This window comes from Anser brachyrhynchus (assembly GCF_964034855.1).
Source record: "Anser brachyrhynchus genome assembly, chromosome: Z".
NCBI lineage: Eukaryota > Metazoa > Chordata > Aves > Anseriformes > Anatidae > Anser > Anser brachyrhynchus.
Genome location: NC_137697.1, coordinates 27130011 through 27202099, shown reverse-complemented (window position 1 = coordinate 27202099; position 72089 = coordinate 27130011). Strand labels below are relative to the sequence as shown.

The window sequence follows — 72089 nt, the reverse complement described above, 5'->3', positions numbered from 1 at the left end:
TATATGGATGCCTCCCAGAAATTGTCTAAATTGTTTCCTGAAGCAGTGCTGCACTGTGCTGGCCTTAGCTCAGGGCTATGACTATACGCAGTAATCTGGCCTTTACAGCTGCAGTGTGAGAGACAGTGAGGCAATATGCCTCAATTAACTGTTTACTTATGTACAAGACATGAAAACAAAAATTGAAACTCATTTGAGAACAACAAGACTTCTTTCTACCTGCTGTTTGTCAGCTAAGAGCGGTTTTCAGTGGACTTGAAGATTTTTTTTTTCCCTTTTGAAAAAGTGATTTATAATCTCAGTAGTTCTAATTTACTGTAAGCATAACATCAGATTAGTAATGTGTTTAATATGAGTTATTAAATTCCCATTAGACTAAATTACCACCCCTAGAGATATAGAAAAATACTCCAAATTAATTTCTGTCTTCCATTAACTATGCACTTCACCTATTTCAAAAAACATTAGTAATTTTAAGGTTTGTACTACAGTGTTTTACTTGGTCTTTACACTAAATGCAAGAATCCTAGGTCAGATTTTATGCCCTATTCTCTTGGGTGAGCATTTGTTTCAGAAGTAAATAAATGTTCTTTTAAGTGTCCTTTCTGTGCAGAAATAAGACAAAATTCATATTAAGAGCTTTTTGACCAAGGTCTAGTATGAAATAACCTTTGCATTTTACTTGCATCTATCTGGACCTTAATGGACCTGATGACAGTGTAGCATCTTCCACGAATGTTATTCTAATGATATCCCCATTATTTCCTTATTTCAGCTTGCCTAGAAAGGAAGTACTGCTTCCAGATGTGTTTTAAAACTTTGTTCCAAAGCCTCAAAGCTGTGAAGAACAGAAATACCTTTTTATTTGCTGCCTATTCTAAATCTCAGATGAGTGAGCTGTAAAACTTTATCTTGTATATACTGCCATTTCCTGAACGTGAATTGATTTGAATCCCTCTAACTGAGTTATGAAACTACCTCCCTTCAAGTTTTTCTCAGAAATAAGAAGGACCTGTGGGATATTGACAGAATGTTCCCTTCTGTGAAGTTAGTAGTTTGAAACCTAGGGCGTGACTTCACATAACAATAGTTTTCCTATAGTAACTGCTACCTGAATTTTTAAAAATGTAGGGAGACATCAAGTACTAGAGATTAATATTCATGGAGAACATTAATGCTCAAAGCTGGTACACAGCAGCTAACCTGTGAGGAATTATTTATTGGCTTACTAATGGGTTTATATACAGATATGTATATGTCTATGTATATACTGAAGATTAAAGGCAGTTAGCTCACTAGCATCCTATTTAGACAAGTCATTGTCAATTGAATATTTGTTCATGTTTGGTACCATTTATTTCTTGAAGAGATCTTGCTTGAAGTTGTCAGCTAAGTCTACTAAAGTTTTATTTTCGTGTTAAATCATATTTTTCCAATACCTTGCACTTCTTTTTAATATATCTTTATTCTTTTTTGTTATTTCTAAAGCAAAATATTCAAATTAAATATGTTTCTTTTTGTAAAATTTAGCAACATTGTTCTAGCAATGGAGATCTCATAAGTATTACATTTTTTATGTGTGTGTTTCTGTTTAAAGAAAGTCCATGTATTTAATTGATTCCATTGTATTTTTAGAAGTCAACAAGTACTGGTTTAAGACATTTTGGTGGAAGAGAGAAAGAGTAGCATGAAAATATAACCCTTTGTAGTTTGAGTAATCCCACAGAAAGTGTTAAATTTTCTTAACTGGCTAATTGCATTGGGTCACTCAAAGGAGTTAAGAAGTACAACAGTATCTCTCTCTTATAATGGTACTTGTTTTCAAAGTACTTTCTATAGATAATCAATATTATTCTGTAGAACAAAAATTTAAAGGCCTTCTTAAGAGCTTTCCTGAAGGTAAATCACAAGCCAAACCAAATGAAAAAAAGAAAAAAGCCATTGTCTTCCACCAGTTACCTTATGCTGTCAGTCTCTGTACTCTAATTTTCATTGTACTAATCCTCAGCCTATTTTTCTTCAATTTTCATGCTCCTAAATGTATGTATATGTCTTAATTACTATGTTCTGCAGGTTACATTTGCTGACTTAGGATGGACTAATTTAAATGACTTGCTGAATCAGAATCTTTGTGCAGATTAGGTGGTAAAGGTCACACTTCTCCAAGGCAGTATTTTCTCTGAACTTGCCTCATGTGTTTTTTTTTTTGGTTTGTTTGTTTTTCAATGACAAGCCAATCTGCCACCCTCCTGTTTTGGTGTTCCCATTTCTACATTCAGAACATATTCTTTGACTTCTTCCTTGCATATTTTTTAAAAGACATAAAACTGCTGATACTGTTCTTTTATGTTGGCATAATCATGTAGCCATTAGTTAACAATTGGATTTTATTTTGGGGTTCAGTTTAAGGCATTTCAAAATAGAAGCAATCCCAGAAATAGCCAAAATAGCCACTTTTTTTTTTTTTTTTTTTTTTTTTTTTTTTAACCTGTTGCTGTTTCCTATATCTCTTGGCCACATTTGGTCTTTATTTCCCCATTTTCTGAAAATGATGATTTCCTTGAAGGTCTTTTCCAACCCTAATGATTCTATGATTCTATTATAACACTTTTTAATCACTGTATAATCTGTTTAGTTACTATCTGTGAATGAGATAAATTGTGGATTGAATTTCTGCCAGTCTACAACACTATAACAATTCATCTCTTGTCTATATGTAGCATTAAAAATGAAAGACAAACAGATATACAAATCTATGTTCTCCACATTTATGGTATATGTCATGTCATGTCATGTCATGTCATGTCATGTCATGTCTAGAATAGAATAGAATAGAATAGTTCAGCTGGAAGGGACCTTCAAAGATCATGTATTCCAACAGCCTTACCACTTCACGGCTAACCAAAAGTCAGAGCATATTACTTAGGGTATTATCCAAATGCCTCTTGAACACTGACAGGCATGGATTATCAACTACCTCATTAGGAAGCCTGGTCCAATGTTTGACTAGCCTCACAGTAAATATTTTCCTGTTATCTGGGCTGAACCTCCACAGGCACAGTTTTGTGCTGTTCTTGTGCATCCTGACATTGGTGACCAGGCAGAAGAGATCATCACTTCCTTCTCCATTTCCTTCTCCATTTCCCCTACACTTCTCTCCTCAGAAAGCTGTAGAGACCAATGAGGTCGCCCCCTATCTTTCTTTTCTCCAGACTGGACAATCCAAGTGTCCTCAGCCTGTCCTCATAGGACATGTTTTTTAGCCCTTTTAACAGCTATGTTGCTCTCCTTTGGATGCTTTTCAGTATCTTAATATTATTTTCATATTGTGGAGCTCAGAACTGCATAAAATATTCAAGGTGAGGCTTTCACTAAAGTTTAGCCCGACTGGCAGCTAAGCACCACACAGCGATTTACTCACCCTCCCCCCTCCCTCTCTGGGATGGGGTAGAGAATCAGGAAAAAATAAAGCCTGTGAGTTGAGATAGAGACAGTTTATTAATGCAGAAAATAAAATAAATAATAATAATAATAATAATGATAATAGTACTACTAATAATAATGTGTACAAACAAGTGATGCACAATGCAATTACTCGCCACCTGCTGTCCGATGCCCAGCCTATCCCCGAGCAGATGGTCCCCCGACCCCAGGCAGCCATCCCTATATATTTCTTAGCATGATGTCAGATTGTATGGGATACCCCTTTGGCCAGTTTGGGTCAGCTGTCCTGGGTCTGTCTCCTCCCAGCTCCTGCTGCACCCCCAGCTAGCCCACTGGCAGGACAGAGCAAGAAGCTGAAAAGTCCTTGGCTTAGTGTAAGCACTGCTCTGCAACAATTAAAAAATCAGTGTGTTATCAACATTATTCTCTTCCTAATCCAAAGCATAGCACCCTATCTGCTACTAGGAGTAAAATTGACTGTATCCTAACTGAAACCAGGACATAAAGATAGTAGGAGAATCACCTCTTTTCACCTTCTGGCTATGCTGTGTTCTATGCACCCCAAAATTCAGTTTGCCCTCTTAGCTGCCAAGACAGACTGCTGGCTCATATTGAGCCTGCTGTTGACCAGCACCCCTAGGTCCCTTTCTGCTTAGATGCTCTTCAGCCACTCATCTCCTAGTCTGTACCTGTGTCCAGCATTACTCTTTTGCAGGCGCAGAACCATCTCTATGAAAAGACTCCTCCTCTAATCTGAGTGACACCTTTTCACAAAGGACTTCTTCATACAGTGCTTTAGGAAATGGAAACAACACACAAGTGGACCCTGAACTTGAAGGTGTCAATATTATTTCAGGAAATGCTGCTTTCAGTACAGTTTTTCTGAGACAGCCACAATGAACAAAGGATGTTCATACCTATCCTATATACCCAAATTGAAATTATCAATTATATATTTACTACCATTATTTGCTGTCTCTTTAGCACAGGCATCCACAATCAAAAATTAGTAAACATATTTGGATATGCATATATTCATTTAGATTTACAAACTGACTAAAATCTGATCAAAACAGGATCTAAATTTTTAGGTCCAAACCCATTTCCTAAAAACCGACATTGAACCTTGTCATGGAGTATATATCTTTGACATGGCAACAGTCTGTGAAATTTAGTGATGAGCCTAATTTTCTCCTCAACCACTGAATAAGCAACCAAATATAAATAGCTACTGCTACATGCTGGAGGGAAAGGATGACATCTAGAGCGACCTAGACAATCTTGAGAGGTGAGCCCATGTGAACCTCATTAAGTTCAATAAGGCCAAGTGCAAGGCTCTGCACCTGGGTTGGGGCAATCCCCAAGCACAAATACAGGCTGGGGAGAGGATGGATTGAGAACAACCCTGAGGAGAAGGACTTGGGGATCTTGGCTGACAAGAAGCTCAACATAAACCAGCAATGTGTACTTGTAGTTCAGAAAGCCAACTATGTCCTATGGTGTATCAAAAGAACTGTGGTAGAGGGAGGTGATTCTCTCCCTCTGCTCTGCTGTCATGAAACCCCACCTGGAGTACTGCATTCAGCTCTGAGGGCCCCAGCATAAAAATGAGATGGACCTATTACAGCAAGTCCAGAGGAAGGCCATTAGGATAAGAGGGCTGGAACACCTCTCCTGTGAAGACAGGATGAGGGAGTTGAGGTTGTTTAGCCTGAAGAAGAGAAGGCTGTAGGGAGACTCTTCCAGCACCGAAAGGGAGCCTACAAGAAAGCTGGTGAGGGACTCTTTTATCAGGGAGTACAGTGATAGGACTAGGAGTAATGGCTTAAAATCAAAAAAGGGTAGATTTAAATTAGACATTGAGAAAAAAAAAAATTTTTACTGTGAGGGTGATGAGGCACTAGAACAGGTTGCCCAAAGAAGTTGTGGATGCCACATCCCTGGAATTGTTTAAGGCTAGGTTGTATGGGACTTTGGGCAACCTTATCTAGTGTCCCTGCCTATGGCAGGAAGGTGGAATAAGATGATCTTTAAGGTCTCTTCCAATCCAAACCATTTGATGATTCTATGGAAATATAATAGACTGAGGAAGAATTGTATTAGGACTTGCAAAGACTTTAGAGCAAAAGGTTGAGAGATATTATAGAGAAGACTTGTAGTTAGGCATGAAGTCAGCCTGAGCACTGGAATGTCACTGAGAGGCAACTCCATTTGGATTGCATGAGGGCACTATCCCTACCCACAGATACTAGGCTTTGTTCTTGTGTTTGGGTATCTGAAATTTGCCAACAGAAAACACAATGTTACCATATTTATGTTCCCTCTCAGACTTAACTCCTAAGCTATTTAAACACTTTATCTCCTAAGGTTCTATACTTCTATGCTTTGAGTTTCGCTAACACGGCAACTACGAAAACTGAATAAGATTTTTGTGTGTTTGTGTAGGTACTTAAGTACCTTATGTAAATATGACCCCAGGAAATTGTGAGGCTCCACGAGGAGTGCTGCATTTAGATTTGAGGCCCGCAGTAGAAGAAAGATGTGGATCTGTTAGAACAGGTCCAGAAGGAGGGCCACAAAGACGATCAGAGGGCTGGAGCACCTCTCCTATGAAGAAAGGCTGAGAGAGCTGAGGATGTTCAGCCTGGAAAAGAGAAGGCTCTTGGGTGACCTCATTGCAGCTTTTCAGTACTTAAAGGGGTCTTATAAAAAGGATAGAGAGTGACTTTTTGCTCAATCAGATAATGACAGGACAAGGGGGAATGGTTTTAAACTAAAAGATGGGAGATTTAGATTAGATTTGAGGAGGAAATTCTTTACTCGGAGGGTGGAAAGGCACTGGAACAGGTTGCCCAGAGAGGTTTTTTATGTCCCATCCCTGAAGGTGTTCCAGATGTGGTTGGATGAGGCCCTGGGCAACCTTATCTGATGGTTGGCATTCCTGCCAATGGCAGGGGGGTCGGAACTAGATGATTTTCAAGGTCTCTTCCAACCCAAGCCATTCTATGATGATTCTATTCTATGATGAACTGCATAACAGTTACACTGCAGTTGTCTGCTAAATGATGAAAGAATACATTAATAAATATCCTAAGAATTCCTGCAGGAATTCTAAAAGCCTTGAGTCAGGTTAGTAAGTGTATGTACAGTAACTTTTCACTGCTGTTTGCTCTCATTTGGGAAAAGCTTATGTCATTATCTTTGTCACCCAGCAGCTGGGACCTCACAGCCTTGAAAATGTCCTCAAATTTGGAAAAACTAGTCAACCATGTTGTACCTTAAAAGACTGCATGCTGGCATTGTGCGTGTTTAATCAGATTTCATACACATCTGGGTTCTGCAATACAGCTTGTCTAAGGAAAGTACGCACTCTGTCACTTCCTATTGATAGGGAGATAAATAGAAACAGGACAAATCCACTAGATATCCATGTCTGAGCACTAGGCTAAAGAAAAACAAATCCCTGCAGCATTAACATTCCTTTTCTTTTTCTTTTTTTTTTTTTTCCTATTGATAATACATTTTCAACCAGAAAGCTCATAAGTAAATATTACTATTTTCAGATAAATTATTTGTTGACATATTCTCCTGGGGAAAAAAAATAATCTGTATCTATATATCTATCTATATCTATATCTATCTATATCTATATTTATCTATATCTATATATCTATATATATATCTACATCTATCTATATCTATATCTATATCATCTATATCATCTATATCTTTCTATATCTAATCATCTCTATCTATATATATATATCTTTAGGACGGTAACAGTATTCTCTCATTTCAACTTTTGCATTTTCTGCTTTAGTTAAAGAAATTTGACCAGGACATATTGCTTGATCTCTTCAGATCTTAGCATAATCAAGACTAGAAGAGACCTCAGTAGGTGTCCAGCTCAGCTCTTTCAGGCTGCCTTGGTTCAGATCAGGCTGCTCAGGGCTTCACCCAGCCAGGGTGCAAAACCCCCCAGGCCAGAAATGACTGAAAGTTGTTTGTTATGGACTCCCATCTACTAAATACCTGAAAAAGCCAAAATCTTCTCATCTAAGTCCTGCACCCTGCTGATCTCTTTCCTCACTCCACTCAACATCTTTAACTGTCTATAGTAATATAGACAATATGATACCAATGATTGTCATTTCTCCAGCCTGTTCCTCTATGTGAAGGAATAGCAGATCCAGCTGTTCATTATCCCTGGTTGATCCATAGTGTGTGTTCACAAACCTATGGCCAACGCCCTCTGGAAATCTTGACTGCTTGTATGCTGCCTTGTTACCATTTAAGCAGATGTCAGGGAAGTTAAATAAGAATTCCGTAAGAACCAAGGTTTGTGACTCACTCATTCAGAGCAAGTGCCAGATTCTGCACCTAGGACAGAGCAACCCTGAATATTTAAATAGACTGAGGGATGAGGGTTGGAGAGCAGCCCGGCAGCAAGGAATTTGGGGGTTTTGGTCAACAGCAACTTGAATACAAGTCAACAGTGCACCCTGGCAGCCAAAAGAGCCAACTGTTTCCTGGGGTGCATCAGACCTAGTACTGCTAGCCAGTCAAGAGAATTGATTGTCCTGCTCTGCTCAGCACTGGTGCAGCCTCACCTTGAGTACTGTGTGCAGTTTTGGGTACCACAAGGTAAGAAGTACATAAGACTGTTAGAGAGTGTCCAAAGGACTACGGGGATGGTGAAGGGTTTAGAAGGCAAGATGAATGAGAAGCAACTGAAGTCACTTGATTTGTTCAGCCTAAGCTGAAGCGAAACAGTTTTTTCTTCAGGGGAGACCTCATTGTAGTCAACACCTTCCTTACAAAAAGGAGTGGAGGGGGAGGTACTGATCTATTCTCTCTCATGACCAGTCATAGAACTTGACGGAATGGCATGAAGCTGCAACAGGGGAGGTTCAGATTGGATATTAGGAGAAGATTCTTCACCAGGAGGATGTTTGGGTGCAGGAACAGACTTCCCAGGGAAGTAGTCATGGCAGCAATCATTTGGACAGCCACCTCAGATGTATGGTTTGATTGTCGGGTGGTCCTGTGTGGAGCCAAGAGTTGGACTTGATGATCCTTGTGGGCGCATACTGAGTATGCGTGCACTTGTGTAGCATACTCAGGATATGCAATGATTCTATGATCTCATCTATCCCTGTGTATGAAGGGCAATTTTTGAAGCAGGACACACAGCATGAGGAATAAATGTTTTTTTTCCCCTGCCCATTGTATTTCTGAGAGCAGACTCAAGGGTAGTGGGCAGAAAATCTCTTCGGATTGGCTGTTCATACCTGAACATTTAAGGGTGATGAGAAAAGTGCAATTGGACTTAAATAATGAAACTCTGTTCTGTGAAGTTTCCCAAAATCTACCGTGAGACTAGTCAGGGAACATGTTTTGTTCTCTTTGTGTTCAAATACAGATCACAAAGCTAGGACTCATCTCTATAACGTGATTTTGAACTAGGTAAAAAGTCCTTCTACCCAGAGAGTATGTTCTCTTCCCAGATTTTACTTGTGCATACTTGGTGTACAATTGATGCAATTGAACACAGGACAGACACAGTTCTTAGTGAAATCAACAAGACCTAGAAGTATTCAGAACACTGAACAGGAGGGTTCAGATTCCATTCTGAAAACACCTTTCAGTGTAATAGAAGAATAAAGAACATGAACTTTTCTCTCTTTTGTGTTTTCTAACATTCCTTTGGTGTGTTTTCATCCTGGGTGAAGATTGTATCTAAAGAAGGTTTTTATGTGTATGTATATTGGGTTCATGGATTTTTTTCACACTTAACTCTGAGTACAGTATGCAGAGAAGCTATCTTCCACTGAGAATGCATACCTCTTTAGTAAGCTTCCCTTGCTATATTAAGGCTGGTTACATTCTGTAAATATATGTCTGAGAAATGTGCCCAAAGGCAGAATTAAAACATTTCTGACCATAGAGGTAAGGAAGCCTTCATGTTTTATGGATGATAATACAATGTCTATATATTCATGAAATGAAATTCACTTAAAAAAAACCTTTAGTGCTGATGTCTTCTGGAAGAATAATAATGACTTCCCTAATCAATTAACCTTTTTAAAAGTATTGTATTAGTGCTTGTAGGTCATCTCATTGGGGATGAAATTTTTCCACAAAGAGCAGAGTAAAAATATGAAGTTACAGTAGCACAAGTAGCAAATCAGAAAATCACCATTCAAAGTGTATCAAAATCTTTGCACCAAGAAAGAAAGTCTCTATTAGCATAAATATGAATTTTGTTTCAAGAAATGAAACTGTCAGACTAATAATGACAAATGTAATATAGGGACTATTCACAGAATCACAGAATGGTTCAGGTTGGAATGGACATCTGGAAGTTACCTGGTCCAATGCCCCTGCTCAAACAAAGACACCTAGAACAGATTTCCCTGAGACATCCAGACAGTTTTTGAAGATTTCCAAGGAGGAAGACTCCACATCCTCTCCAGGCAACCCATGAGAGTGCTCTGCCACCCACATGTTAAAAGTATTTCTCGATGTTTTCATGGAACCTTCTGTATTTCAGCTTGTGCCCATTGCTTCTTGTCCTGCCACTGAACACCATTGAAAAGAGCCTTACGCATCTTGTTTGGCCCCTTCCTTCAGGTATTTATAGATATTGATAAGATTTCCCAGACCCTTCTCTTCTTTAGGCTGAACATTTCCAGCTCTCTCAGTCTTTCCTCACACTGAAGTGGGGAGAGATGTTCCAGTCTCTTCATCATCTTTGTGGCCCTTTGTTAGACTCTCTCTAGTAGTTCCATGTCTCTCTTGTACTGTGAGGACCAGCATAGGACACAGAAATCCAAGTATGGCCTCACCAGTGCTCAGTAGAGGGAAGGATCACATCCTTCAACCTGCTGGTAATGCTTTGCCTAATGTAGTCCAGAATACCATGTGTCTTTGTGGTATGTTCAACTTGTCCACCAGGACCCCAAAGTCCTTTTCTGCCAAGCTGCTTTCCAGCAGGGGGGACCCCAGCAAGTATTTATACATGGAGTTTTTTCTCACCAGATGCAAGACTTTGCATTTCCCTTTCTGAACTTCATGTTCAACAAGAAGAAGTTGCCATGTTTCAGAATTTTGTGGAATTTAGATAAACTTCAAGTAGCTGATTCTACAGGTCTTCTGTTGATCTGTTATTGATCACAAGCAGACATTGGATCAAAATCTTTGAAATTCAGCTTCTACCCCTGTGCAATGTTTTTCATTGTCATGGTTCTCTCTGGTGCATTATTATTTATGCATTAACCTTTTAAAATATTTAATATTAATCGTATTTATACGCAGTCCTAAAAAAAAATATGGTTAAGTATTTTTGTAATTCACTTACTTGCTAAATAGTTCTTATACTTGTCACTCTCTGTAAAGCTTTTTTTTTTTTTTTTGGTTTAGTGAAGGACATTTGTATGTATGAGGATTGTTGTCTTTATAGTACAAAAGAGTTAATGTCAGTGAATGAAAACTGTCGACTGTAAAAACTGACTTGTAACTACACAGATCTGACAACACAAATGTTACTATTTCTTATTTTACGTAACTTGATTTGTCAGTCTCTACAACAAGAAATAGATGTATAAATACTTAAATATATTACTTTTGCTTTATAATGAAATAATCACACTCTTTTGCTGTGGGGCTGTTATTATTCACCCTAAAGTTATTATTAATGTCAGGAATAAAGAAAAAAAATGGATCTGTGTTTCATTATTCTTTGTTACAAAAATGAATCATATTAATATATATATATATATATATATATAAAACTGTCTTCTGACCATTTGGATACAGATTCATGAGTCACTAATTTCTTACTCGAATCCCTGTTGCCCAATATGATTTTGTATGTAGGTTGTACTCTTCTCTTGGCTCAAGCAGAAGTAAACTAACAGACTTTTTTTTCTTTTTTTTTTTTTTTCAGCTTCCTTGTTAAGTGTTAATTGTAATTCCTTTGAAAGATCCTTAAAGTCAAATGCTAACTACGTTGATTAAGATGATAAATTCCTGGATGCAATGGGACTAGAGCAGGTCTGGGTTGGCAGGAGCCTGCAGAGCACTTCTGTAGGTGCCTAGGACAGCACTGGTTGAAGAAGGAGTTGAAGGGATGTGAGTGACAGGTGGGGAGGATAAGGAGATGGTCTGCCACTGTGGAGGCGTTCACAGAGATCCTTGGAGAAAGACAGCCCAGGTGATAAAATACCCTTACTAATACACCACCAATAAAGGTAGAGAATTTCTTATGTAACACCTATCTACAGCCATCAAGAGTTTGGTCTTTTGTGAGTCTACTTCGGGATCTCCAGATTTCCATTGAATGTGTATTGTTATTTCTTACTTGTGGTTTCAGAAAAAGTGAATCCCCCTGTATTTCAGTTACTGATTTATAGACACTTTCAGAAAAAAAAAAAAAAAAAAAAAACCCTTGCTCTGTTTATATGTCTGTTCCTAGTTGTCTTAAAATATGACAAGAAGTAGGGGCATCTGAGCATCATGTTTTCTGAAAGAAAATCTTTGAAGTATTTTCAAGGTATTAACATTTCACAAACCTTTACACCCTTAACCAGACTCCACTTTCAATCTTTCCTAATTAATGGAATGCTAATCTATTGGTAATGAAAACTGGAGATGCCCAATTAATTCTTGACCGTCTTTACTTTTTACCTGCTGTTCCTCGTCTCCTACCAGACTGTACACATGTACTTCTGCACCAACCCTGCTTGGAGAAATGCAGAATATACATGGGATATTTATTTTCCTTTCAAATCTAGACTCATAATAACATCATTATCATTTTCATACACTGTCTTCCATTGCAGGTGTTATTTTGAGGGGGATATTTTATGTGGCCTTGATGACAATCATGCACATAAATGCTATCCATTACTGGGGAAAAAAAAAAAAAAGTCTCTGGTTAATTTACAGAAATTTGAAGTAGGACAAAGGTAAAGCAATATTTGTGGCTATGAATTGTTATTTATTTACATCTCACTAAAGGTTTCTCCCTCGTTTGCTGTGGTTCAGTCATATGCCTTTAAGCATGAAGCCGAAACACGTGAATTGAAAATTCTGTTGACAGGTTAAAGTGAATCATCTTTTTTCATTCAAAGGAAAATAATCAAGCTCTTTTCAAATAATATAAAATGTTAAATGATTGCCTTTTGGGGATGAGGCAGGCTTATCAACATATCTTCTATAGAAAATGATTTCCATTTTGTAGCTGGAGGAACATATGCAGCAGCTTATCTTGTCACTTGACTGCAGTTTCTGATATTTATTAACAGTAGATTTCCTTTAGATGCTATTCTTTCCTGTTTCTCCACATACAACCAATCAATTATTTTCATGAAAATTACATCTGCCCTTCTTTTTCATTCTCATTTCATTAAAGAATATTATTTTATTATTGGTTTTCAAGAAGTATTTGTAATGAGTGGTACAGACCTGGTTCCATATATGATTTATAACAGTTTTCATCTGAGGCTCCACTCCCTCCCCCATCCAATCTTCCCTTGGTCACTTTTATCAAAGCCCATGAGACTGAGATTTTGTAGTCATTGCAGTAAAATACAGAAAGGATGAATTATGTTTTCAAGAGAAAATTTAGGGTTCGTTAGAGATGTACACAGAAAAGGGACTAACTGTAAGATACACAAATGTATACAATATATTCAAAAAGCCTACTACAAAACTAGAGGCCAATTGCACGTTATCTTGACATCCTAGGAACCTGAATGCGCTACATCTATGACTCTGGCAAAATGAAGAATCGTATAAGCTGTTATTCCATAGCAAGGAATTATATCAACAATAATAAAAAATCATATTTTTTCACTTCTTGCTTCAGATGTATCTGCTTGGTCTACTTGCAGTTTTCACAATCTTATATCACTCATTATTCTGCTTTTGATTTTAGTGTATGTTTGGTCTACAATTTTTTTTTATTTATTTTATTTTTTTTTTTCCCTGTCAAAATCCAGTTTGTACCAGTTTATATGTAACACAAGTCTGTGAGACAGGTGACACTTGTAAGTCATACCTGTATTGTCACACAACCATGTGACAAGCATGGAAAAATGTGACATGACTGCTATTTATTAGAACCAAGAAATAGAAGAAGGAAAAACAACAACAACAACAACAACAAACACCTGACTTTAGTATTTGTAAAACTAAAACCATTCTGATTGAGATTGGAGTAAGATGTCTTGAGTCCTGGAAGCAGAAAGCTTCCAGTTCAGCTAAGATGGAAAAGCCCTGTGACAGCAAATGTCCACAGGGCAGGAGAGAGACCATGTGGACAGCATTCTATCTTTAATGTATTACGCTCATATGGTACTGTGTAAGATATGGATTTTTCTGTCAAGTTCTGGAAAACTAAATTTGCCTCTCACCTCTTGCACAACCAGCATGTGTCTGTTATCTCCAGAAGCTCTGTGTCCTTTCTGCTAGTGTCCCTAACCAGTTCCACAGGGGTGATAGGAACTAACACAATTTCTCTCTGGAAAACAACAAACAGGAGACTGAATAACCAAAGGAGAGCCTTTCAGGGAATGATCTGCCATTCTTTTCTCCTACAGACAAGAAAACTGCAGCTGTCCTAGCTCCATAAGGAATACAGATTTTCCAAGGCTGACCATCTCAGAGACTCAAAATTCAGTAACACAGGGGATAATGCTGGCAGGAGTACAGTCAGCTTAACAGCCTACTCATTGGCTACTTAACAACAACTCTACTCTTTGAAAGCATGACACACAGATTCACTCCTATGTGCGTGCATGGATGTGCCTTCAGCCCAAAGGATTTGTATGGAAACTTTGGTTTCCCTCTAAAACAAACACTCGTCTAGGTATGCCTTCCAGCTGTTTACCTGATATCTCATATTACATTCTCTGTCCTGGCTTAGCAGAGTCAAGTGAAGAAATAGAATGAAGCAGGCAAATGATATGGCAGGATGAATGGCTGTAGCATGTAAGAAGTTTTGATCATATCAGCACAGGAATCCATGCTAGTGCAAAGATTAAAAAATAAAAAAAAAAAAATAGGCTGTCATATATTTGTTTGTAATCGGTTCAAATGTTTAAGTCTAACAAAGCAAAAATAGTATAAAAAAGGATAAAAAAGCAATATTTTGCGGTCCATCATGCTAATAGCTCACTACTTACAGTAATAACTAGGCTGAAATGAACTGTGTGATGAATCACGTCAATTAAACATGTAATAAATCAGCTCTTTGATCTTACGAACCTGTAAAAATTCTCAGTTCTCTAATTAAGATTCTGGTCATAAAATATGCATCATATATATTTAGTAGTTTATAAATATTTTCTTCAATAAATCACATAATTCTTACCCCGTTATTGTGAGCGACTGTGTATTGCCTTGTTATAATATCGCTTTTCAAAATAGCTATTGCAAGAATTTTCAAATAAATCAGTAACTGAGTATCTATTTGTTCTGAGATATTTTAAGGAGGTTGTATATGAAGAATAAAGCAGCCTATACAAGACTAACTCAAGCTCTTGCTGAAATTTTCTAAAAATCTGATAGTCTCTAGAATGAGGGAACTGGACAGGTGGAGCAATGGGATGAGGCCAATGGGATGAGGTTCAACATCGCTAAGTGCCAGGTCCTGCACTTTGGACACAACAACCGCATGCAGTGCTACAGGTTTGGGGGAGAGTGCCTGGAAAGCTGGGCAGGGGAAACGGATCTGGGAGTGTTGGTTAATGCTTGCCTGAACATGAGCCAGCAGTGTGCACAGGTGGCCAAGAAGGTCACAGGCATCCTGGCTTGAATAGTGTAGCCAACGGGACCAGGGAGGTGATCATCCCCTTGTACTCTGCTCTGGTGAGGACACATCTCGAGTACTGTGTTCAGCTTTGGCCCCTCACTGCAAGAAGGACATCAAGGCCTTGGAGCATGTCCAGAGAAGGACTACAAAGCTGGTGAAGGGCCTGGAACACAAGTCTTATGAGGAGCAGCTGAGGGAACTGGGCTTGTTTAGTCTGGAGAAGAGGAGGCTCAGGGGAGACCTTATGGCTCTCTACAACTACCTGGAAGGAAGATGTGGGAAGCTGGGGGTCAGCCTCTTCTCCTAGAGAAGTAGTGATAGTACTAGAAGGAATGGCCTTCTAGTATTGCACCAGGGAATGTTTAGGTTGGACATTAGGAGATATTTTTTCTCAGAAAGTGTAGGTAAGCATTGGAATGGTTTGCTCAGGGAGGTGGTGGTGGTGTTCCCTTAAACACCACCATCGCTGTGGGTGTTTAAGGAAAGGTTGGACTTGGTGCTTAGAGACATGGTTTAGGGGATAATATTGTTGTTAGGGGGATGGTTGGACCAGATGATCTTGAAAGACTTTTCCAACCTTAATGGTTCTATGATTATTTCCTTATATTTCCATGCTTATAAAATATTTTCTGTATTTACTTTATTTACCATCAGTTAGCAAATATTGGTACACTTTTTAAGCTAAGGAATATGATCCCTTAGAGCAGTCTATTTAAACAAACTAGAGAGATAGCTAAAGAAAAATTTACAAATGCCTTAAGAAATGGTGCAAAAATGGTGTAAGAACTACACAAATTTCAATCTAAAAAAAAATTCCAGATATGAGTTCCTGATTCTTATTAATACTCTCAAATGTCTAATTTCATTTACATTCATTTCATATATATTAATTTTAATGTCTCTTGAAGTGCTTGCTTTTTTATCAATCAAAAGAAATCCTGTCTGAACAGCAAACTTCACAGAAAGGAACAAGTGTGTAACACTATTCCGTGGAAATACTAAAGTACAGATATTCAAGCAGAATGAAATTCTGTTGCACTAGCTTCAAAAAGAATGGGGAAAAGTAGCTGTTAAGACAACAGTGCCCAAATACACAGGATAAAATAACTAAAATGAAAATGTTTTATACATTCCAAAGAAAAATATTATATTTTATGAACATTTTCTCCATGTAAGAGAGCAGTTACTACATTCATTTTAACATACCATGAATAAAACGCATCAAATGAAGAATCAAGCATTTAAAGAGATTTTGTTTTGTTTTGTTTTGTTTTAAATGACAAAAGGTGTCAAATTAAGCTCTCGGGTTTTTGTTCAGTCTTAATGATCTGACTCCCAAGAAAAGCAACACATTTTGTGGTTTGGATTTCTAATAAATCAGAACTTTAACATTGCATGGACATTTTCTCATTAGATGCATATAATTGCTGAATTACTTTATATAGAATTAAAAACAAATGCACTTTTTCTTTTGGCCAGTTATACAGTGGGAATAGTATCTATGCTCTGTAGCATTTCAGTTTTCTCAAACCACAACTTTTGTGTTGATTCTTGGCAGAAAATGCAGAAGTGTAATAATCTAACCCACAAAATGTTTTTCTTTCTTGTTTGTTTCATTCCATTACCCACATGTGGCCTAAGCCATTTGTTGGCATTAGGCTCCTTGGCAAGGCATGTTTCCATGAATTTATCATCCCTCCTCTCTCGGTTTAAGGATTTATGTTCCATTTTGTAAGATCATCAAAAATACATTTGTGCTAAGTTTTCCTTTAAATAACCCACTAGCAACTGGATGCATTTGTCTTTTTCAGTACAGCTAAATTACAGACAGCCAGTCAAGTTTTAGAAAAGCCCTAGGAGATGTAGATTTAATCCCCTTTAGCTGAGGACTGTGTTAAACCCACTTCTTGACAAAGTGGTTGTGCCATTTCCCTCTTACATATAGCAGGGCATTATCAACTGCTTCATAATGGAGGAGTGAGAAAAAAGATGTGCACAGAAAGACAATATAAGCACATTAGCTGTGGAGGAAGTTTCTGGCTCTGCACATATATGTCTAGTGTGTGCCTTTGTCTAGGGAAGAGGTGATATTTTAAACCTGCCTTTCTTGTCATTGTCTTTTATAAGCTGTATTACATATCCTCCATCCCACTCAATCCATCTGTTTCAGAAACTTCATTCTTCTAAATGCTCTTCACTCTTCACATAGGAAATAAAATACTTACATTTATTTTCTTCTCTCTGCTATAAAAAAAAAAAAAATATTTGTTACTGCAATACATTAAAAATAGAGATAAAACTGATTTGAACACATCACAGATCTGGGCAAACTGAAAGAAATGAGAACTAAAGCGTTAAATATTTTCAACAAAGAAGCAGATGCCTATTGATCTCAAGGTTGATTGAATTTAGTTGCTGCTTTTATGAAATTTATTAGCCCTGGGCAATAGTCTCAACTACATCCTTTATTTTGACAGTTTTTGAACAACAACACTATTGTTAATGGGTGAAAAAAAGCAAGAGAGGATTCAGTATGTATATTAAAGGTATTTGCAAGTGTTCTATTTTCTGTTAACCAACAGTAAATAAAATATATAATGTATTAGTCATATCTTTGTTCCCCAACCTGAATGATAAATTTTTATATTGTCCTTTCTGAACATTTTTTCCCTGCCCTCTCTCCATAAGCAAGATACTTTACAGGCTAAGGTATCTGCATGTCAACACCTTCTGCTATTAAACCTCCTTCTACTCTGATGATGTAAGCTTTGTTTGTTGCCTCAGTTTGTCTAGCAAGCTTCAAGTACATATAGGCTAGGTTCAATTTCCTAACACAGACATTTAATGCCATTTCAGCTGCACCAAAATATGTGAGCATGAATGGCATATGGCATAATGACTATATGGCATCATATCCCTTCTTAGTATCATCTGGAAGGTAGAAAGTTAAAAAGATATCTATGTATCTATGTTTAGGCAAATGACTCCTGTCTACCTGCTTTTTTTTGTTTGTTTGTTTATTTGTTTGTTTTTTTTAAAGGAGAACCTCTGAGATCCTAGTGGCCTGCTATGATCCTTGGGTCTTCCCAGTAGTTTCTGCAGTGTTCTGGGAATCCTGGGCTTGCAGCTCACATCTCCTAGAATGTGAGACAGATATGAAAATGTCCTAATTCTAAAAATGATTAACCGATTCTTAGTCATCTTGATGTTAGACTACATCCAAGTATGTCTCCGTTAGTTCTGTTTCCTTAGAAGCAGGAAAAGAAACCTGCTGCAGCATTGTGGAGGAAGGGTACAAATCAGAGGCATAGAGTAACAAGGCAGTGAAACTTTTGTCTGGAACTTGATGGTGTCCAGTAATGTTAATTCCATAGTGTTTGTAATTTGCACACTGGTTATGGTCAAGATAACTGCTTGTAGAAATGAGTTCTTTGGTTTGCCTACATTTCTCTAAATGAACACATCCAAAGTTGTAAATGTTTGTTATGTTTTACAGCTATATCACTTTAATTAATTTCCTTTATTTGTAATTTGTACCTATTTATTTATAAGTTTCACTCATACCCTACTATATATTTTGGGGGGGCGGGGGGGGGGGGGCGGGGGGTGTTGAGATTTTCTTTGAATGAGAACTTTCTATTGCTTTTCTATGAGGTTAACTCTCAGGAAAATAATGTTTCTTGTTTGAAGAGTCAATGGGAAAAAATTAGCAGTTCCCATTCACTTTATCAGTCCTGGATTAAGAACAAGCAATCGATTGAAATGAAATGAAATGAAATGAAATAATAAAATAAAATAAAATAAAAATAAAATAAAATAAATAAAATAAAATAAAATAAAATAAAATAAAATAAAATAAAATAAATCTACTCCTCCTATAATTTTGAGTTTTATTGAGAAAAAAAAAATCATGTCCAGCTACATATCAAAGTAAACAGAAATAGATAAATAAGTTGAACATAACAGACAAGTATCTCCAATGGGGAAAAGAGATGAGAAGGTTTCCTTCAAACCCTTTATTTCACAGATTATTAGAAAGATATGCAGATGAAATGGTGAATATCTAAATTACCTTGTATTCTTTCTCAATTATAAAGTTGAAAAACATACCTTTTCCCTCTCTTCTGTGTTAACTTTGAGGACACCTAATGTCCTTGAAAATTAGATTTTCACAAGATAGACAGATGTTTTGCAATTTTCACCAAACAACAGTGTCAAAATTTGAGTCATGACCTGAATTTCCTTTTCCAATTTTCATTTTACTTTGAATCCACAAAACTGACTGAAATATTGTTCTAAAATAGTCTCACCCGGTTACTTTTTTATTTCTCTTTCCAATCCTACACCAACCCACTTACTCTCCAGTTCCTCCAACTATCCTATCCATTCAAAATTCAGAATCTTTAGTATTGTCTCCAGGTGTAGAAGTCTGGATATAAAAAAGACTGTTTCTTGCTTCAGTATCTGGAATTAGACTACCAACAGCTGCACGTTAACTATATTTTTGCATATTCTTTTTATCAGATAATCATTCAAAAAGTTTTAGTTTCCTCATCAGTCACTTAAACATAGCAGTTAAACTGTAGAGCTGTTGTTGTCTTCACAAGAGATTAAGCTTTGGCCTTTAGCCAGACAGTCTGAGCCAGCATTAATACAATTCACAACTGGAAGAAGACAATCAATTAATCAATACTATAATTTGGAACTGACCACAGCACTAACACTCATAGCTATTAGGTTTACTGACTGACACCATTTAGGATTAATGAGGTAGCAAGAGAAGACAAACTAAAGATTCATTTAAAGACTTTTTTCTTCTCAGATCAAGTTGCCCTCTCTACTCTGTCATGTTTTTTAACTTGGATATCTCAGTGAGAAATACTAATGCAAACACAGAGTGTTGAAATTGTGAATTATTTTATCACTGATGGATTAGGAGCCAGCTCCTTCATAGATCTGTTTGTTGGTTTGGAATAAGCTAATTTAATGCCAGACTCCATAATGTCTCATCAGATATACACAAAATAAATAAATAAATAAATAAATAAATAAATAAATAAATAAAAATTAATTCTGAAGAAGGAAAACATTCCCTTTTCTCAAGCACCCTGGTTTGGCTTTTTTGTTGAAATACAGGTTAAAACTCATGCTTCCAGGGCTTTCTTCTGCCCATGCTCCCCCTCCCCCTCCCCCCCAAAACAAACAAACAAACAAACAAAAAAATACATTATATCTGATTTATCACAGAGCTACTAATACAGAGCATTTATGGAAAAAAAAGTGACTGTCTCTCAACCTAATGATTGAAATAGCGTAGTTTTTTTTTGTTGTTGTTGTTAGTTTTGCAGTAGACTAAACACTGCCCCAAAAAAAAAACACGGCAGTTAGGTAAAGCAAAGACAAGGATAGATCAAAATTTAACTCTCCTGTCTCAATCCTACAGAATTATATCAATCTATTATCCAGACTATTTTACACTTCTATTTTCAGTCTGTCTTCATAAGGGTAACAAGTTAAGCAATGTGCTCATAATATATTCACTCATATAGCTTTAGGAATGGTTTCTGAATAGTATAGATATTGCAACTACTTTCATCTGTATGTTTTGAGCTGAGCTTCCCAAGGCAACAATCTGAATGTGTTCTCTGTAATATGTTTCTGATTCAATACTACTTTAGAGTAAATAAAGAGCAGTGCTGTGGTATAATGAATGCAGATTGTAATTGCAGTGTTTTCTATACTTTGGGGGGATTTGGGGATTCATATACTTGCAAAAATTTTCTTTTGATCAAAGAACAAGTAAATAAAGAGATTTAATGAATCAAGGTTTCAATCTTCTCTTGAGGATTTTTGAAGGTTTAGCCTTGTCTCCATTTAGAATAAGGATACAGGATCAGCAGCATTTTGCATATGACAATGGAGTGAAGCCATCTCAGTCCTTGGTGGCAGGTTAATGAAGCCCATATAAACTCCAGCAGACAAAAATGAGGCTGTTCACATACTCCTGGCTGGTTATCAGGCTTTCTTATCACACAGAAATTCTTTGTCTTCCATTGTGCTGTTTGTGCAGTTGCTTTTGCAACCATTCAAGTCTCAGCTCTAAGCTTTGAAGCAGAAGTCAACACCCTCTCAGGAGAGCTGGAGTCTGAAAAATAGTGCCCCGCTTAAAAGCAATTCCTTCCAGAGAAATTGAACCATAATTTTCAAATATCTGATCTTAAGAATAGTCCTTGATGAAAACACTGCACAGCAACAACTGTATCACAGGTATCGTTTACAAAAGCTTTCTTTCTATGGACTGAAACAGCTTAACGAATTTTGGAGTGCTACCATAATAGACCAAGAGAATTATCAGAGTATCTGGGTTAAGAAACATTAAATCTGTCTTTCCAAAAATCTGAATTCCCACTTCTTTATAAAGAAACCTTCCCAACAAAAATTTGCCACATTCCTCTGGATAGCCGTAGGACAATTAGGTTTTAAATTTCTACGCTTTTATGCAGCCTCTTGGAGTGAAAGAAGCAAAAATTATCTTGATGATTTCCCTGTAAAAGACATCAAATGGCTTCTTTGTATCCTTTGACACATATCAAATGGACTTTTTAAGTAGACATTAATTTTTATATGAAACCTTGGTAGTGCTGCAGACAAACATTTTGCCTTCCAGTTTACATGACTTCCTGTGTATAGTTTCTGATTCACTGGTTTCAGATGTAAGTAGAACAGCACAGAGGATTTTTTAGGAAATAAATGAAATATTGTCAATTTCAGTAATCCAAAAATCCTACTTCATTCCATAAAATAAATAAATAATAATAATAATAGCTTTTTGAAAAAGAAGTTATACATATTAGTTTTGTTTTTCTTTGTTTTCTGTTTTCCTACTAACTTCCCATCTCCAACACCAGGTCAGCAATGTTGAATATTTTTTTTTTTTTAAAGAGAAATGAGTAGGGAGTTTGTTGTTTTAGTTGTTGGTGGTTTTAAATGAAATCTTAAATTTTATTGCAGTTACTCCTTTGCAAGAGCTGGGTCATGAAGCAATAGGTGATACATCTTGGAACACATGACTCATTTCAGAAAAAGAGTGACAACTGCAAAGAGAAAAGCTTATCTTTAATTTTTCAAGGCTAGACTCTGAACTGCATGCTTTTGCTTCTGGATTTTTTTTTTTTTGAATTAAATTGCTTTCTTAACCAAGTTACAGAACTGGATACCAAAACCCCAAACACAAGCAGGAAAGAGAGAAGTAGGGAAATTTCCATTCAGGTACAAATTTTAACTAGAATTTACTAGTTAACTCATTCACAGTTCAGATGTTTGGATGGATAGCTAACAAATGTATCTCTCTGTCTCTCTCTTTGCTGTCTGTCTCTATGTATTCATATGCTTATGTATGCATATATTTACATATATATATATATACATAAATAACAGTCACACAGTAATTCTCATTACTGTACTTATATACTTTTCTGCTCTTTTCAATAGCTCACCCAGGGAAACAGCAGTATATATTTGTGTACAAATACAGGCAGAGGGAGGGGACCTAGGAGTTGAGGAGGAATGGAGACAGGTCCCTGCTCGACCTCTCAGGAGACGCCCCCCCCCTACTGCCCCCACCTTCCCAGGTGCGAGTACACAACAGGTTTCTGGCCCTAGAGCTTGAGAGACCGGTGGGTGAAGATGAGGTAGAAAGTCTACCCAGGAGGATACCTAGGGCAATGAGGTCGACTCCACGCCTCAAGACTGCCTCCACCAAGAAAGACAGAAGGGTGATTGTAGTAGGCGACTCTCTTCTCTGGGGGACAGAGGGCCCTATTTGTCGACCTGACCCTAATCATAGGGAAGTCTGCTGCCTCCCTGGGGCCAGGGTCAGGGATGTTGCCAGAAAGCTTCCCAACCTGGTTCGCCCCTCTGACTACTATCCTCTTTTGATAGTCCAAGCTGGCAGTGATAATATTGAAGAGAGAAACCTGAAGGCTATCAAACAGGACTTTAGGGGACTGGGACGGTTAGTGGATGGAGCGGGAGTACAGGTGGTGTTTTCATCCATTCCTACAATAGCAGGGAGGGGTACAGAGTGGACACGGAAAGCCCGCCTGATAAACACGTGACTCAGAGGCTGGTGCCAACACAGAAATTTTGTTTTTTTTTGACCATGGGGTGCTTTACTCGGCACCCGGCCTGATGGCCACAGACGGGTACCTATCTCTAAGGGGAAAACGGATCCTAGCCCAGGAGCTGGCAGGGCTCATTGAGAGGGCTTTAAACTAGGTAAGAAGGGGGGCGGGGCTGAAATAAGGCTTGTTGGAGCTGTGCCAGGGGGAACAATGGCAAAGCCGGGGGAGAAGGCAATGGCCCAACTGAAGTGCATCTACACTAATGCACGCAGCATGGGTAACAAACAAGAGGAGCTGGAAGCCATCGTGCAGCAGGCAGGCTATGACTTGGTTGCCATCACGGAAACGTGGTGGGACCGCTTTCATGAATGGAGTGCTGCAATGTCTGGCTATAGGCTCTTCAGAAGGGACAGGCTGCACAGAAGGGGTGGTGGTGTGGCTCTCTATATTAGAGAGTGTTTTGATGTTGTGGAACTTGAGGCTGGGAATGATAAGGTTGAGTCCCTATGGGTTAGGATCAGCAGGAAGGCCAAAAAAGCAGGCATCCTGGTGGGGGTCTGTTATAGACCGCCAAACCAGGATGAGGAGACTGATGAGGAGTTCTACAGGCAGCTGGCAGAAGTTGCGAAATCGTCAGCGCTTGTTCTCGTGGGGTACTTCAACTTCCCAGACATATCCTGGAAGCACAACACAGCCCAGAGAAAGCAGTCTAGGAGGTTTCTGGGGAGTGTGGAAGATAGCTTCCTGACGCAGCTGGTTAGAGAGCTTACCAGGGGAGGTGCCCCGCTAGACCTTCTGTTCACAAACAGTGATGGACTGGTGGGAGATGTGGTGGTCGGGAGCTGTGTTGGGCAGAGTGACAACAAAATGGTTCAGTTCGCTATTCTTGGCGAAGTCAGGAAGGGGACCAGTAAAACTGCTGTCTTGGACTTCTGGAGGGCTGACTTTGAGCTGTTCAGGACACTGGTTGGCAGAGTCCCTTGGGAGGCGGTTCTGAAGGTCAGAGGAGTCCAGGAAGGCTGGGCACTCCTTAAGAAGGAAATCTTAATGGCTCAGGAGCGGTCTGTCCCCACGTGCCCAAAGACGAGCCGGCATGGAAGAAGACTGGCCTGGCTGAACAGAGACTTGTGGTTCGAGCTTAGGAGAAAAAAGAGGGTTTATAACCTTTGGAAAAGAGGGCAGGCCACTCAGGAGGACTATAAGGATGTTGCGAGGCTGTGCAGGGACAAAATTAGAAGGGCCAAAGCTCATCTGGAGCTCAATCTGGCTACTGCGGTTAAAGATAACAAAAAAATGTTTTTACAAATACATTAACACCAAAAGGAGGACCAAGGAGAATCTCCATCCTTTGCTGGATGTGGGGGGAAACTTAGTTACAAGGGATGAGGAAAAGCTGAGGTACTTAATGCCTTCTTTGCCTTCAGTCTTTAGTGGCAAAACCAGGTATTCTCTGGATACCCAGTACCCTGAGCTGGTGGAAGGGGATGGGGAGCAGGATGTGGCCCTCGCTATCCATGAGGAAATGGTTGGCGACATGCTACAGCACTTGGATGTACTCAAGTCGATAGGGCCGGATGGGATCCACCTGAGGGTACTGAGAGAACTGGCATAGGAGCTGGCCAAGCCGCTTTCCATCATTTATCGGCAGTCCTGGCTATCAGGGGAGGTCCCAGTCGACTGGCGGCTAGCAAATGTGATGCCCATCTACAAGAAGGGTTGGAGGGTAGACCTGGGGAACTATAGGCCTGTTAGTTTGACATCAGTGCCAGGAAAGCTCATGGAGCAGATTATCTTGAGTGTCATCACGCGTCACTTACAGGGCAACCAGGCAATCAGGCCCAGTCAGCATGGGTTTATGAAGGGCAGGTCCTGCTTGACGACCCTGATCTCCTTCTATGAAAAAGTGACACGCTTAGCAGATGAGCGAAAGGCTGTGGATGTGGTCTACCTTGACTTCAGTAAGGCTTTTGATACCGTTTCCCACATCATTCTCCTCAAAAAACTGGTTGCTCATGGCTTGGACTGGCGTACGCTTTGTTGGGTTAAAAACTGGCTGGATGGCCAGGCCCAAAGAGTTGTGGTGAATGGAGTCAAATCCAGTTGGAGGCCGGTCAGCAGTAGCGGAGTCCGCCAGGGCTCAGTACTGGGGCCAGTCCTCTTCAATATCTTTATCGATGATCTGGATGAGGGGATCGAGTGCACCCTCAGTAAGTTTGCAGATGACACCAAGTTAGGTGCATGTGTCGATCTGCTCAAGGGTAGGAAGGCTCTGCAGGAGGATCTGGATAGGCTGGACCGATGGGCTGAGGTCAACTGTATGAAGTTCAACAAGACCAAGTGACGGGTCCTGCACCTGGGACACAACAACCCCAAGCAGCTCTACAGGCCAGGAGATGAGAGGTTGGAAAGCTGCCTGGCAGAGAAGGACCTGGGAGTATTGGTTGATAGTTGGCTGAATATGAGGCAGCAGTGTGCTCAGGTGGCCAAGAAGGCCAACAGCATCCTGGCCTGTATAAGAAGCAGTGTGGCCAGCAGGTCTAGGGAGGTGATTGTCCCCCTGTACTCGGCTCTGGTGAGGCCGCACCTCGAGTACTGTGTTCAGTTTTGGGCCCCTCGCTACAAGAAGGACATGGAGGTGCTCGAGAGAGTCCAGAGAAGGGCAACGAGGCTGGTGAGGGGTCTGGAGAACAAGTCTTACGAGGAGCGGCTGAGGGAGCTGGGGTTGTTTAGCCTCAAGAAGAGGAGGCTCAGAGGCGACCTTATTGCACTCTATAGGTACCTTAAAGGAGACTGTAGCGGGGTGGGGATTGGTCTGTTCTCCCACGTGCCTGGTGACAGGACGAGGGGGAATGGGCTAAAGTTGTGCCAGGGGAGGTTTAGGTTGGATATTAGGAAGAACTTCTTTACTGAAAGGGTTGTTAGGCATTGGAATAGGCTGCCCAGGGAAGAGGTTGACTCACCATCCCTGGAGGTCTTTAAGAGACGTTTAGATGTTGAGCTTAATGATATGGTTTAGTGAAGGACTTGTTAGTATTAGGTAAGAGGTTGGACTGGGTGATCTTGGAGGCCTCTTCCAACCTAGACGATTCTGTGATTCTGTGATTCTGTGATTCCATACCTGTAATCTCCTAGGATGCATTTTTATTCTAGGGTAGTTCATTCTACACTGGATAACTACTTCATATTACTGTTTTTTTAATCGCAATGAATGTATGTATACCAGAAATATTTTAGCAGTCTGTATTACACTACAAAGGTGCACAGAGCTGAAGTCCAGACAAATTTATGCTGTTAAATTTTAAGTGGCATGAAATATCAGAAATATTGTTAAGGCTTTAATATGAGAAAGCTACCAGAGCTAATTTTTCTCAAGCTTCACTCTTCTAATTTAAGCATTTTTGCTACTGAAGGGAGCTCTTTTTATTTTGCACAACCTAATGTGTATTTACAACGAAAAACTGGAGTTAATTTTAGTACAATTTATTGATAAAGTGGCTCAACCATTCAGTCTACAGACAGAAACATCATATACATATACTGTGTACTTCGGCACATATTAAACAGATTTCTTGATGAGATTTGTAGTCTTATTTAAAAGTGTTTAAAGGTTTGTGTTTTAGTTGCTGATTTAATGCAGCTGACGGCTCACTTTGAGTGGGAGAAAGTGGTGTTCTAATAAATGGCTGTAATTTCCCTGACTACTATTAATTGGTAGAACAGTGGTGTGGTATTTTTTAATTTAGGATTTACTGCAGCAGTCAGTATGAAGACCCCATTGTTACCAGTAAAAAGCAAACAAATAAATAAATAAACAAACAAACAACTCTGGAGTTGAAAAAGCTGTAATTTGGTAGGACAACCACTGACCAGTTCCCTGGATACAGTTAGGTACACCTGACTAAAGCTGTCATTGGAAAATGGATTATTATTTCACATAACTCAGAAGGCCTAATATACCGTCTACTTCATTATTTTTTTCAAAGATAGTGAAGCCAGTCATCCCAGCAAAGTGGCAACATTCTCCCTACAAACAGGGAGAAAAAGCAAACAAATAAACAACCACAAATCTTCTTATCTGTCTCTGCTGGTACTATGCTGAATACAATCAGTCTGATTTTCCTTTTTCCAGAAAGCCGAATAGGGAAATCCCGTGGCTCAACTTAGTGTATCTATCCTGTTGTCTCACGATCTTTTCCCTCTAAAAATTCTTGTCTTTCTGATAAATATATTATCTCAAAACTTGGGTAACTCAAAACAAAAGAAGTGGACAAAGATAAATGTAACACAGGAAAAGTTCTTTATCCAGTAATCAGGTTAGACTCCATTAGAGCTATATAAAAGTCAGGCTGGGAATGTGCATTCTCTCTAATTTTAAATCAGTAATATGTATTTTAAGTAAAACTCTTCTTCAGTTCTTATTTTCTTCTCAGTTGTGAATGGCAAGCATTTAGAAGTCATAACTCTTGCACAGTAAGTGTACTCAGCTTTCACACCAACTCTTATCTCGTGTCATCACAATTCTCCTTTAAAGATTGTTAAACACAAACAAACAAATAAAGTGGTGGTATTCCTCTTACTGTGCCTTAAAGACTTATTAGGTATGTACTATATTATTAAAATGCATTTGTCCCATTTTTTCCTTCTGATTTCAGAAGGGTTTTTTTGTTTTGTTTTGTTTTGTTTTCTGTTTGTTTTTTTTTTTTCATTAGAATTGCTGTAACGTATAAGGAAGGATTTGAAGGACATAATATGCCATTTGTGATGCATTTCTGCCTTCAGCTTAAGCTCTGATGACACCTCTCATTTCATCTTGGGAGGAGAAAAGCAAAAGGAGTTACACACCAAAACTAACTGACATTATAAGTGGAATTCAATAAACAATACTGTTGTCAATACATGAGCAGGAATAGACCCCAGCTCACTCACCTTCAACTATCCTGATGCTATAGGGCTAATTGGAATTTCTTTTTAAACATGAAGACCTGTTCAGAATGCAACCTGTCCTGGTTTCAGCTAGGATAGAGTTAATTTTCCTCCTAGTATCTAGTATGGTGCTGTGTTTTGGATTTAGGATGAGAATAATGTTGATAACACACTGATGTTTTAATTGTTGCAGAGCAGTGCTTACACCAAGCCAAGGACTTTTCAGCTTCTCTCTCTGTCCTGGCGGCAGGCAGGCTAGGGGTGCAGCAGGAGCTAGGAGGGGACAGACCCAGGACAGCTGACCCAAACTGGCCATAGGGGTATTCCATACCATGCGGCGTCATGGTGAGCAATTAATATGGGGTGGCTGGCCGGGGTGGGGGTACCGTCTGCTCAAGGATAGGCTGGGCATCAGTCAGCAGGTGGAGAGCAATTGCATTGTGCATCACTAGTTTGTACACATTATTAGTAGTAGTACCGTATCCTGGGGTGCATCAAGCACAGCATCGCTAGTCGGTTGAGGGAAGTGATTGTCCCGCTCTACTCTGCGCTGGTGCGGCCTCACCTCAAATACTGTGTGCAGTTCTGGGCACCACAGTACAAGAAGGACATTAAACTGTTGGAGAGTGTCCAGAGGAGGCAACAAAGATGGTGAAAGGCCTAGAGGAGAAGACATATGAGAAGCGGCTGAGGTCACTTGGCCTGTTCAGCCTGGAGAAGAGGAGGCTGAGGGGGGACCTCATCGCAGTCCACAGTTTCCTTGCAAGGGGGAGTGAAGAGGCAGGTGACCTATTCTCCGTTATCACCAGTGACAGGACCCGCGGGAACGGTGTTAAGCTGAGGCAGGGGAAGTTTAGGCTGGACATCAGGAAGAGGTTCTTGACCGAAAGGGTGGTTCCACACTGGAACAGGTTCCCCAGTGAAGTAGTCACTGCACCAAGCCTGTCTGAATTTAAGAAGAGATTGGACTGTGCACTTAGTCACATGGTCTAAACTTTTGGGCAGACCTGTGCGGTGCCAGGAGTTGGACTTGATGATCCTTATGGGTCCCTTCCAACTCGGGATATTCTATGATTCTATGATTCTATGGTTCTACTATTATCATTATTATTATTATTATTATTATTTTCCTTTCTTTTCTGTCCTAATAAAGTGCCTTTATCTCAATCCACAAGCTTCATTTTCTCTGATTCTCCCTCCCATCCCAGAGAGGGAGGAGGCAGGGTGAGTGAACAGCTTTGTGGTGCTTAGCTGCCAGCCGGGTTAAACCACAACACAACCCTATGACACAGTTCTGTCCAATAAGAAGTCACAATTACCAAAGACACTGGTCAGTATACAAATGTTCTTTAAAATTACACCAACAGTCTTTAGCGGCTGTCAAGCCCTGGGATTAGTTCCATCAAAACAAGGATTTTACTGTATTTCTTATTTCTGAATATGTTTTGTTAAAATTATGGCTATACAGTTAAGCTTCTGTGAAGAGCTTGGAGAAAATAGTGTGCTGTTGCAGCTGGCCCAACAGCTGCTGTATATGCTTATCTCTGATGTATTTCTGGTGTTGATGTATTTAAGTATACATTTTCAACCATATTTTGTAATAAATCATTCTCTGATAGTTTTAATACTTTATTAAAAAGGTATTAAAATACATTAGTTCTTTCAAATCCATTAATATAATGCAGTGTCTTTTTCAAAAACTACGGAGAATACTTAAAATAGATATTCGTTCTGTGACACATTCAGTGGTACCAGGAAAATAATATGAGACAGACAGTTTCCAGAGCTGAAAAGGAACCTGAATCTTCTAGGTAACTTTGTAATTAATTTTATATTTTCATGGCTTTCTACTGTTGTTTTTCTTTAAAACAAACACACAAACAAACAAACAAAACAACAAAAATACCACGAAAACAACAACAAAAACAAATTCTGTCTGGTTAGCAGTGAAAAATCTAGGATTTAAAGTTATGGCTATGCAGTTAAATGATTACTTATTTCTAAGAAAAGATTTAATACTAACAAGTTTTCTGCTTATTGCAATTTTCTTTAATACTTTATAAATATACAGCTGTACAAATATGGTACCTTTCATGAATTTGGCTTCCTAAATCATCAATTCTTTTCTTTCATTTTTTTCAATGACATTCATAAAACTAATATTGACTTGGGAATCAAATTATTAAAATCGAACAGGGAATTAACCATCCTTTTCTGCTGTTGGAAAATGTGGATTTACTGTATAGAAAGTGTGAGCTTCCACCTTAACCAAATTCTTTGTGGAAAAAACTTAGATATTATTAGTAGGTTTCATCAAAAGGAATGAAGTTAGAGAAAGTTGCAGAAGAGATTTTACATAGAGATAATTTCATTAAATCAGATTCTTTATCCTACTCTAGGTTTGGGGAGCTAGTAAGTCTTTTCCTAGAGAAAGGACCGTAGCTACCTGGCCGTGCTAAAATAACGCTATATTTTTCTCAAATACTAGGGTAATACATTAAAATTTCAAAGCTCTGATTTATTCTAGACTATTTTCTGATTCAGGCATCCTTGGCAAAAAACAGATCATTTAGGGTAGGGCTGTTTTTTGATTTGATTGGTACTTGGAGCATATAGCTGAATAATAGTTCTGATATCAATTATGGTGTTTCAAGAGGCATAACACAAACAAGCAAAAAAAATAAAATACAGCAAAGTAAAGAAAATTCATAGACATATTTTTCTCATTAAAAAGCAAAGGTGGTTAAACAGAATGAGGATATAGGGCAGGGAAAAAAAAAAAAAAAAACAAATAAAAGAAAAAAATAAAGAGGTGGATAGGCTTCCTGTATACATCAGAAACCTCTCTCAGTTAACATTTGATCAAGAGATAGAAAGGACTGCACCAAGGCTATTACATTCAATAATATATCAGGTGACTTTATTCTACAGAAAGAAAAAGAAAAATGAAAGAAAAATATTACATGAATTGTATCGTAATTTAGTAGGGTTTGGGAGGAGTGAAACAGGATGGACTTGGATTTTTTTTTTTTTGATTTTGGCAAAAAATCAGAAGACAATATGGTGAAGTACTATGTATGAAATTGCTGATCTTTTTCTATTTTTGACTGTTGATAGCTTGCAAACATATGAACTTTTGAAAAAGAATTTGCTAGATTTTCAACAACAGTAATTTTGGTAAATGTCGTAATGTTTATACATGTTTGCATGTACAATGGCCTCTACTAAAAATAGTTCACTTGTATATACACTGCAGTACTTCCACTTGAAAGATATTGTTTTAAATTCTGCATAATTTTAGAAAGCAGTAATAAAGACTAATCCTTGATGCTTTTTGAAAGTTATGAAGATTAAATAATTAATTGAATGCCAATAGCTGCCTAGCCTAAATATATGTGTCTGCGAAATTTCTAAACTCTGCTGTAGTGGGAATGCAGTCCTGATGAATTCTTAATCTCTTCAGTCCTGGTGCTGCATTATTCCCACCTTTCACTTGAATCTTGAAGACCCGTGCATGGCTGGATCTACTACTTATTCGCCCTTATCATTTTTTATGAAAACCTTATGTCCTCTGGAACCAATCTGATATTATAGCTATATAGGAAATATATAACAAATAAAATAAAAAGGTGTATCAGTTCTCCCTTTCAATACATATTCAAGCACAACCATTAATTGGCTAAGTTCTGGTTAAATTTATGTTTGGTGAAAGGCTCAAGATAGTTATATTAAAAAAAAAACAAACTTCTTTCTGTGTGCTTCTAAGCACTATGTAGATGTAAAACAATACATGCATACATACCTTTCAGTGAATGATTATACAATAAGACAGCACACTGAGAGTTTACTGTAATTACTAAGGATGCCTTCAATGTTTTAATATAATGAACCCTTAACTACCCTATTTTTTTTTTCTTCTAAAGAAATAAAATAATAAATCTCTATAATTTTTTAATGGGCATATAATAATAGAGTGTACCTGCTGAACATTATTCATGGTTTTCTTAATGAAATGAGTCTCCCTCCTGTGGCTTTTTCCTTTTTCTTTCTCTCCTCGTTTTAAACTAACAACATAATGACACCACCATGGTGGAAGATGAAACTGTAAAACATGCCTGTTCAAAGGCTGCGTCACTTATTACTGGGCAGCAAGTTTAAGAGAGGAGTAGTATGAGGAACTCTTGACTCTGCAAGTTCCAGAAGGTGCTCTAGAAATCTAGTTTAATTTTTAATGATGATGTTAACTTTTATGTTATGGTATCTGTACAATGAAGAAATCAAAATCAAGACCTACTATACAGTAAGAATATAAAAATATGTTAAATCATATACTGTAGGAAATAAATTCTCAATTTGCTATGGAAATTTCACGGGATATTGATTTATAAAGGGAATAAACACCCAGATTAACATTAAAGGGAAAGGGATTTTTTTTTTTTTTCTGAAAGAGTTGTTCTGATTTTAAAGTCCTCCTATAAAAAGGAGGACTTCTGTGATTAAAAACAGCTTTCTATTACTATCAAAAATTAATCAGATAAGCTCTGGGTCTGATTAGATTAATTTAGGTACTTTTAGATTTACATAGATCTTAAAACTGTGAAGCACGACAACAATGACCTTTGTTCAAATCTATTGCAGAGTGTACTTTCCTGTACATACAAAAACTTTCATGGTTCAAGAATGTTCTGATAGGTACAACACTAAAAACATAAGAGCTCTCAGCTTTAAAAGAGACACTTTAATTTCATATTGTATGGTGATTTAACATTGATAGGCAACTCAGCACCACCATGCTGCTCTCTCGCTTCCCCTGCTCAGAAGGACAGGGGGAGCAAATAAGATGAAAAATATTCATGGGTTGAGATAGGGACAGGGAGATCCCTCACCAGTTAACATCATGGGCAAAACAGACTCAACATACCAAGATTAATGTAATTTTTTTTTGCCTGTTGTTAACAATCTAGAGAGGCAAGAACTAAAAGCAAACCGAAGCCACCTTCCACATACCGACTCCCTTCTACCTCCTCCCCCCAGGTGGCGCTGGGGAATCGGGAATGGGGGTTGTGGTAAATCCATAACGCTTTTTCTCTGTTGCCACTTCATCTTCATTCTCTTCCACTGCTCCAGCATGGGGTCCCCCCCATGGGATACCATCCTTCCCAAACTGACCCAACATGGGTTTCACATGGACTGGAGTTCTTCATGAACTGTTCCAACATAGGTCCTTACCACAGGTGCAGTCGTTCAGGAGAGGATGCTTCAGCATGGGTCCTCCCCAGGCGGCAGCACCTGCCACACCTCCTGCTCCACTCACCCCATGCTGCAGCACGGATAGTTGCTCCATTGTGGGCTGCAGGAGGATAGGTTGCTGCAACATAGGCTTGCTGCACTTGCTGCAGGTGTGGTCCACTTCCTTCCCCTCCTTCTTCACTAACCTTGGTGTCTACGGGGCTGTTTCTTTCATGTATTTTCTCAGGCCTGTCCCCCACTTGCTGTTGACCAGCAGGTTTTTTGTTTGTTTGTTTGTTTGTTTTTTCCTTCCTTACTCTACTGTCATAGAGGCATAGCCAGTCTCACTCGTCAGCACTACTTTTGGTAGCAGTGGATCCCTTTTGGAACTGGTTGTAAGCGTCCCTTATGTAACCTAATACATACCTAAGGAAAAAAAAAAAAAAAAAGTGTTGTTTTACTATGAATCCCATTTAAATTATATCCTATTGTTTTTTAAGCAGGCTCTTTCATTGAAAAAAAAAAGTCTCTAATATCACATTTTAGTAAAAATAATAAAATACACTATTGTATTTATGTGCATCAATCACCAGTTTCTTGGTAATACAAGAATTAAAAGATTGGAGAATCTTTCACAAAAGGGCCTTCTAACCTGCTCAGTTGGATGCTGTTACTTAGAGGACGTGAAAAAAAATCTCATATGTGTCTATGTAACATTTTTCATTTCAGTGTCTAGTTGTCTTGTCTTGTCACTACTGAAAATACAGTTCAGTACTTCTTTGCACTTGCATATATCTTCTAGCTAAAAAAAAATGGTTAACTTTTACCAACTGAAAAACAGCTAAAACTACTTTGTGCCCACGAATATTTGTAGCATTTTCATGGAAAGGTAATAGTATTTTTAGTATGAGAAAATATTTTATCCGGAAGTTCACTAACGTAGTGTTATTAAATAAAATCATTGAATGATATTAAATTTTTAATGAAAATATTAAAATCATTCATCAGCTTTAACTTTGGCTTCAAGAGTTAATTCCTTTTCATTGCATTAAAATGATGAATGTGTAACAACTCCAGAATTTATTCAGTTTGTATGAGTATGTGACTTCATGTGCAGAAATCACTCTTTTTATGTTTTAGAAATACATTGGGCAGTGTAGTCTATTCCATCAAATTACTCTACAAACATAGCATGTTTGTCAATTACTGGATCCACAAGGCTTTCCCATACTACTGGATGTGAAGAGTAAATATGGGTGCAGGTATGTGTAAGCATGAGCACTTCTATGTAATTTCCTCCAGTATTAATGATATAAGGACAATTTGTAACATCAATGTGTTGGTAAAAATGGTTGGCTTGAGCAGCACAAAGTCTTGAAAGAAAAGAAAAGGAAAATTTCCTCATTAACTGGAAATACGTTTGTGAAATATGTTTGTTTGACTTATGAACTGTACATAAAATGAAACAGATAACAAACAGTAGGTGTAGTGAGTATATTGATTTACCTTTTAGATATCATATTGAAGAGAGCTAATAAATTTTATTTATTTATTTTTTTTGGTAAAACATTAAAATTTTGTGTAAACTCCTAATGAATCAGTAACATCACCACTGTTTGAAGATATTTGGCTTTATTAGTAGTCACACTTCTTTTCACAAAGGCTTTTAGAAAGTGATCATTAGTTGCATTTTCTGAAATGTAATTTGCTTTGAGCTGCCCATTTTCTGCATTATTACTATATAAGTTACTTTCAATCTACTGCTCACCATTTCTGATGTTGACAGAATTTCGTCGCTTTAGTGCAATTGTATTTTTGAGGTGATAGATTCACTAGCATTGCAATTACAACCATGGAATTATATGAATAACTTTAAGATGTGATGAAATGAATTTCTTATGTTGCTTAATGACAATACTGTCTATGCAGTGTACTAAATTACTATTAAGGGATATTTTAAATCACTTCAATAAATCTTAAAATTATTTTCAAATATCACTTAATGCTTCCCAGTTAACAGAACAAATGAATCATTTCAGATTTCATTGAAAGCTCTTTAGTATATGTTACCAGACTCTTTTGGAGTGGTTTCAAAATGTGACAAATTGCAGTAAATCATTCTGAGACATCCCAGCACCACTTCTACAATTATAAAGTATTATGAGATGCTTTGTAAATCAATATAGATTACTTATCAACTCATGTTTTTGTCACATAGCAGAAACGACAGAAATAAAAATCTCAGTGAAACATTCCCTTTTCCATCATATCACTTTGTTTAACAGTTTCTCATGTTGACACATTATGACTCCATAATGAGGAGAAGAGTTAGTTTCTAAATGAGTTTGTCAGAAATTTGGAATGAATGATGTGCTATGAGAGTTCTCATGGAAGAACTGACCACATTATTGTTGCCTGCACAACAGTCTTGGCAGTCTTCACACACAAAACAGCTATGGCCAAAGGAGTGGAAAATACTTTTCTAAATTATGCAGCTAGTGAAAACCCATTGGAAAGCATTTATAATTACTAAATATAATTTAAAAATTACTCACATTTATATTTTTACATATGGATAACATATGCAATACAGACTGAGAAATATTTTTATCATCCTGAAATTTTTTTAAACTAGCTAATGTTACATAACAAATTCCCACTGGACTCCAAGTATGACTTACCATTGCTTAATGCAAAAAATACAATGATTTAGTATAAAGATGCATGTAAAATACCATGAAGTGAAATACCTAAAATCAAAAATACTATAAAGTATAATGAATAGCAATCCTAGGATTTCCATTCATAGAATCACAGAATGGCTTAGGTTGGAATGGACCTTAAAGATCATCTAACTCTAACCCCCCACTCAAAGATAATACATGAGATTCACTAGTGATACACACTTTAAAATAAATAAACAAATAAATAAATAATAAATTCTGGGTCTATTTTTATTTTGTCATCTGCCCACAATTTAATACACATGCTTGTTTTTTCTTGAACTAAATGTCTGATTCAAAGGTTAAAACCAACCAAATCCTATGCATGTTACTGACATTGTCATTAACAATGTCATTGATGATAAAGTTAATAAAGAACCAATTTTAAAAAATTCTTTTTGAAAATGTTGTGGCTACATTAGGAAGCAAATTTGGCTTCTCCCAGACTATAAAGTATCTCTTCAGATAAGTTAACACTGATAGTGAAAAGAATTAGCAGAGAATTACACAATATTACACAATACAAATAGAAGCACATACATATATATCCATTTTCTGAACAGAGAAGCCTGAGAGGATGGCAATACTAGAAATCAGTACTAAAATACTAGCAGAACTGAAATGGCAGGCACAGTATGTAGCTTGTATGCTAGACAAGCTTTCTTGCACAGCTTTAAAGCGTATTTCATTTTTGACCTGTGAACCCTTTCTTTTCCACTCTCAAGACTCTCTTGAGCACAGATTATCAGTCATGCAGAAATATATTCTGTTTTCATGATATAGACAAATGTTCACTGAAGATTAAATTAAGAACCAAACTCACTCCATGTGTGACCTAGTACAAATGTCAACACAAATTGCTAGTGGAAAAAGTCTGGAGCACTGAACAGCCATGACATCTAGTTTCTTAAATTAATGTCTGGGTTTTTGTTTTTAAATTCATTTTCTCTTCTTCTACTTTCTGTTAGCAAGAGCGGGGAATTCTGCCAGTGTTTTTGACAGGAAATTTCAGACGTAAGAAAGAGCCTCCCCCCCCCCAAAAAAAAAAAAAAGATACTTTTTTTTTCTTTATGCCTGGGAGCCACTCTTGCCTCTTAGAGAGAAAAGAGGCCTTCCATTTTACTTTGCTATTATAGACACCTCACTAGTCCGTATGAATGGACCATTTTCTGACATTTGTGACTTTGGAAAAGAATAATAATTATTGAATTAAACTTCTATCAAAATTGTTTCTTTAGACTACAGGAAGAGGAATGTTTGCTCTCTACAAAATACATCATGCATTTTCCTTCAGAAATAAACTGTAGTGTGAAAAACTACTGCAAGAGAAGGGGAGTCATCAGATCAACAGCTGATTTTAAATATTTTCTGGTAGCATAAATATGAGGGAATGGAGAAGATGTAGGCAAAAGATCTTTTAGACCGTCAAATTTTATTGAAAAAATAGGAAAGTGAGTGTTTTAATCTAAGCATTTTTGTTGTTCTTTTAAGTTGTTAAATAGTGAAAAATCTGTGTCATCAGGTTCATTCCAATAATGACAGATTTCAGCATAGACCATGTACATGCATTTTACTTTAGTCCATTAGACATACATGATGTCTATTTTTTGTTTACTAACATCATTGTATCAGTTGTCTCTGGAAATCCCTTCTCCAGTCATTTTGTCCATACTATATTTGTAGTGATATCTCCTCTGTGGATTCCTTTTGTTGTTTGTTGTTGTTGTTGTTGTTGTTTTGTTTTTGTATTGTTTTTGTGGAGTTAGTTATCCTCAGATACTAGCCATTTGATTTAAAAAAATAATAATTTCACTATTCTTTTATAAAGCAAGACCATCTGACTTCTTCAAAGCAGTCAAAGTTTGTCAGCTTTTCATTCTCCAATACTCCTTTTAAGCTACTCCTTTTCAGTAGTTGTTCTGTGGGAAATGGGGACCCTTGCCAGGATTCCCTATTTAAGCTTAACTGAATTCACAAATTATTCCATTTATTCACTGGTCAGACAAAGACCAATGAATACAGTATGGATACAATAACAATGACCATAGGCTGAAATAGTATAATTTACCAGTTTATGGAAGAAACATAAAAGAAAGGTTATGTTTCAAGATTAGCTCTCTGTATTATCTTAAATTATTTTGGTGCAGAATTAAACAGACGCTGGTGAAATTCACAACTGGAATGAGTGGTGAAGGTGAGTCAAGACAGAAAATGGACAAAAATGTTGGATTAGAAATAAGTATAAGAAAAGCAATAAAAATAAATTTTATTCTGAGAAAGTGGACTATCTAAAGGCTCCCATTCATTATAGAAAATGTCAGAAAATCATGAATGCTGAAAGAAAACCCAGATAGCATCTAGAAAAAAAAAAATGTGGAAAGTATGTTAGGTCTAGTTATCAGGAATAAATTTCCTAAGATTTTTATCTAAGGAGAAAGTTAGCTGTTTGACATAACATATTGCAGTAGTTTTACCCTGCTGGGCAGCTGAACTCCACCGCACTCCTTCTCCTCAAAGGAAAAGGGGGACAAAATATGATTGAAAGGGCTTAAGGGTTGAGATAAGGACAGGGAGATCGGTCAACAATTATTGTTACAGGCAAAACAGACTCAGCATAGGGAGATTAATATAACATTGCCTATCACTAGCAGACTAGAACAGTGAAAAACTGAAAGCAAACTAAAAACAGTTTTCACCCCCCATCTTCCCCTTGAGTGGTGCAGAGAAACAGGGAATGGGGGCTGCGGTCAGTCCCTAACACTTTGTCTCTGCCACTCCTTCAGGGTCACTCTCTGCCCCTGCTCCAGCATTGGGTCCCTCCTATGGTATGCCGTCCTTCTTGAAGTGATCCCGTATGGGCTTCCCACAGACAGCAGCTCTTTGAGAACTGCTCAAATATGGGTCCGTACCATGGGGTCTATCCATCAGGAGCAAATTGCTCCAGCACGGGTCCCACATAGGAGGCAGCTCCCACCAGATCACCTGTTCCTGAGTCAGATCACCTCCTCTCCATTTGTTACAGGTCTTCCCCAGTACCTGCTCTTGCAGGGGCTCTCCATGGTCCACAGCCTCCTTCAAGCCTGATTCACTTGCTCCACCATGGGCTCCTCCATGGGCTGCTGCTGTGGTACCCCATGGGCTACAGGGGAACAGCCCGTTCCACCAAGGTCCTCTTCATGGGCTGCAGGGGAACTTCTACTATGGTGCCCGGAGCACCTCATCCCCCTCCTTCTTTATTGGCTTTGTTGTGTGAAGGGTTGTTTCTCACTCCTCTCTCTCCCACCTGCTGTTGCACAGCACATATTTTCCCTTCCATAAATCTGGTCTCACATAGACACAGCCAATATCACTCATTGGCTCTGCTTTGGCCAGCCACAGGTCCCTTTTGGAGCCAGATGGAGCTGGCTCTTATCTGACATGGGTCAGCTTCTAGACTCGTCACAGAGGCCAGTGCTGAAGCCCCCTCCCCCTCCCCCCTCCGCCCCGCTACCAAGCCCTTGCCATGTAAACTCAATACACGTATCAAGGTTTTGTCTAGTCTGTGGTAGTCATGTCTAGTTGCAAAGGTGATATTCTTATGACTATGGTCTTCTGATAGACTTAAAGTAGAAATGTAAAGTTTTTGCCCACTGGCATATTTGCTTAGCTCAGAAAAGTTTGCACATGTGCAGAGTAAATATTTTTGGGATAATATTTTGTCATATTATATTTTTTATGTATTTTATATAAATATCTTGGCATATTAAAAGTAATTTTCTGACTATAGCTATTAGGAAAAAAAAAAGAAAGAAAAAGAAAAAGAAAAAGAAAAAGAAAAAGAAAAAGAAAAAGAAAAAGAAAAAGAAAGAAAAAGAAAAAGAAAAAGAAAAAGAAAAAGAAAAAGAAAAAGAAAAAGAAAAAGAAAAAGAAAAAGAAAAAGAAAAAGAAAAAGAAAAAGAAAAAGAAAAAGAAAAAGAAAAAGAAAAAGAAAAAGAAAAAGAAAAAGAAAAAGAAAAAAAGAAAAAGAAAAAGAAAAAGAAAAAGAAAAAGAAAAAGAAAAAGAAAAAGAAAAAGAAAAAGAAAAAGAAAAGGAAAAGGAAAAGGAAAAGGAAAAGGAAAAGGAAAAGGAAAAGGAAAAGGAAAAGGAAAAGGAAAAGCTACTATTCCATATTTTCTTGTCATTACAATGTTGTTTTAATCAAATATTAAAAATGAATCGACAAGGCAAAACATTTGCAACAGTGGTGCCATTGTCTCTTTCTGCAATATGAGCATTGACTTCTTGCCACAGCCAATTATTTAAAATACAGCACTAGATAAGTAGTGAAAACTGAAACTGTGCCTCCAGGCATTAAAACATCAGGGGATTAATACTAATGTTTCATTTACATGATAGAAAGGAAATGTTATGTTGCTTAACTTCACAGAAGAGTGAAGAAGGATGGAGAAAGAAATTTATTTTCCTTGCATATATTAAGAAAAAATAAAGCAAATATTTTTGGGGGCCTCAAAATATTACCCACAGCAATTAGTAAAATTGATCAGGTTAAATTCTAGGGGGCATATTGCCTACAGTCATGGGGAAAAAAAAAAAAAAAGACTTTCTGCTTGAGTTGTCTTTTTTCTCCCTTTCCAGGTTTTGTAAAACACTCTAATGTCATCAGTCAAAATATATCATTTTTAACACCTCACATAACAGAAGATAGTGAGCAAGACAAGATCCAGACTTTGTTTTAGGGAGTTTTAAACAGGTTAAAACACACACCAAAAAAAGCTCTTTTGTAACATGCCTATTAAAAATAAATAAATAAATAAATAAATAAATGAAAATCTTCACTAGCTTATTCCTGAAGGGACTGGAAGGCAGACTGACTTGCCTTTTTAGTTAATGCTCTTTGCTCTGACAATGTCTTTTTCTGATGTGACAGTCAGATTATGGTCTCTAGTACAGCATTACAATAATACTGAGTATTCAGTTTAGCCATTAGATCCAAAAAAATGCATAGCTAATCATACTTTTCTGCCTTTACTAGGGTCTGAATTTCTGGGTTTATTATGCCCAAAGACCACAGGTTACACAAAAGGTGTCCATCTTAATTTCTTGGTTTAATTCTTTTTGTCCCAGATAAACCAAAAAATACAAATTAATCACAGGGAATAAACACGATCGCTGTAGTCTCAGTTATAGAACTGATATAATTCTATATCATAAGGACTGTGAAGTTTTAAATTCCTGTTCATTCACTGTTGCTTATGCTACCCTCTCAAAATCTTTAAGAAAAGAATCTGCCACCTCCTCCAAGCCTGACAATATTTTCCTTTTCTTTTTGGCAATATAATTTTTTCTTTGCCTTTTTAAATGTCCTAAAATAGACACTGGTGTTTTATTTGACAACAATGATCACTTCTATTTCCTGGTGCATAGAAAAACTTATACTAAAATATTTCTGATCAACAACTTGACAGATAGCTATATAAAATAGTCTACGTGAACTAAAAGATGTCTTTTATTTATTTGTCAACTAATGCTTGGGGTGGGGGGGGGGGGGAGGGGAGAGAGAGAGAGAGAGAGAGAACAATACATTTTTTCTGTGATCCCATAAAAAAAACTAACTTTTACAAACATTTTCAACTTGAAGTACTTATAAAATACTATGGCTAGAAAAGTAGTTGAGAGAAATAACTTCCTGTGCTAAATGCAATGAGTTTGCCATATCTCTCACTTCAGCAAACATTTACAGACCATTTAAGTGAACAAATTTATTGTTGTAGCCTACACACGTGTTTAAGGACAAAATATTTGGTAGGCATCTATAGGATTCAATCTTCAATCAGAAAACTAACAAATGGTTTGCTACGTTAACATTATTTTATTAGTATTTTAAAGTGAAAAAGAACATCTAGGGATGATGGTAGTAATCCTGATTTTAAAGGATCATCTTTCTCCCTTGATGGGGGGAAGAAGGGGGAGGTTAGAATTTAAATTCTGCTGCACATGAAGCAGTGATCTTACATTTTGTTAAGTACAAAGAAAAAAGCACTGAGGCATTCAAAATCAAACATTTCAGTAATTAAACTGGAGATTCAGGGTTCTTCTTCCATTCTGAAGCTGTTTGTTTTTTATTAATACAGAAGGATTTAATACATCACGAAGATTAACTTCATATGAGAAACTGATAAAACTCAATGTTTTTTTTAAGCTTTAAAAATATCTTACATGAGTCTGTGCAATAAAATATCAAACAAATTTCTAATAGTACATATTGGAAAAGTATATTCTTAAACTGAGATGGGATTTTTTAAATTATCTAGATCAGTTAGGTTTGAAAAGGTCAATTTTCATTATCAAATTATTTTCCTATTTTCTTCACAGCCATTTACCATAGACTTTCAATAGGTCCTAGTTTACTCATGACACAGATTTTGCAAATGTGTATGATACCGTAAAGCTTAAACACTGTATTTTCAAAGATTTACACACATAATTTCTAGACATACAAACATGAAGGGTTTTTTGTTTGTTTTATACTTTAAACATTTTGTGAAAGACACTAGACTTCAGAAACCCTCAAATACCGCTATATATTTAATATATTAATTTTATAAAATGCTGAAGTAGTTTTCTGATTTTCAGCTCTCTTCTTTTTCATCTTACTGATACACTGTGAAACAGGCAAATTTAGCAACTTATACAAAGCAAGTTATTGTTTGTGGTCTTGAATTCTTTCCTTTCTGTACAAAGGCAGGTACACAAATCACTGAGAAATATCCAATAAAATTACTCATTCAACAAGCATGTAAAAAGAACAACAACAAACCACAAGAATAATCTAATGTAGACACTTTTTGAGAGTTAATAAGTATATTAAAAGGAAACAAGCCAAACATCCACAAATATAATTCATAAAAGAAAGACCGGGATTTAGAACCTTTTACCCTGTGTTTCACAGAACCAAAATGCTCATTACTATTCTGACTACTTCTCTGAATCTATTCATTGACATCAGCCATGATCAATACGTAAGAGTTCATCCCATAAAGTCAAGGAAGAGAGACTTCTTAAAAAGAAGTTCTAGCCCCATGAGTTTTTTCACAACTGAAAGAGCTCCAAAATGAAATTCTGAAAGCTTGGCTAATTGTGCTCTTGCACAATGTCTAGACTGATGGTATTTGATACGTGACAGCTACACCAATTTTCTGTTTTGACCATTGTCACAGGATTTTTTTGTTTGTTTGTTTGTTCCTGGACACTATACATGGCAACTGCCTGAAGCTGTCTTGTAATTAGACTGAGGTCTTATGATAGAAACCTGAGAAGACCAAAGAATTCCATAATCACAGAATCACAGAATCGTCTAGGTTGGAAGAGACCTCCAAGATCACCTAGTCCAACCTCTGTACTAACACTAACAAGTCCTACACTAAACCATATCACTAAGGGCTACATCTAAATGTCTTTTAAAGACCTCCAGGGATGGTGACTTAACCACCTCCCTGGGAAGCCCATTCCAATGCCTAACAACCCTTTCAGTAAAGAAGTTCTTCCTAACATCCAATCTAAAACTCCCCTGGTGCAACTTTAGCCCATTCCCCCTCATCCTGTCACCAGGCACGTGGGAGAATAGACCAACCCCCACCTCTCTACAGCCTCCTTTAAGGTACCTGTAGAGAGCGATCAGGTCACCCCTGAGCCTCCTCTTCTTGAGGCTAAACAACCCCAGCTCCCTCAGCCGCTCCTCGTAAGACTTGTAGTAAGTTATCATAAGACCATGTATAAGTAGTTATCATATCACAGATAGAATATAGGCAGTATCACAGTATCACAGTATCACAGATTTCTAGGTTGGAAGAGACCTCAAGATCATCGAGTCCAACCTCCGACCTAACACTAAGTACTCCACTAAACCATATCGCTAAGCTCTACATCTAAACGTCTTTTAAAGACCTCCAGGGATGGTGACTCCACCACCTCCCTGGGCAGCCCGTTCCAATGCTTAATAACCCTTTCGGTAAAGAAGTACTTCCTAACATCCAACCTAAAACTCCCCTGTCGCAACTTTCGCCCATTCCCCCTCGTCCTGTCACCAGGCACGTAGGAGAACAGACCAACCCCCACCTCTTTACAGCCTCCTTTAAGGTAACTGTAGAGAGCGATAAGGTCGCCCCTGAGCCTCCTCTTCTCCAGGCTGAACAAGCCCAGCTCCCTGTCCTTATCCGTGTAGTAGTCCTTATCCGTGAGGTTGTGTTCATATTCCTGCACAGACATTTTCTTAGTTGTACAGCAGCTAAACAATGTGTTGTTTCACATTTGAAATTAACTCACTCTTTTTGTGTCTTCAATTTCCCTGTAAAAAGATGGAGATTGTCAGGACTTATTTTTGTAACATTAAGACAATGTTTCATTTTAGTATTTAGAAGAATGAAGGAAAAAAAAAATGGATTGTAAGCAAAAGTCTGCACTAAATGCTAATTTGTTGCTGGAGTTCATGAGCTTCTTGCTGGGTTTATTCTCTGCCTAACAAACAAATAAACAAACAAACAAACAAGTCAGAAGAAAATGCTAAGAAACAGAAAGATTTTACAAACACAGAAACATCTTTTTTTTTTTTTTATCATTTATTTTTATTTTTTAGCTGCTTTTCTTCCTCTTTTCTGCCTTGCTAAACCAGCAGGTTCCCATCCAAGCACATGTTTTAAGTCACAGGCCATTCAAGTCAAGGGTCACTCAGAAATCTTTTTGCTTAGGCAAGGTCAGTGACATCAAATTCTACAGAATAGAACACACTTATAAAAATAGACGTAGTTAACAAGGATGACTATGTAACATTTAAACATAGACAATAAATTAATAGCCAGACCAGCTGCTGTGACTGTATCACACACCTAAAGAGAGCTGTATTCACAGAATCACAGAATGTTAGGGATTGGAAGGGACCTTGAAAGATCATCTAGTCCAATCCCCCTGCCAGAGCAGGAACACCTAAATCATGTCACACAGGAACTCAAGCAGGAACACCTAAATCATGTCACACAGAAACTCGTCCAGGTGGATTTTGAAAGTCTCCAGAGAAGGAGACTCCACAACTCCCCTGGGCAGCCTGTTCCAGTGTTCTGTCACATTAATAAGGTCACCCCTCAGTCTCCTCTTCTCCAAGCTAAAGAGACCCAGTTCCTTCAGCCTTTCCTCATAAGGAAATTCTTACCATCTCCAAGCATCACTATTGGGAACTGAGTAGCATTTTACTTTCGTCTTCTGCTGCAGTCAAAGCTTTCCCTAGACATAAGAATGTCTCATGACAAAACTCCAACTTTATAATTTTGTTGCTACCCTGAACCTTCACCCATGGAAGGAAACCCCAGAAAGGACATGTTGAAACTTTTTCAACCTACCTCTTGCCACTGGCTCTGGCCTCATATAGCCAACAGAGATCTACACTCTTGATTGTCTCTTCTTTCCAAGGAAATGGCAAAAAAATATCAAAAGCTCACAATTACTGAAATAGATCGTCTTTTGCTCCTACTAGAATTGCAATCAGTACATAGTGATTAATGAAAGTGCGATCCTCTGTGGGAGACATGGGACAATGGAAAAGAATTTTTAAAATACATTCAAAACTACATGAGGGATAAGGAGCATATTCTGCACAGAGAAACTGAAAACATTATAGTTTTCTTTATTTTTCTTATTTTTTTTTCCTAAACAGCATTATTTGGAAGATCTGTTAAAATATTTCAAATAGTTCCAGGGTTTTTCACCACCCACTATAATAAGTGTCTGAAAGGGGACTTGGATTCAGCTGCATGTGAATCCACATGTCTAAACATCTCATGCTAGCTGTACCTTGTTGCACTGAAAATCTCACTTGGAACATTCTTATATAACATTTAAGTTCAAATAGGAAAAGTCTTGTTGAGTAAGCTAGGAAGAGCAAAATATACTGCGTACAATTAAAAATTCACATGGTGCTTTTCACACTCTGACATCTGAACATTTAACAAAAGTGTCACGTAAATATGCACAGACCTTTCTTTTACTGTACATTTTTATGCATTAATGCTTTAAAAAAAAAAAAAGTAACCAGAATTTAACAAAATACATCATTTATTCACACAGAAAATCTTTATATACCTGTTATCTTTCCACTGTACTTTCATGAGCTAATGTTGTTTTGCAAAAAATGTTATTTATAAATGTTCAACAGTGCAAGCATTGCACTTCTGCTTATGAGGAATGAACTCCTTACATGACATAAGCCTTGATAATCACATGCATTAACTACATAAGCAGTGGTGATGTCCTCTGGAAAAAAATATATCAAGAATTATTTTTTCAACAAAGGAAAAGTAGCTATGAAGTAGTTAGAGAGGTGGAACCTACAGCAAGTAACATAGACAAGGGAAAGAATCTAAGAAAATAAGATTCTTTTGGAATTGCTCTGATGCTTCACTGGTAGGCTCTTTCAGGCAGAATTTATAAAATCATTTGTATATGAAGACCTGCAAGTCTTTGAAATACATATTTCTCTATACATAAACTTAAGACAATTGTTTCACAACCTGAACATCTGGAACAGTTACAAAAGTGTAAATTTTGTAAATCACTTCTTCATAAATGTTATGGTTAAGTGATAGCCATCAGGAAGAATCCCCTGTTTAGCACAGACCTGTTTTGACCTTAAATGATTACCATCACTGTTTCCTAGATTTCTCTCTATTTTATTTATTTATTTATTTTTCCACAGTAGTACCTATGGCCATTCAAGAATGCAGCATCAGTTCAGAGAGATTACTGCAAGCCAGATTTTTTTTTTTTTAAGTTAGTTAAGTTTAGTTAATTTTTTTTAAGTTATTTAAAGTTTTAATCTAATGCATGCAAGGTTAAATTTTTTGGTATAAACTACTTTCAGAATTTGTAAAGTACATTAGTAGAAAAGAAAAGAAAAGAAAGAAAGAAAGAAAGAAAGAAAGAAAGAAAGAAAGAAAGAAAGAAAGAAAGAAAGAGAAAGATAGAAAGAAAGAAGAAAGAAAGAGAGAGAAAGAAAGAGAGAAAGAAAGAGAGAGAAAGAAAGAAAGAAAGAGAAAGAAAGAGAGAAAGAGAGAAAGAGAGAAAGAGAGGAAGAGAGGAAGAAAGGAAGAAAGGAAGGAAGGAAGGAAGGAAGGAAGGAAGGAAGGAAGGAAGGAAGGAAGGAAGGAAGGAAGGAAGGAAGGAAGAAAGAAAGAAAGAAAGAAAGAAAGAAAGAAAGAAAGAAAGAAAGAAAGAAAGAAAGAAAGAAAGAAAGAAAGAAAGAAAGAAAGAAAGAAAGAAAAAGAAAGAAAAAGAAAGAAAGAAAGAAAGAAAGAAAGAAAGAAAGAAAGAAAGAAAGAAAGAGAAACAAAGAAAGAAAGAAAGAGAAAGAAAGAAAGAAAGAAAAAGAAAGAAAAAGAAAGAAAGAAAGAAAGAAAGAAAGAAAGAAAGAAAGAAAGAAAGAAAGAAAGAAAGAAAGAAAAAGAAAGAAAGAAAGAAAAACTTTCCCCTTTTATTTGTGTTTACATTTTTATACTCTCTGCATAAAATTATGGCATCTGAAATTTTCACAGATTAAGTTGAATTAGGACCTCTTATTTGAAATAGCAAAGGAACATATTAACTCTCACAGAAGTAGTAGGCTATGAAGCAATGCATGACAATTAACAGAACTTGATGTATTTAATACTTTAATATTCTTAGGTAGCAGCTAAGGTAATATACAAGATAATGATTTACATTGGTTGTAGTAACTGGTGCCTTCAAGTGTGCAATCTCATGAACAAAAGTAGCATTAAGTCATTTGTCTCTTGTCTTCATGAAAACACATGCATCTAGATAGATTTAAAGCATGATTTAAAAGCACTTCCAGGATTTTCGTTTCTTCATTTTCTGTTAAATTTACTGAATTAATCTTTTCAAATATAATTTCCTTTTTTTTTCTTTTTTTTTTTCTTTATTCAGTGGCATAAAGCCTTTGCATATCAGTTTATCAGCCTTCAAGCTTGCGTTGTTGAATTAATTGCATGAAGAATCTGGCCCAGTAACATAAATAGCACATACAGAATTTGAGAGAGAGAGAGAGAGAGAGAGAGAGAATTGGTACAATTGTTACACTTCCAGCTAAGACCACCTTCTAATGAAAATATGTTGCAATATTATCAGTGAAGGCAAATTAAATGTCATCGTATGTTTGGGGAAAAAATAATGTATAGGGGCAAATAAATCATAAAATCATAGAATCCTTTACGCTGGAAAAGGCACATAAGATCATCAAGTTCAACCATCATCTAGTACTGCTAGTCCACCACTAAACCATGTCCCTACGTGCCACATCCAAACATCTCTTAAATAACTCCAGGAATAGTGACACCATCGCCTATCCGGGCAGCCTGTTTAAATGCTTAACCACCCATTCTGTGAAGAAATTCTTCCTGATATCCAATCTAAACCTCCCTCGGTGCAACTTGAGGCCATTTCCTTGCATTATATCACTTGTCTCCTGAGAAAGGACATCCATCTAGAAACAATCTCCTATCAGGTAGTTGCAGAGAGTGATGAGGTATCTTCTCAGCCTCATTTTCTATAGACTAAACAACACCAGTTTCCTCAGTCGCTTCTTACAGAACTTGTGTTCCAGACCCTTCACCAGCTTTGCTCCTCTGAATACATTCCAGCAACTCAATATCTTTCTTGGGGTGAGGGGCACAAAACTGAATAGACTACTTGAGGTATAGTCTCACCAGTGCCAAATAAAGAGGAAAAATCCCTTCCCTAGTCCTGCTGTCCACATTACTTCTGATGCAGACCAGGATGAATGCCATTGACCTCCTTGGCCTCTAGGGCACACTGCTGGCTCATGTTTTGCAGGCTGTCAACCAGCATCCCCAGGTCCTTTTTTGCATGGCAATTTTCCAGCCACTCTTCCCCAAGCCTATACTGCTGCATGATGTTTTTATGACCCAATTGCAGCACCTGACATTTAACCTTTTTGAATATCATGTGATTGGATGTGGCCTATCAATCTAGCCTATCCAGATCCCTCTGCAAATCCTTCCTACCCTTAAGCAGATCAAAAGTCTCACACAACTTAGTGTTGTCTTCAGACTTACTGCCAGTATACTTGATCCCCTCATCAAGATCATTGATAAAAGTATTAAACAAAACTGGCCCCAATACTAAACCCTGAGGAAAACCACTTGTAACCAGTCACCAACCAGATTTAACTCCATTTCACAGTAATTCTTTTCTGTCCAGTCTTCCAGCCAGTTTTTTACGCAGTGAACCATACATCCATCCAGTCCATGAGCAGCCAGTTTCTCCAGGAGAATACTGTGGGAAACAGTATGGAATGCCTTGCTAAAGTGCAGGTGAAAAACACCCACAGTCCTTGCAACATCCACTAAGCAGGTCATTTTATCATAGAAGGAGATCAGATTAGTCAAGCAAGACCCGCCTTTCATAAACCCAGGCTGGCTGGGCCTCATCACCCAGTTGTCCCATACGTGCCATGTGATGGCAGTCCAAGTGATCTGCTCCATGACCTTCCCTGGCATCAGACTGACAGGCCTGCAACTCCCTGGATCTTCCTTCCTGCCTTTTTTGTAAATGTGTCACATTTGCTATCTCCCAGACAACTGGGACCTTCTTGGTTAGCCAGGACTGCTGATAAATTATGAATGTAGATTGGTGACCACTTCTGTCAGCTCCATTAGTACTCTTGGTGGATCCCATCAGGCCCCATAGATTTGTGTATGTTCATGTGGTACAGGAGTTCACTAAACGTTTCCTCTTGGATAATAAGGGCTTCTTTCTGCTGCCTGTCTCTGTCTTCCAACTCAGCAGGCTGGGTATCCCAAAACAATTAGTCTGAGTACCAAGGACTGAGGCAAAAAAGGCATTAAGTATCTCAGCCTTCTTCTTATCTCACATCACTGTATTTTGCCCACATCCAATAAGGGATGGAGTCTCTCCTTAGTCATCGTTTTGTAATTTATGTATTTATAAAAACACTTTTTATTGACTTTCACTGCAGTGGCCAAGTTAAGTTCCAGTTGGGCTTTAGCATTTCTAATTTTCTTCCTAAATAACCTCACGTTTTTGTAGTCCTCCTGAACTGTCTGTATGCCCCTCTTCCAAAGGTCATCAACATTCTTTTTCTTCCTGAGTTCCAGAAGACACTGTCTGTTCAGTCAGGCTGGTCATGCTGTTGGTTCATCTTTCAGCACACAGGGACAGCCTACTCCTGTGCCCTCAGGATTCCATTCCTGAATGTCCAGCCTTCCTGGACTCCTTTGCCTTTTAGAACTTACTCCCAAGGGGCTCTGTCAACAAAGTCCCTAACTAAGCCAAAATCTGTCCTCCAAAAATCCAAGCAGCAGTTCTGCTGACTGCCCTCCTTGCTTCTGTTCCCTCACTATGTGTGTCAGAATGTTGTCTTCCACACATTCCACAAATCTCCTACTCTGTATCTTTCTGCCATATTGTATTTCCAGTAGACATCTGGGAAGTTGAAGTCTTCCATGAGAACAAGCCAAAGTAATCACAACACTTCTCCTAGCTGCTTGTAGAATAATTAATTCACTTCTAAAACTTGGTTGGGTGGTCAGTAACATTCTTCAAATACAGTATCTCCCTTATTGGCCTCTCTCCTGACTCTTACTCAGAGACACTCAACTCTTTCATTACCATAACTAAAATATTGTTATTTATATGGAATCTATTTTTATGTATGATCTAGCTGCATTGTATCCAAGGTTAAATATAATAGCTTAGAATTTTATTTAAAAAAAAAGATAAAGATCTCTCTCTCTCTTTTTTATTTTTTTCCTTCTCCCTTATCAGTGAATACCCCACAGTAACAGAAAACATGTCTGGCAACAACTCATAACCTCCCTTAGTTTTGAAAGTTGAAATTGTACTGCCTTTTCCTCACCACGGTAAAAAAAAAAAAAAAAAAAAAAAAAAGGAAATATAAGCAACATTATGTAACCACCCTGTGGCTGATATTTGCAGTGTAGCACAGATTTGCTATGCACATAAGTTTCTATCTTGTTCTGTTGTCTAAGGCAGGCTGACATCCAACTAATCTACCAATAGCCAGCACAGTTTCAAAGTAGGGAAAAAATAATATAAACATTACCTAATATTGTTTTGTTGTTGTGGTGGTTTTTCTGTTTGTTTGTTTCTAGACTACAGAATCCTAAAAGCTATGTTATAGACAAATAGATGGATCCTGTTTACACTAAAATTTTTCTAATTGAGTCTACATTTTTTCCTTTTCTCTTTAATAAAGTAATTTTACCACTTTTACCATTTGCTACATAGAGTTGAAGCACATCCATTTTATCTGTCTGTACTATAATGAATATCAGGAGAAAAAATAAAGCACTATGCTAACTCAAAAGTACCTTATTATAGTCATGTTTCCTATGTAGTTTAACTAATCATGAACAAATCAACAAATCAACAAATATTAGCATAATGGGAAATGGCACTGGTTATGATTGTTAAATGCACAATACGATTCTCCATATTATAGCTCAGATAAAGATAAAGCAACTATTCTTGCTCAAATTTTGGGTTGTTATACATTTACCTCTTGCAGTCTTGATCTTACATTTTCTGATTCGAAATGATAAGATCCAGACATAATTATACTACAAAAGGAAAAAATCTCTAAGAAAAAGAATTAAAAATTGAAATGTGTGTAGGAAATCCATGGTGATTAAGCATATGTGAGATATAACCCACATGAGTTACCTTAAATGATAGGAGAGAAATAGAAACACTGATGATTTTTCATTTACATTGTCATAAAAATATATTTTTTAAAATCTATATTAAAATGAGCAAAAAAAGGTTCTATATGAGGCTGGTTTTTGTGAGCAAGTTATGTTAGTTTATACTGCTAATAGCTAGATAGAGATTTCAGTGTTTCTTGGGTGCCCTAGGCATTCTGTGCTGAACTGGGGTGTTGAACTTGAATATATCCTCCATGGAATACATATGAACCGTGACATACTAATATATACAAAAGGGATGTATTTAATAATAAATCCTCCTGACTTCTGAAGGCAGCTCTTCCTAAATTTAATATTCAAAACACTAATATGTGTTATATCTGAAAACAACCACTTGCATTTATTAAAGCATACACACATGCATAGTCTTATATACACATACACCTTTATGTACATATTTTAGACAATAAAAAGTGTCTTTAATTTTCATTTCCAAAGAATGTTTTTGATATCTTTCTCTTTTACACTTAATATAAAATGCACAAGAACTTCACAAGCAAATTGTGTACCACAGACCTGGTAAAGTTTAGTTCTCTAAATACCATTCCGACTTCAAGGCGAGCTATCTACATTGAAAGAACAGCCCCACTGTACTTAATAATAAAGCCTTGACTTGATTAGAACATTGAATGTCTTTAAAGCAAAATGCCATTTAAAAAATGTGAAATACTAAAAATCACAGAATCACAGAACTGTAGGAGTTGGAAGGGATCTCAAGAGATCATTGGATCCAACCCCCCTGCCAAAGCAGGTTCCCTGGAACAGGTTGCCCAGGTAGGTGTCCAGACAGGAAAATGATGCATCAGATGTGTATTGGGCTTCATTAGTTTTGTTTCTTTGTCTAAATAACAGTTGTCAATACTCTGCAGTTCTTCAGTGAGCAGCAAATCCTTATGCTAACAGAGCAAGACTACATCTTTACCATCGTTCAGGAATCTGGTTAATAAAAATGGAACAGGAGAGAACAAAAAAGCTGGGAATCTCTTACCAAAAAGGTTTTGGTTACTCTTACTAAAGTGCAGGCTATTTACAGGGTTAATTCTGGTCAATGTTAATGGAGAAATACCTGCCTAAGTCCTCTGTGCATGGGAAATAGTGAGTAAACTAACTAACTAACAAAAACACACAACCAACACCTGGAATGTAAATAGCTGGCTAGGATAGAAACGAAAAGTAGAAGACTATTGCAGTATGCATGATCTGCAAAATTGTGTCTTTTTTTTTTTTTTTTTTGTCTGTCTTCTTTAACTTCTGTGAGGAAGAGTTAAATGGGAACTGGAAAAGGCTAATTCTTATGATATGTATTTCAGATACAGAATATTACAAGTATAAATGCATTAAATGCATTTATCTGTTTTAGCAAAATAAAGACAGTAATAGCTCTTGGGCTCCTGTACTTTATTTCTAGCAGACAAAAATAATGTCTACCTTTTGGTTACATTAGGTAGTCTTTCAACACCAAAGATTTTGCAGTCCTTATCCACAGTTTTCTTGTCTATTAAGTATGAATTAAGTGACCACACTGAGATCTGTAGAAAATCATTAATAAGGACTTGGACAGCTTTGTCTTCCCTTCTTTCAGACAGTGAAAAAGCAAAGACAACAAATGACGTTCAGGAACAAATTTTCTTATTAGATCAATTAACAATCAGTCAAATTCTTTTTTCAGCTTTGGACATTTTACTGTACAATTAAAAGGATGCTGTGTTTATACTTATGTTGACTTTTATGGCACACACAACGTATAAAATCTGTATATGTTACTAGCTACGCTTATTTACAAAAGCTTTCTCTTTCACTAGAATAATATCTACAGTTGAACATAAAATTGACTGGGAAGAATATCAGAATCAGTGCACTGAGAAAGGGGAGGAGGAAGGCCCATGTGAGATTGATCTAGGGAGCCGATATTAAAGGTCCTAGAGAAATTTGTTCCTTTACTGAAAGCACTAGATACTAGATGCATAAAGTTATATGGGGAGTTTTAGGTTGGATGTTAGGAAGTACTTCTTTACCAAAAGGGTTATTAAGCATTGGAACGGGCTGCCCAGGGAGGTGGTGGAGTCACCATCCCTGGAGGTCTTTAAAAGACGTTTAGATGTAGAGCTTAGGGATATGGTTTAGTGGAGTACTTAGTGTTAGGTCGGAGGTTGGACTCGATGATCTTGAGGTCTCTTCCAACCTAGAGAAATCTGTGTGAATCTGTGAATATGGGAACAAGTTCTTTTGCTGCTGTTTCACACAACCCTCCCACTGACCCCCACACCTCCCAAACAATCCAATACAATCTTCATGGATATCATCAACAGCAACACTAAAAATAAAAGTACTAATGGAATTCACTTAAATGCGGAATTTACTAGAAGTAATAATAATGGAATATATCTAAGCACTGACGTTAGAAGGCAAAAAGAAAAGAGCTTCAAACAATAATTAAATTTTCAAAAGTCTGATAAACATATTTTTAATTTTATTTGATGACACTTTGAAGCACTACTCATAACCATCTGAAGTTTTATATTGCCAGGTCTTGCTCCCAAAGAAGTTGGAACAAATGTTCCTATTGATTTGAGTTTGCCCTTTTGAGTTTTTATTTTAATTTCTAAAGTTGACAGTTACACAGCCAAATTTTCATTTAGTTTTAAAAAACAACAGTTTCAGTAGTTTGAAATATCAGTTACACCTAGACTGGTGTAGTCTAAGGTAAAACAAAAGGGGTGGTGGGGTGGTGGGTACACTGTATTTGAAAATCCATACTTTTAAAATGCTTTTTGATCAGAGGTGCACTTATTTTATGTATTTTTGTTATTTAGAGGTCCAGGGCCATTTTTTCAGATATTCCACCTAACTAATAAGAAAACTCTTTCTTGCAAGCATGGCAGGAGATCTTACAATATGATTATTATTATTAACTTTGTTAATATTAGTGAGACAGAATCTGTATGCTGCTATAAAATGTTGACTTTCCATAAGCTTTTTTAAGTCTTAGGACTACATATTCTATTTTCAGAACAAGGTAATCACCATAATGTAACAATACCTTGCAAAAAACATTCACACAGGGTCTATATAAGATTTAATAATTTTAATGTTCAATTAAATCAAAATTCCAGCTGAGACATATCTTTGTTTTTAAACAAATAATTATAATTCTTTCTTAGTTTCTTTTCCCACTAATAGAAAGATATTTCCAAGGTACTGAAGAAAGAATTATTGTCTAGAACACACAAAACTAAGCCACAATCTTTTAAAAAATGCATTTAATCTATCTACTGAGCAACAACAAATTTCTTTGTCTTTCTTGTGGATAATGTGTTGTGCCTTTTTTAAGAGCCCTCAAAAATCGGCATGTTAGGGGTATGGTTCTTTATGCATCTACTTAAATATAATTCTAGGACAAGTTTTGAAAATTGTTACAGATCATTTCAGATTTAAACTGAACTAGGTATAGTAATTAGGAAAGGACACTTCAGCTCATAAACCTTTTACTCCTCTTATGTCTGCAGAAAAAAATATGCCAAACAAATATGCTGCATTCATATCCTAGTGCACTCATTCCACTTACACAAGAAGGAATGACTGGAGTACCTGTCCATAAAAGTTCATGAAATATTCCCTTTAGCTCCACAAAATTCAAAAGTTAGGAGATTCTATTTTCATAGCTTACTCTTATCTGTGGATTCCTGATTTTGCTGCGTAAAATTCATATTTTGTGGGTTTAGTACACAACAATATAGGGCATCAATGAGACAGGCAGCAGATCTTTGTTGTCAATAACAAAGATATTATCAAAACACTGACAGAATAGAAAAAGAAGCTGTACTTAGGATATAGAGGGACATGAAGAACATATATATATACACTATATATAATATGTATATTTTAATATATCCATGAAATAAGAAGCATTAGCAGTCATCTTTTGAGTACCCTTCAGAATCATTTTCCAAGAGTGTTATTAGAATTTCCAATATTAACTGAATTTATTCATTGGAACTTTTTTTTTTTTTTTTTTTTTTAAAGAGTAATGAAATATTCCACAATTTAACTGATGAAGAAGTCTTCTATTTTTGTATTTTTCCCCTTCCACAGTTCCATCTAAATCCCCTTGAACATTTTGTGTGAGGGTTCAGATTGCTATCAGTAGCCAGTTGCTCTAGTCATGACACAGGGAAGTGGGACTTATTTAACTACTGAGCCAGGTGATGAGCCTGCAGTTTTCCTGCAAGACTCATAAACTTTGCATGATCTGTGACTTGCAAACAGTGAACAGACAAGGGAACAACAAGAGTTGCTAGAGCAAGAGCAGATCCAGAAACACTGCTGGCAACCTCAGCAGCAGAGAGGGTGGGATTCAGCAGGGTTGACATGGGGCACTCCCTGGGGAGCCATATGTAATGATTTCAAGACGAGTCTCTCCTCTTCTACTGTCCACTTCCAAAGCAGCTTCTGGGAGATCCTCCTACAAAAGTAGTTGCTACGGGACCAGACTGGAAACAGTTTGGGTTTTCATCTTCATTCAGTGACTGCTGGATGGCAAGGCCCCAGTGACCCACAGCGGTAAGCTGCCCCCATACCCCATGCTGCTTACCACACCTAAGCTGGTGAGAGGAGCCTTTATGGGAGGGTTCATTGGAGACCATATGCAGAACTGTTCATACTTGCCTATGCAAAACAGATATTCCTGAAGGCAAAGTTCCTTTTTCTGTTCCTAGGTCTCCCACAACAGAGAGTGCTGTCAGAGAAGGCTTTTCACGTATCTGTGAGCTTCAGTTTTGTTGGAGTCTTCCTCTGCTTTGTTCTCTGTCCTTCTCTGTTGCCTGACAAGAGTTTGTGTTATTCCTTACCATTACCATTATACTGAATGTCTGGACTGCTTTAACATCTAGGATCTAGTTCATTTAAACAGGTTGGTTCAGTTGTATACAGTACTTTGTCAAAAGAGAACCTGGGTTGCCAACCAACTCGCATACTTTTGCAGTCATTAAAGTTTTAGCTTGTCTCAGTGGCCACCCTGAGCTTCCTGCACAAGACAATAGATCACTACCTCAGTCATAGAGTAGGTGCAGGAAAGAGTTAAAGATTTATCACCAAGTTCCATTAATACTAAATCACACCCTGAAAGTGATTACTGCTACTCTTAAAGCAAGTAAGAAAATTAGTTTGAAGAAGGGAAACAACAACAACAAAAAAAGACAGCTTACACCAAATTCAAATGTAGAAACCAAGAATAAACAATTTATGTGTCTGTGCTCCAATGGTCTCCAAATCTCTGGGCTCCAGTGCTGTGAAAACCCTACTCCTGGGTAATGAAGTGCTACTGGATGTGTGGCAGCATCTTGTCAGGGTACTGGTGGTATGCACTACTGACAACATTGATTTGGGGCCTATGTGTTTGAAGGTTATCCTGAGGTCACATTTTTTGTTTGTTTGTTTGTAATACACATTGTTCCCAGTACTGGTGTTCTCAAGCTGCTCCTTGTCCCAGCAGATATAGCTTTAAAATTACAATCTCCAGATGCTTAAATCCAGGTACAGTAATGTGAGCAATGCAGTCATTGCAATGGCAGTGCTTACTGTTTCAGAACACCTCACTTTTCCATTTGATTTTATAAAAGAAATACTATCCAGCTTAAACACATAGAAAACAGTGGAAAAACTGCAGTTAGTATATGTAAAATTCAATATGCCAGAAAAAAAAATAACTTTAAGATTAACCCTTCAGTTTGCATGATTTAGTGCTTAACTCAGGAAACTGGAACAGTCCATGTTTTTGTACATTATAAAGGGACTTACCTTGTATTTCCTATAGGTGAAAATCAGTAGGACCTAAAGTTACCAATAGTCTCTGCAGTTTTATTTGTATTTTTTATTTGTATTTCATAGTAGTTTCTTTATTTCTGTTAAAAAGGAAAATGCATGACAGAATATATTCCAAACTAAGTGTGTTAGGGCCACAATACTGTATTCGGCCCTTTTGGAAGTATATTTTAGATGGTCAGAGGGTTAGATGTTAGCTGATAATTGACTGCTACAATTGAAAAAGTGTTTTAGTTTTAGTGTTTAAGACATATACATGTGCAGTATAATTCAATTATGAATTAAAAAAAAAAAAAAACACAAACAACTTCTAACTTCTCCAAATGATCTCTGTGGCGTATCATTTAAAAATGTAAAGATGTTCTGTGATTTTTTTAATCTGTAATGGAACAATACTAATATCAGTCTATTGCCCTTAATTTCACTGAAGTTCAGTGAGGACTAAAATATTCCACACTTTTCAAGATTGTTCCTGTTGTAAACATTCATCATATCCCAGGTCTATAGAATTTATGGAATATGACTGTACAACTTAAGAGTACTATCCTACAAACCTCAGCTATTGGTCATAATATGTCTCAACATGGGTGAGCTTTATTGATTTCGGCATGGAACCTCAGAATAGTAAATGCTTGAAAAACTTTAGTTTACATTTTCACTTGCTGTGTCTTGAATTTTGAAGTTGCATTGCAGAAAATCTGGTTAGGTAATAGCAGAAACACATGTAATATGAACTGTCAGACTGTTTAAAGTCAGCAAAGAAAAAAGTGATACATTTCCAGGAATAACTACCTAATACTGCCATGGGGAAATTGGTAGTCTAAACAGTACCTGCAAGTAACCTGAGAAAGCTGTATAAAAATAAGATATTAGAGAACAAAAGAAACTCATAAAGATAAGACAGTGTAGGCAGCCCTCTATCAAGTGCAATATTCAACATTTCTCATGCCAAAAAATATCAATGTCAGTTATGTAGCAGGTGGAATAATACTAATGCTGACTTTGCAGAAAGGTAGTCAGGAGGAATCTGAATTTCAGTTGGAGTTAGGCGCCAGAGGAAACAAATAGGGCAGCAGGGATCGTGGGGCATGAGGGAATACAGAGCAAAATGAGGAGCAAGATTTAAACCACAGGACTTATATATGGTACAACAACCTACCTTATTCCTTACTTTATACCACTAAAGGGGAAATAACATTCTTATGGTCTTTTCTTATATCACATCACCTATATATATTGTTTGAAAGCAAAAAGAAAACATCATGTGAAAGTTGAACTCTTTTACTTTTTAATATTTGTTTTTGGTAATAAAAGTTATTTATAATAAAACAAATGGACCAAAGTATGGAAAAGATAAGTCCGAAACATTAATTGCAGACCTACCATGACCTTTATAAAATACAGCAGTATAAAAGGATGAAGGGAAGGACATTCTTATTACTTCAATATCTAGGTTGTTTTCCAGTATCAGAACAGCCAAAGCATGATAGTACATAAATCTGGCATGTGCATACTTGTCTCCATAGCAGTCGATTGTATGACTTTTGTTTTATGCTATGTGATACACCTTGGTTCATCAAATTACAACAAAATGTTTATATTTCCATATAGGAGCATGAACAGCCATACTCCAATTAGTATGCTTTAAATTAAAAATAAGCACACTTTTAGCTATGTTAGGTATGGGTTTGGAGGCAAATATGAAAGTTCAGTATCAAGAACAGTGTTCTCCTGTGGTTTTGTTTTCACTCAGGATAGAGCATTTTGTAAATGTTACTAAGCCTCTTCCCTTGTGTAAACATATTGATTGCATATGTGTAGCTCTTTATCTCTTTAGTAAATAAATCTCATGTACTGAAGAAACAGGAAATGCAAAAGACCATCTGAGCATTATTGATCAACTCTTCTTAATCTGGCAGTAAATTGCACAGCATGCAGTTTATTTATTTCAGTGTATATATTGCCCTAGCCCAATACCTCAGAAAACATATTCAAGGGAACTCTTTTTTTTTTTTTTTTTTTGTTTTGTTTAACTATGTCTGTATGGAATTTGAATTATAAGTGTAGGCCTGAATGAGCTGGTGGTTTTGTTTGTGTGTTTGTTCATTTGTTTGGTTTTTCAAGGTACGTGTTTTTCACTTTCATGTTTTTAAGGCCTTACAAAAAATACCCTCAGCTATAAAGTGCTTTAATAGTAGTTTGAGATCAGATGAAAAATGAATACTTAATACCTTGTCTAGTCATTCATTTTATTCTGGGAGGAAATGTGACTAAGTTAGTATTAGATGACCATATGATTAGATGATTTAGCTTAAAGGCAATCCAGCTTCTCCATTTGCTGGAGGACCACAGAGAAGTAGAAAGAATTCACATCCCCCTTATTTTTTAACCAGAATCCTTAACTCCCTAGGTGAGAAGTATGCTTAAAACAACATTATTGATACTTAGCTTCCTATTCAACACCGCATAATATTGTGACACTATTCAATATATGCATATAGGAAGAGTCTCAGGTTGATTCAGTTTATGCTGATATTTTCCTTATTCATGATCTGTCTGGTATGACTCTTGTTATGTAATAAGCCAGCCTGCATTCTTGAAACATCGTGGTAATATCTTTGCAACAGAAGATAGAATAGAGTCATGCTGGGACTTTGTTGTCCCAGCACAGAACAAGAATCATATCCTAAACTGTCAGTGATTTTTGCCAGGATAACTGGTTTATTGTCTGGATAATTCAATACATTAGGCCTTAACTTTTCCTGGAAAAATGGCTCACTTACACATATTTACCACCAATTTATGATCTTTAAGAATAAGGTTTGATTAAAAATCATAACTCAATCATAATAAGCAAAATTGGTATAGACACATTAGCTCTGGAAAGTTCACTTTCCTGAGCTAACCTGAAAAGTTAAACCAGTAATCCACTAAATGCTTTCTGTGTATCTGTTTCCTTCTGTGTATTTAATCCTCTCTCCCTGATCATTATGCAAAATGTCTTGTTTTATGTCATAGGAAATTCTGATTTTGCCTGTTGATATTCTTTTATGATGTTGTGAAAGCCATAAAAAACCTTAGCTGTAACTGACAGATAGAGCAGAAAAATCCAGTAATCAAAGAATGAAATCTAACACAACTGTATTTTTCTTTTACCATTAGAAATTGCTAAGAGTTATACTTCCTTTCAGTCACAGTATCTCTACTGTAACCTAATGCAAACTAAAAGATCATGAAAACAGAGCATTTTCACTTTGGTATGTAGAAGTTGCTCTCAATAGGATTCTTTCTAAGGACAGAAAAGTAATGTGAAATGAGCTAGAAGGAATTGTAAAAGATTGGAAGAAAAGACTGTCTTCCACTTAGATTTTGATACTAGTATCTCCCATTTGTTTTAGGGAGAGGAAACTTCAATACATTACCTCCCCCACCCCCCCCCCCCACCCCGTAAGGAGTGCATAAGGCGGTTAATACTCCTGGAACACAGGTTTCAGAGCAGTAATACTTCAGCTGGCTTTTCATTCTTATTTGACAACTATACTCAAAAAATACACTTTTGTGAGGAATGCTTGCCAACATGCAAAGTATTTCAGGATTTTCATCTCTGACGGTCTTCTACTTTTCATTAAATCATACCTTGTGGGAAGTTAGAAATACTGAAGTCTGATTCTCGCTTGCTTTACATGTAGTACAGTTGCAGACGCCCTGTGCAAAAGGGGTAGAATACTTCTCATGGTGCTTGTGTGCTTGTACATGTTCTGAATTGGCATAAACTTTGGCAACAAGGCTGTTCTGCAACATGCCAAATAAAAAATGTTAACCTTCAGGTGTTATCATTACACATGTTAAAAAACAAACAAATAAACATACAAAAATATCACATCCTTTCTCACCAACAAACGTGGATATGATTAAATATCATTACACAGTAGTGCAAAATACATTTTATTTTTCTCTTCAGGCTTTTTTTGACCTTTTTTTGGGAACAATTTTTACAGAGTTCTTTTTTTCGTAAATGCTGGGTACATTAGATTTTTCTGAGTTCTGTTCAAACAGAGATCAGAAATCCATAAAAGGGAAAGAAAATATATATATAAAGCATGACCCTCATCCTAGCTACAAACACCCCTAAGAAGCTGTCTCAAGACAAAAGAGAAAATGGTGCTTTTAATGCAAGATATAATTTAACTGAAGGTATGAATACAAGTGGGGAGATACCTTCAGTTTATGTATGCATATCTTGAACAGGTAAATTTACAAGATGTGGTTCCATACCAGACCCAAAACTCAGACTTTCTGAATAGATTCTGATGGAAGGTGAAACAGAAGATAATATAAAATTCTTTATATTGGATATGCATCCAATGGTAGTTTTAAGCACAAATTCAAATAGGAAAAAAAAAAAAAAAGAATGTCTTATTCCCAGAAGTAACCATCTCAATGTCTGAGAACTCATAAGTTACAGTGATGACACTGAGAAAAGCAACTAGATCCTGCCTACCAGCCTAAGACAAAAAATGTGTGCTGGGAAAGAATTCACAATTCCAAAATGGGAAATCAATGTCTGCTCTTCAGTAAGATATTTTAATATTTGTTCTCCTAATCTGTCAGGAAAAGAAAGAAACAGAGGAAATAAGCATAGGACTGCCTCCTGAGGATTTCTTGACAAAATACGGCATATGGTAATTCTGAGATCTGGCTACAGACCATAACCCCTTGAAAGGTCCAGGCAGCATTTCAATCTTGAGAGCAGCCCACTGACCTGGCAGAGAGCTCTGCATTGAAATTCTTAGATAGACCTTGCAGAATGTCTTATTTTGGAAAATCTGTTCTCCATTTGATTTGAGAACCAGCATGGTAACAAGTGGTTCACTCATTATGTCAGGGGAATTTAGCCAGGAAGTTTAATTAATCTGATCCCTTTAGGGAAGAGTAATGGAATGTATCTTATCCCTTGAAACACTACATCAAATATATAGCCTATAAAACCTACTAAAATGAAATAGCCAGCCTGGAAAGTCTTCTTGTTAAACTTGAAAGGCATACAGTGATATATATTGATATATATTGATATATATCGATATATATATATATTATATATATAATCTTTAATGAATAGAGATGGAGGCATGAAATCAGAATATACAGTATTCCAGATCCTCAACCACTTTCTAATTTAATGTGATGCACCATTTTCTCATTGTTGTATTTTCATAAAAAGGAAAAGTGTACAGTATTACAGAACTTAGATTCTTACTTGCTCCCAGCTCCTCCCCAACAACTGCCTTATGCATGCACACACAGGAAAATTAGAGTGTAGACTGAATTTCTGTTCTGCAGATAATACAGGAAAACACTTCTTCCAACTGAGTTCCATTAACATCAGTCCTAACAGTCTGTTTACTGCCCCTGGTATTATTGTCGATCCTCAGTGACTGTTAATTTCTTGCCATATAGTGTCAAAGATATCTAGAGTCTTCAATTTTCTTTCCTGGATTTCATGGAAAGTAGGCAGATGTGCTTTTGCATAACCACTAGCAAAAACATTCTGCTTTCAGGAATATCATCTGCCTTTCATTATTTCTCCCTAGGCCTTCTCCAACACTAGAGACATGATAGCACCTGGGGAGCTGTTTTCTTGTCCACATTACTGCCAGGGAACAAGAAGATCAGGCACAGACTTACAAAGGAATTTGTGAAAGTGAGCTGGGGGCAGTGGCGGGTCACGCAGGGCAAAACCACCCTGCAGCTGCAAAGAGAAAGCCAAGCAGGTCTGTGACAGTGGCATGGGTCACCAGCAACCACAAGGTGTTAAAAAAGTGACAAGGCACATCCAAGCCCTACCTGAGAAGTCAAGCCTCCAAGTCATCACCCAGGTCCTGACGATCATTGCCAAGGATCTTATCTGAATGGGACTTGTTCTAGATTTTGCTATTGGCTTTTGCTATTTTTGTTTATTTGTTTGTTTGTTTTGCTAATAGCTTTTGCTATTGTATATTTGGCTAGGAACTTTGCATTTTGAGTCAGATCAAAAAAAAAAGGTTGAGGCAAGAACATTTTCACTGGTATGGGCATGAGGGAGTTTAACTCCTTGGTTTATGCCATCTGGATTAGTTCTTTCTATATGTGTATATGTGTTAACCTAATGAAAATATTCTGTTTAAAAGAAGATTTCATTCAAGGATTCAAAAAAAAACAAACAGTTGACAGCTACAGGAGATCTTTAACTGAACATTAGAAAGCAAACATAATAAGCTTTCAAAATAAACAAAACAAAATAAAAATTGGTCTCACTGAAGAGAAGTTAAAGATATAGTTTGCTGAGCTCCTCAGTGTCCCATAGGATTTCAGTCTTCCTAGTATTAGACACTAGAGACAATTGTTTAGAGTGTTTTAGAATGATATCTTGCTTTCATTCTGTGTACTCCACTTCCTTAATTTTAAAAATTTCCTCTACATTTTATATGGCTGGGGAATCCCAAATTTACTTACTAACTTTCCTTTCCACATTTGTTATTTTATTTATAGAAGGTGGTAGCAAAATCACTTGAGTTGGAAACAATTATTTCTTACATTATTTTTTTTCTGGACACCTACATAGTTTTCTGAACTTTGGATTTTCTTAATATTTTTCAACCTTATTTCTGAACTTTTCTGAAGCTTTTGGGTCTCAAACTCATTTGTGACAAAACACAAGATTTCAGTAAGACTACTGTGATTTAATACTACAGTATTGGCATTTGCTGGCAGTAAAATCTGGTCATCTTAAAACATGGGAAATTGTACTAGCAGAAAAACAACAACAACAACAACAAATAACAAAAAAAAGTCTAAGTTTCAATTTGATTTCCACTGTCTCAAAAGGAACAATTAAAAATAAAAATAAAAATCTGGCTGGCAATGACGAGGTAGCAACGAGAAGTCCGAGAGTGATCAAAAGGGACTTTAGGGCTTTGGGGTGACTACTTAAAGGATTAGGGGCACAGGTAGTGTTTGCCTCTGTCCTTCCGATAGGGGGGATCGATGCTGACAAGCAGACTCATCACATTAACATGTGGCTTCAGGACTGGTGCAACCGGCAGAACTTTGGGTTTTTCAATCATGGGAAGGTCTGCGCGACACTGGGCCTGCTGTCACCAGATGGGATGCGCCTCTCTCAGAGAGGGGTGAGGATTTTTGCTCAGGAGTTGGCAGGGCTGATAGATAGCGCTTTAAACTAGAGTCGAAGCGGGAAGGGGATAAAACCAGGCACGCCGGTGATGAGCTAAGGGATGGTGCGCTAGAATCAGAGGGACGGTGTGCTAGTGAGGCCCTTCGGTCAGCTCCACAAGGTGCTGTGTGTAGGGAGGCGTATTTGAAGTGCTTCTACACAAACGCACGCAGTATGAGGAATAAAATGGATGAGCTAGAAGTCTTGGCCCAGTCCCACAGCTACAACATCATCGGCATAAGCGAAACCTGGTGGGATGAGTCCTGTGGCTGGTGTGTTGCAATAGATGGCTACAGGCTCTTCAGGAGGGACAGGCAGGGTAGGCGAGGGGGCAGGGTGGCAATGTATGTGAAGCATGGGCTGGACTGCGTGGAACTTCAAGTTGGCGAGGGCAAAGTTGAGAGCCTCTGGGTAAGGATTAAGGGACAAAAAAATAAAGGGGATGTCGTTGTGGGAGTCTATTACAGACCACCTGGCCAGGACAACAATGCGGATGAATTATTCTTTGCAGAATTAAAGAGATGCTCAAGATCAACTCCCCTTGTCCTAATGGGGGATTTCAACTTGCCAGACGTCAACTGGGATCACCACACAGCTGACACAAGCAAGTCCAGGAGGTTCATAAAGCACCTAGATGATAACTTCTTGGTGCAGGTGCTAAGAGAGCCGACTAGGAAAGGTGCCCTCCTAGATCTGTTGCTGGAGAACAGAGAGGGTCCTGTGGGAGACGTGGCAATTGGTGGCCATCTCGGTCATAGTGACCATGAAGTGGTTGAGTTTAGAATTTATGGTGACAGACCGAAAACTGCCACCAAAACTTCAGCCCTGGATATGGGGAGAGCAGACTTCAGGCTGCTCAGGGAACTAGTCAGCAAGGTCCCCTGGGAAACTGCTTTTGAAGGCATTGGCGTCCATCAGTGCTGGTCAATCTTTAAGCACTGCCTCCTAAAAGCACAAGATCAGGCGATTCCAAAATATCAGAAGTCAGGCAGGTGGAGTAGAAGGCCGGCCTGGCTGACCAGGGATCTTCTACTGGAGCTTAGGTGAAAAAAGAAAGTGTATGGCTGCTAGAAGGAGGGTCAGGTGACGAGGAAGGAATACAGGGATGCTGTTCGTGTTTGTAGCGAGAAAATTCATGTGGCCAAAGCCCAACTAGAGTTGAAGCTGTCTGTGGGAGACAATAAAAAAGGGTTTTTTAGATATGTGAATAGAAAAAGGAGAAACAAAGAAAACATAGGTCCACTACTAGATGGGGAAGATCTCCTCACAGACAATGACACAGGCAAAGCAGAGATGTTTAATGCCTTCTTCACCTCTGTCTTCAACACTGATGATGGTCTTCAGGACCCAGGGTGCCCTGAGATGGAGGACCATGACGGTGGGAATGATAAACTCCCAACCGACCCTGAACATGTGCGGGATTTGCTGCTCCACCTGGATCCATACAAGTCCATGGGTCCGGATGGGATTCATCCCAGAGTGCTTAAAGAGCTGGCTGACATCATCGCAGGACCTCTCTCAGTTATTTTTCAATGACCTTGGGAATCTGGAGAGGTCCCAGTAGACTGGAAGCTGGCAAATGTTGTGCCAATTTTCAAGAAGGGTAAGAAAGAAGACCCTGGCAATTACAGGCCTGTCAGTCTCACATCAGTGCCTGGTAAAATTATGGAAAGGATGATCCTTGAAGTTACTGAAGTGCACCTGGGGGACACTGCAGTCATTGGTCCCAGCCAACATGGGTTCATGTGGGGTAGGTCCTGCTTAACAAATCTGATTTCCTTTTAGGATAAGATTACCCATCTAGTCGATCAAGGGAAAGCAGCAGATGTGATCTTTTTGGATTCCAGTAAAGGACCGCTTGCAGAAAGCACTTGCAGCAAGGCTGATCTATGCAACAGAAATTACTTAGGACAGGACAATCTGTTGATCCATGCAACACCTAATAATAATCTCAAAGCTTTAGGTTTTCAGTCATATGAAACAAATACCAAAAATTAGTAAAATTGTGAAAGTTACATTCTAGCTGCAGCTTTCCTGAAACAAAAATCATTGTTAACATGCAAGAGCTCAGTTTGGCTTTCATCCTGACCCAGTTACACAAGACAAAATCATGTGGAAAAGTGTATAGTACAGTCGTTAGTACAGAGTCACACACTTTGGATTTGCTTCCATTGTGATCTATCAGAGCAAAGTTTGTTTGTTTGTTTGTTTGTTTTCTGTTTTCATGGGTATGATTGCTTATTTCATTTACCAAATGGAAATCACTAACGTTCAATATTGTCTCATTATTGGACATGATATTTGGATATTTGCCACATATAAGAATGATAGAGAAGTCTGAATGACTTCTAGCTAGCTATCTATGTGAATGGTATTTTGTTAATTACCTGTAATATATGTAATATATATTATAATATGCATATGTGTGATTTTTATTATCATTAATATAATTAGAGTAGAAATATTATCTATATGTAAATAAGCGTGTGTGGTCTTAGCTGCGTCAGGTGATTTAGCAGTATCAACGGTATTATCACCACAGTATAAACACATTATTTGAGCTTTAGTATGAGTTAAAAGGTACTATGTAAAATTCCACTTTAATTCATCCCATTAGCTAAATATAAGCACTTCCATGCATTCTACAAATGCAATAAGAAACTAATTTGTGGATCCAAAATAGATTTGAGTTAGGTCTTTATATATAGAATCCGGATGCTGAAAACTCCATTAGTGATTCATCACTTAGCGGAAAAACCTCTACCATTTTCACAATGATGCCCATCCTCTTTCCCAAATTCATGGAGCAGGAGAACATAACATGATAAAAGTATTATAACATTTGTGTGTTGGAAGAACAAATGAAAACCACATTTCAAGCTAAAGACCTTACTTGAGTCTCTGGCTGTGTATATAGAGTAGTGTGTTAGATAACTGTACTAGAAAAGATGGATTTAAAGCTTCAGCATTATAAGCTTCATGCAACATGAGAAGGGTAGTCATGTATGTTTCCTACAACAGTTAAATCTAGCCCTCAAGAGAGGGTTTCTGAATGTTTAGAGGAACATTAACAATTTCTGATACCATCTGGAGCACAGTATTTTTCATGGAAATCTCCAGCTCTTTTCTCCAAGGGGATACATAACCAGTACCACAAAAACATGCATCTGTATGTTTATCAGGGACAGGTAAAATGACTTGTGATGTCAAAACCTGCATAATTTTACTTGCAAATGGAAGTTCATTGGAGCCAGAATATTTAATCAAGTCTTATTTCTGGACTTCAGTTTGTTCCTTCTTGTAGTCAAAACTCTTGGTATGCAAATGCCGTGTGTTAGAGCATAATCAATGTATCAGAGGTGCTTCGCCTGTTTATCTGGATTTCTCAAGAAAAATCAGTGCACAATGTGTTTATTAAAAGGAAAGGGGTATTTGCTGTTTGTTGGTTTTCTCTCTTTCAAGTAAAAATAAATAAGTAAATATACAGGGAAATATTCTATTTCAGCTTGTTTATATCATTTCTTCCAAGGGCTAAAATATTTTTTGTTTATAGTTCTTTGAATAATTTGCATTATCACAATACCTTGAAAGTCCTTATTTAGTAGGATGGCAACAGCTAGTTCATGAGGTTCCTGGTAGCTTAAAATGCATTTATATTTGAAAGCAGGCAGTTTGCTGATTGACTCTAGAAATTTAGAGATGAGGAAGCTTCTTACAAGTAACTTTGTCCTGAACAGTAGATACCTTTGCATTCAGGAAGAAAACAAATAAATAAAAACAAATACAAATACAAAAACAAATACAAATAAATAAATAAATAAATAATAAAACATTTTTTAAAAAAAAGATAAAAATAAAAATAAACTTGCATTAGAAACAACTGGCCTACATACACAAATTTTGAAAAAAAGTGTACAGCTTTTTCAAAGGAATAAAGGACAGCAGTAACAAATGCCTGTATATGTTTGTGAGACAATAAGACAATTATTAAGAGAAATTATTACGATTAAATGTCAAAATGTTGGTGATCTCCTTCAACTACAGCATTTTTTGAAAATGACTGGTTTATATGAAAGTACAATTGCCTGTGAGCACATCACAGAATCACACAACCACAGAATCACAGAATCAGAGAATCATCTAGGTTGGAAGAGACCTCCAAGATCACCTAGTCCAACCTCTGACCTAACACTAACAAGGCCTTCAATAAACCGTATCACTAAGCTCAACATCTAAACGTCTTTTAAAGACCTCCAGGGATGGTGACTCAACCACTTCCCTGGGCAGCCCATTCCAAAGCTTCATTATCTAGTCGATCAAGGGAAACCAGCAGATGTGATCTTTTGGATTTCAGTAAAGCTTTTGACACGGTTTCCCATAGGATCCTACTGGACAAAATGTCCTGCATACAGCTAAACAAAAACATCATATGATGGGTGAGCAATTGGCTGACGGGCAAGGCTCAATGGGTTATGGTAAATGGGGCTATATCACGCTGGCAGACGGTCACCAGTGGGGTCCCCCACACCTCTATTTTAGGGCCAGACCTCTTCAATGTTTTTATAAACAATTTGGATGTAGAACTCAAAGGTGTTTTGAGTAAATTTGCCGATGACACTAAACTTGGAGGAGTTGTGGACTCTGTTGAAGGTGGAAAAGCCTTGCAGAGAGATCTGGACAGATTGGAGAGCTGGGCAATTGCCAACCACATGAAGTTTAACAAGAGCAAGTGCCGGATCCTGCACCTGGGACAGGGCAACCCTGGCTATACGTACAGACTGGGCAACGAGACACTGGAGAGCAGCCCCGCAGAGAGGGATCTTGGGGTTATGGCTGACAGCAAGTTGAATATGAGCCAGCAGTGTGCCCTGGCAGCCAGCAGGGCTAATCATATCCTGGGCTGCATCAAGCACCGCATTGCTAGTCGGTCAAGGGAAGTGATTGTCCTCCTCTATTCTGCGCTGGTGCAGCCTCACCTTAAGTACTGTGTGCAGTTCTGGGCACCACACAAAAAGGACATTAAACTGTTGGAGAGTGTCCAGAGGAGGGCAACAAAGATGGTGAAGGGCCTAGAGGGGAAGACGTATGAGGAGCGGCTGAGGTCACTTGGCCTGTTCAGCCTGGAGAAGAGGAGGCTGAGGGGAGACCTCATTGCAGTCTACAGCTTCCTCACGAGGGGGAGTGGAGGGGCAGGCGCTGATCTATTCTCTTTAGTCACCAGTGATAGGACCCAAAGGAATGGTGTCAAGCTGAGGCAGGGGAGGTTTAGGCTAGACATCAGGAAGAGGTTCTTCACTGAGGGGGTTGTCTCACACTGGAACAGTCTCCCCAGTGAAGCAGTCACTGCACCAAGCCTGTCTGAATTTAAGAAGAGATTGGACTGTGCACTTAGTCACATGGTCTAAACTTTTGGGTAGACCTGTGTGGTGCCAGGAGTTGGACTTGATGATCCTTAGGGGTCCCCTCCAACTCAGGATATTCTCTGATTCTCTGATTCTATAATTTTCAATCAACAGACAAAGTTAAAGATTCTAAGGTTTACAAATGGATTTATTTGGCTAGTAGAAAAAATAAAATAAAATTTAATTCTGCAACAAAGATTTGCACCCCCTGGTAGCTAAGAATTCACTTTTACTCTCTGGGTTATTTTTTGAATGAAACAGCTACATCTCAAAGTTAGAATTCCTGCACTAGATCTTTGTGTTTGCAAAAATATATTTAAAGTTATTGCTGCCATAAAATGTTCAAGTACACTTTCACCCCTCACCAAATGTTACCTTACTAGACAGGTTTTGATAAAGACTATGCAATTTCTCCTTTAAACACTAGGGATGTTAATACTTATATTACCGACCTCCGGGAATGCTTTAATAGATGACTATTAATACTTACAAAATAAGGCACTACAGCAATACAAATCATTGTGGTATTGAAATGCAAATACATAGGCACTGTGCGCATTTATTTATTATGAAAGTGTCAGTTCCATTCTTAAAACTTTGTGTATATTTGCATATCATAATAAAATGTGTCAGTAAATGATCTGTAAAGCAAAACATATTTAGATTCATGTGTGTTTTCTGATTACTATAAATAGCTATCAGCAGGAAGATATTTATATAAAAAGTAATTTTATTTTATAAGAGACAAAAAAATGTCTCTAATTAGATTTAGCAATGAGTCAAAAATGTGATTCATTAAGTTAGAATTTCTAAATTCAGTATGACTTCAGGCCATTTCACAGAAATAAACAATTGATTTATCCAAATTATTCAAACAGGATTTCTTTGTTTGCTAGATCTGATGTGGCAACTTGGTACCATTCTTGAAAACAATAATTAAAGAAATAAATTATTTTTCCTTGTTTATTTTACTTTACTCTCATTTGACTGAATGGAGTGTAAAGAGTTTTTCTGTGTAGCCCTCTTGACCACTATATGCAAGGAAAGAGCAGTGGAGTAACTCCAGGAAACTATTGGTTTTGGAGCGGTCTGTATTCCAAACATTTGAACAAAAAAAAAAAAAAAAAAAAAAAAAAAAAAAAAAAAAAAAAAGCTTAGGACAGTAGAAAGCTGTTATAAGAACATAAACTTGAAATTCTGAAAAATTCAGTCTAGAAAAGCAGTTAAAGCAGTTTCAAAGACTTCCATTACTTTCAAACTCAGATGATACTCTTTGCCCTAAGTAACAACATTCATACAACTTTAGTTGAATATGGGTGTTATCTTCATAAACATGTGAGAGGAATTCCAATAGTGCAGGAACCCTCACTGTAATTTACAAGGTCCTGTTAGCTCAGCCAATCAGCTGAGCTCAAAATGTGTTATTTTGTATTTCCAAGGTTTGGGCCTTGAATTTCACAAAGATTCACTTCTGTGACACAAACATGAGGTATATACATTCAGAGGTAAACCCTAGGAAGATAGTAGTTTATGATGTAGTCCAACATTTCTATGATCTTGGTTGGCATAAGAATTTCTAGAGAAAATACAGAAAGTATTGAGTGGGTGTTT

General features: G+C 37.4%; 1 protein-coding gene across 1 annotated transcript; it reads left to right on the top strand.

The window, feature by feature from the left end:
* Window positions 1–18873: 18873 nt before the first annotated feature.
* On the top strand, window positions 18874–39991 carry LOC308186013 (uncharacterized protein). The gene is made up of 2 exons (XM_080574822.1): window positions 18874–37274; window positions 37499–39991. Exon 1 carries the CDS (start codon window positions 23596–23598, stop codon window positions 24697–24699), a length of 1104 nt encoding a protein of 367 aa, XP_080430948.1. The 5' UTR covers window positions 18874–23595; the 3' UTR covers window positions 24700–37274; window positions 37499–39991.
* Window positions 39992–72089: the final 32098 nt, after the last annotated feature.

Coding starts and splice junctions, on each gene's coding strand:
- LOC308186013 (XM_080574822.1), top strand. CDS start 23,596: ATGGCAAAGCCGGGGGAGAAGGCAATGGCCCAACTGAAGTGCATCTAC.